This window comes from Eutrema salsugineum, unplaced genomic scaffold, assembly GCF_000478725.1.
Source record: "Eutrema salsugineum unplaced genomic scaffold, Eutsalg1_0 scaffold_18, whole genome shotgun sequence".
NCBI classification, from domain to species: Eukaryota; Viridiplantae; Streptophyta; class Magnoliopsida; order Brassicales; family Brassicaceae; genus Eutrema; species Eutrema salsugineum.
This window is the reverse complement of record NW_006256846.1, coordinates 755547-827635: the sequence shown is the minus strand read 5'-3', so window position 1 is coordinate 827635 and position 72089 is coordinate 755547. Positions and strand designations below refer to the sequence as shown.

Here is a 72089-nt window from a genome sequence, read left to right as displayed (position 1 = left end):
GGTGTATTTGTGGTCGTTTACTTTGATGACATATTGGTCTACGGTAAGAGCCTAAGCGATCATGCCTTGCATTTGAAATCTGTCTTAGATGTGCTTAGGAAGGAAAAATTGTATGCCAATCTTAAGAAATGTACATTCTGTACAGATAACTTGGTATTTTTAGGCTTTGTTGTAAGCGCAGATGGAATCAAGGTCGATGAAGAGAAGGTGAAAGCAATAAAAGAGTGGCCGAATCCTAAGACCGTGAGTGAAGTGAGGAGCTTTCATGGCTTGGCCGGATTTTATAGGAGGTTTGTGAAGGACTTTAGCACCATTGCTGCTCCAGTTACTGAGATAATCAAGAAGGAAGTTGGATTCAAATGGGAACAAGCGCAAGAAGATGCATTCCGAGCCTTAAAGGATAAGCTTACGAATGCTCCCCTCTTAGTTCTACCTGATTTCATTAAAACGTTTGAAATCGAATGTGATGCCTCTGGTATAGGTATTGGTGCTGTTTTGATGCAGGATCAAAAGCCCCTTGCATTCTTCAGTGAGAAACTTGGAGGCGCCACACTCAACTACCCTACATATGACAAAGAACTCTATGCCATAGTTCGAGCCTTGCAAACATGGCAACAAGGAGTTCGTCATACATACGGATCATGAATCTCTAAAGCACCTAAAAGGGCAGCAGAAGCTCAACAAGAGACACGCAAAGTGGGTAGAATTCATAGAAACGTTTCCTTATGTGATCAAGTACAAACAAGGTAAAGACAATGTAGTTGCCGATGCAGTATCTCGAAGGTATGCCTTGAGCTCTACTCTTGATGCTAAGCCTATAGGATTTGAACAGCTTAAACATATGTACGCATCAGATTCTAACTTTGGAGAGAAATATCAATCCTGTGAAAAGTTTGCCAAAGACCATTACTTTAGGGAAAATGGATTTCTTTTCTATGATAATCGTCTATGCATTCCTAACTGTTCTATTCGAGATCTTTTAGTCAGGGAAGCACACCGAGGAGGTCTTATGGGTCATTTTGGTATTACTAAGACTTTGAAAGTGATGCAAGATCACTTTTACTGGCCACACATGAAGAGAGATGTAGAAAGGATCTGCGAGAGGTGTGCAACTTGTAAACAGGCTAAGTAAGTTTAAGCCTCACGGTTTGTACTCTCCATTACCTATTCCTTCTCACCCTTGGGTTGATGTCTCTATGGATTTCGAACTTGGTTTGCCTAGGACTAGAACAGGAAAGGATTCCATATTCGTTGTTCTGGATAGATTTTCAAAGATGGCTCATTTCATCGCATGTAATAAAATCGATGATGCATCTCATGTAGCTAGCCTGTTCTTTAAAGAAGTAATTTGTTTGCATGGCATGCCTAGAACCATTGTTTCTGATCGTGATACTAAGTTTCTTAGTTATTTTTGGGAAATATTATGGTTTAAGCTAGGAACTAAGCTTCTGTTCTCTACTACATGTCATCCACAAACTGATGGGCAAACTGAAGTAGTCAATAGATCTCTGTCTATTTTACTGCGTCCATTAGTTAAGAAGAATCTTAAGTCATGGGAAGAATGTTTGCCCCAGGATGAATTCGCATATAATCATTCGATGCATATTGCTTTTAAATTTTCTCCATTTGAGATTGTCTATGGCTTTAATCCTCTAACTCCTTTGGATCTAACCCCCATTCCCTTTGAGTGAAAGAGCTAGTGTTGATGGACAAAAGAAGGCCTAGTTAGTGAAACAGATCCATGAGAAAGCCAAGAAAAATATAGAGGAGAAGACTAAACTCTATGCGGAACAAGCCAACAAGAAACGGCGAGAGGTGATCTTTGAAGTTGGTGATCAAGTCTGGGTTCACCTAAGGAAAGAAAGGTTCCCAGCTGAAAGGAGGTCAAACTTATGTTGAGGGTCGATGGACCGTTCAAGATCATCAAGAAGATTCACAACAGTGCTTATCAACTTGATCTCCAAGGTAAGTATAATATCAGTCCTAGTTTAATATCAGTCCTAGTTTCAACGTTTCTGACCTAGCTCCCTTTTGTGCAGATGATCCAGATTTGAGGTCAAATCTTTTTCAAGAAGAGGGGGATGATGTGATTCTGGAAAGCAACAATAAGGACTTGGAGTTGGAACTAGAAGATGGAGAGCAAGTAGCCGAGGAACAAGAGATTGTAGCTGATCAAGAAGATCTTTTAAGCATTCCAAGTTGTCCAATGACTCGATCAAGGACTAAGAAGCTTAAGCAAATCATTGGAGCTATCATCAAAGGCCTTGACTCGATTCAGGAGGGAAAAGAGCCGATCACAAGCACCCTGATTGTGATCCAAGTCCAAGACGGCTAAGTGGGCTTGAGATCCAGGCTTGTACTCTTTTTCCCTATCTCAAGTTTAGTCTCATTGGTTTTTCTTGAGATAGGTTTTTAATGGATCTCTATTTCGCCTAAGTCCACAAAGCCTTAAGCCCAAGCTGTGTCATCAAGAGGAGCGTCTAAAATCAAGTTCAAACTTGACAGCTTGTTCTTTGTTTATTTCCGAGATAATTTAATGTTTGTGAGACTCATCTCTTCTTTCTTTCTTCTTTATATTCGCTTGAACTCCTTTGTATGAAATCATCTTATCTTTTATTCTAAAACTCTTTTCCTAAAGATTAAGATCTCGTTTGTTGGTGTGTCATATCCTTCAAACAACTTGAATCAACTTTGTGTGTGTCATATCACTTAGAAGGTTCAAGTAGGCGTATCAAGAGTGTTCCGCGACTCTTGTGTGTATCATATCGCTTCCCCAAAAACTTGGAACAGTTTCCAATTGTTTTCAAGGTCTATCTCATCAAGTTCCAGTCATTAGAGTGTCGATCAAGGGCAGATCCTTACCAGGATCACATCAACCTTGGCCGCAGGTGAGAGCTACTTCACCTTCTTGGACTATGTTGATCGACCTTCAGTGCATTGATGATATCTGGAGATCTAACCATTTGATTGCATTTATTCTAAGTTAATTGGAAAGCGAATTGTCTCCTCTATAATGTCTCTAAATTTGGGGATGATCAGACGGTGAGAAGGTCTTCATTGATTGTCAAACTTCTGACAGACTGAATTTATCCAAAAATGTACTTTTGCTCCAAAATGCACTCCAAAAGTCCAAGTTTACTGAAAAGTTTTTTAAAACTCCAAAACAAGGAAATCACTTATGAAACATTGAAAACTGAGTTAAAACATTTGCATAAGACATTAAAAATGATCCATAAATATGGTAAAAATCCGGTGTTATCAGAATCACGCGTTGATGTTGGGAGTTGGACTGTTATCAGTCTTTTTGATGTTGTCAATAGCAATGATTGTTAGCAACCTCTCATCGCTACAAGATATTGTTTCTACCATCCACTACCATTGACAAGACCTCGCGTAAATGTGAAAACAATTACTTTGACTTCATAGATTTTCAAAGTATATTGGATCGTGTCCATGATGATGATTACTTAGTTGGTGTGATTATTTTTCATCTAATTTTTGAGTTTTGGTTATTATGGTGTTGATCATGTTTATTTGGTTTAACTTTTATTGTTTTTCTTAGATTTGATAGGTTGTGTCCTAGAGGTAAAACGGTCTGGGACTTGTGGTGCTTTGTTCTCTGGTCAGAATCATGTTCCTTCATATGGCAGTCTGGGCAAAGATGTAGTTGATCACGATAAATGGGGCGCACATTCAACCGTAACTTTTTGTTTAAGGGACAAACAGTATTACTTCTTTAATAGTTTGAAATCATATATGATATATTTCTGTGTGTTAAATGTGTTGTTTATGTGTTTTTGTTTTTAATTAGTGGTTTTAATCTGAGTTGTGAGTTATCTGGGACGATGGCTAAAGACTTTTAAGTATCGTGGAATATCTTGGAATTGTTGTGATCAGGATATAATATTGTGTATGCTTAGATGTGCAGTCCTTGATTATTTTGGTGATAAAACAAATTATCATCGTCTTCGTGTTTTCTATATTGGTTGATTTGATTCTATGCATGTGTTTATATAAGCAGGCAAAATCACTATATCATCCATTTATCCTACTATGTTTGACTTAATCTTCCTATTCCAGAGGTTGACGTTTTTTTGGAATAGTAAGGTTTTTTAGTGACATTGTTCGGTACTTATTTTCTTCTTTTGTTGATTTAAATGTTTTTAGGTGGAGACACGTGATGTGCTCAGGTTATAACCCTAGTTTTCTGCAAGCGCACAGATATACGTTGTAGTACTTAGGGGTCGATCCACTGAAGACCAAGTAACTGCAATACGAGTTTACTTGAGATGAGAACTGAGCTAAGATGAAAATATGGGTGTTTGTTTGGGGTTGTGAACAGTGACGAAAATAGCAAATAATAAACTTAAAAACAAGTAAACAATAAGATAAAATCAATACGAGAAGGTGTTGGGCGTTAGGGAATTCGCCGGAAATCATAGACTAGCTAACAAGAGAATCAAACATAGAGTTTTCTATAGATGTGTTCCTGAAATCAAACTCAGACTAACCTACTCACGTAGTATTAATCACAAATCAATTCACTCAGATTTACTAAACTCCCATTCAGTTCTCTGAGTTTCTAGACAAATTAGTTTGATAATTTCACAAAACGCTTTAGATCGACTCACGCCGTCTAAGAGAATTTGTTCATATAAATAGGATTAATTGATTCAACAACACTTCAAGCGGTTGACGCCGATTTCCAGAGAAATCTCCAAATTGCAGAGACAGAGTTCATGGAGGAAGATACCCAAGGTGACCCCGATTTCACTCTACCTTCGGATACTGTTGAAGGCATTGGAGAGGAGGATGAATGGCTCAATGATGACGATCTGTATGATGAAGAAGAGCTGAATGAATTGCTGAAGGATGATGATTTATTGGGAGAAGATCTAGGACAAGAAGGGATTATTGAAATGTCGACTGAAGTAGAAACTCAGGCTGAGGAGGCTCATGCGAAACAGAAACCGTCGTGGTGGAGAAGCCCTCCTAAACCGGAGGATTGTCTGGAACCAGTCGCCGGAGCCGGGACCGAAAAAACTAACCGGAGCACAGGCAGGAGGAGCAGGATCTCGAGGTCACCGGCGAATGTTGGAATATCGCTAAAAAAAAGAAACTTGGTGATGGGCCGAGCCTCTCCAAAAGGGAAGGGAAAAGGAAAGGCCTCTGGAACAGGCCCAAAACCTTCTGATACAAACACTGAAAGGCCCAAGGGGGACAAATCATCAAAAACGCTCAAATCTAAGGGCCCATCTTCTTCTTCTTCTGGTTTGGGTGGATCCGAGAAACCAGCAAATCGGCCCAAATGAACTTGATTGGTTGGAATTGTCAGGGCGCGGGAGCCGACCTGACGAAGGAACACCTTGAAGAGCTCCAGAAATGCTTTTTTCCTTGCTTTTTATTTTTATCGGAAACTAAAAACATTCGGATATTTATGCAAGATATGCAAATGTATTTTGGCTATGACCATGTCTGTACCGTTGAACCGAGAGGCTTAAGCGGTGGTCTAGCCTTTTTTTATATGGATGAACCTACGGTTTCTATTTCCTATTCAGATGAGCACTTAATCGATGTAGAAACTACTCTAGACGGACATAAAATTTTTATGACTTTCGTCTACGGAGATCCGGTGGTAAAAAACGGAGAAAATATGTGGGAACGACTTACTAGGATGAGTCTCTACAGAAAAGAGGCCTGGTTTATGATAGGGGACTTTAGCCAAATTACGGGGAACCATGAAAAACGGGGAGGTCGGCGGAGACCGGAGTATTCATTTATTCCCTTTCGTACTATGCTAGATCATTGTGGAATGTTAGATTTCCCGTATAAAGGAAACTCATTCTCATGGGTCGGGAAGAGACGCTTGGGCAAAGTCAAGTGCCGTCTCGAAAGAGCCGTGGGGAATGAAGTCTGGCAATCGAAGTTTTCCCACACTACTGTGGAGTATCTTAAACTTTGGGGATCTGATCACCGTCCTGTCTTGGCCATGATAAAAGTGGACAATCGAAAGAGGAAAAAGTCATTCAGATTTGATAAGAGATGGCTAGGAAAACCAGGATTTAAGGATGCGGTAATCTCTGGATGGGGCTCTTTTGATAGAATCCCACGCCGGGAGTTCCATCAAAAAGTAGCGAACTGTCGCAAGAGTATCTCCGTATGGAAGAAGTCTCTACCAACAAACTCGGAAAAAATGATAGAGGAACTCAAAAATCAATTAGATGCAGCACAAGATGATGAAAACTCAACATTAGAGGAGATAGAGACGTTGGCCATTCCTTGTGTTCGTCTAAGTCTTCGAAGTTCTCTTTCGTGTTTGTCTATCTTGTCTAGAATTGGAATGTTTTCTACAGGTCTGCGCCTGGTATTCATGCAATTCAGAGAAAAACAAAAGAAGGGAAAGATAATTCAGCAAAAGTTTAAGAAAGAACTAGAGATCAAGTGTCTAGAACAGAAGTTAAAACAAGAAAAATAACAAAAGGCAGCGAAACAAATCCCCGGCAACGGCGCCAAAAACATGATATCGTGTCAACTGCGTGAGGGAACAAGTTTTACACTTAACAAAACAAATGAAAGCCGCAAGTGCACAGCTAATCAGTTGTAGTATTTAGGGATCGAATCCACAGAGATTTGTGTGCCTGGTATTCTTCTACGGTTTTTAACTTTATGTCTAGACTAGATTGGTTTTAAAGGGGGGTTGTTTATCACGAATTAAACTAAAACAAAAGAAAGCAAATAAATCTATCCTAAAAAGCAAGTATAGAAATCGAATGAAAGGCTAATAAAGCAAGTAAAATATCGAATGAAAGACTAGTAAAGCAAGTAAAATATCGAACTAAGGGAATTGAAATGCAGGTTTAAGTAAGCAAATAAAAATCGATGGAATTGTAAACTATGGCTGAAAACGCTGAGCTTTTGGGAACTCTAAGGGATCATAATCGGTTTTGACACTAGGGTAAATAGATTGGGATTGACGGATATCGATATATAGGGGTTCTAGAGCTAGAGTACGGCGGTATGACTACGTCACTGTCGTGATCATAACCAACTGTTTCTCGCAACCCTGACCAGTAGGTTTCCACTCTGGCCCTGGAAGGGAGAGAACGCAAGAGCTGCACAAGACTCGTCAATACTCACGATCTCGCCGCAGGTAGGTTTCCACTCCTACGGAAAAATCGCCTGTTTCATTCTAGGGCTGATACTTAATGAAAACTTTCGCAACACTAACTATCTAGATCAGATACTAGGTGATCAATCAAGCATACATGCAATAAGAACAAGAATAAACAGAGAACAGGTCGAAATCCTTGATCTATAAACCTAGATGTCTTAATCGATTATGAAAGCCCCTTTCGGGAACCCTAAGCCCAACTCGGGATCTACTCAGACATGGCTGAGGTCGACATCATCATTGGTTTTAATAAAAGTAATGAACAACAGTAAAGAAAAGAGATAAAGAAGGCTTCTCTATTGAAGAACTCGGACTTGAACAATCTTCTACAAAATCTCATAAAAACGGCTAAAGGAAAAGAGTTTCTGTAAAGTATGAAGGGTGGTGTCAAAAAATGACCTAAATGACATGTATTTATAGTCTCCAATACTCCATGGTCTCTAGGGTTCCAGAATTGAGGCTGAGAATGACTTTGGGCTTCAGATATATGGGCTTTAGTTCAGAGCTTGATGGCCGCGGTCGGGAGTGACGTGACCGCGGGGATTGAGTGGTTGGCCGCGGTCGGGAAGCTTCTGACCGTGGGAAATAGGTTGTTGGCCGCGGTCACATTCTTTGCTGGCCGTCTTCCAGTGGCTCCGGGGCTAATGGAATATCTTGAGATCTAACCGTTGGAATGTCTCCAAACCAAGTGCATTTGAAAGCTGGTTGATTCTTCTATAAGTTGTCCAATTTTGAGGGTGATCAGTCGGTGAGAAGGTCTTCGTCTCTCCATGAGAGTTCTGACGGTCTGCATTTATCCAAAAGAGTCTTTTTGTTCCAGTTTGTTCCTCTTTATCCCAAATTACCTGAAAAGTATTTTAAAATCCGGAAACATAGAAATCGTTTGAAAACCTTTGAAAATGGAATAAAAACACCTGTAAAAGATATTAAAGTGATCCATAAAAATTGTCAAAATCCGGTGTTATCAACTCCCCCAGACTTAGTCTTTTGTTTGTCCTCAAACAAAACAAAGGCTAAATCTCGGTGAGAGGTTTGAAAATGCAGGAACTAAAAAAAAACTCAGAGACCAAACTTCTAGACCAATATTGATCAGTGTGCATCAATCGGGAATAGCATAGAAAATTCTCACTAGCAATACAGGCATAACTAGTCCGTTAATCCGTCATGCGGAAATCTATGCACTAAGATCTAACTTCCAGTCAACTAGCTCTTAACATTCATTAAAAATGTGGTTCTCATCAAAGAAAGTCTGGGCAAGGCAATCTAGGCTAGGTGTCAAAAAGGTTATTCTAGGGGTGAGGCTTAAAGTGTTTACGGGTTACCTGAAGATCTGGAGGATGCAGAATATTATGCAAAACCGCGAGAGAGAGTGAAGCTGTTGGTATCCACAGTTTTCAGTCACTTTCTTCTTGCCATAGATTCCTGGTCTTCTTCCTCAGGTTCTCTCCTAACTCCCCCAGACTTAGATTTTTGTAAATCTTTCAAAAACATAGCTCTATAAACGAATAGTGGTTGCTTATTGCTCCACAAATTTCGTCAATCTAAGACTCATTAGGCTTTTTGTTTCCCTCTCTCTTTCATTCGTTTTTTTTTTAAAAAAAAAAAAGAAAGGGAACACCTTTAGATATAAAGTCTTAGAGAGCACGAAATAACCAGTAAATATCTGTCTTGTAAAGCTTCATGAAATTTCTGATACTCTTCCTTCCCGATTCCATTCAGTCTCCTTTGTGTGTGACTGAAAACTGCGTCGCTCCTCTTCTCTCTGACGTTTTTGCACATATCTGCTGATATAAACTAAAGAGAGAATGCATGAGGATTGAAAACAAGGGTTTCGGGTTTAGGGTATGGTACCAGATAAAGATAAATTGGTCATCTAGGACGACAAAGAGTGCTAAAAGTGAGGGTAAAAGACGTCCTAGATGTGGATGTCGATGCCTGCCTAAAATCATTGATGAGAAAATTAGATATCAATATTAAGTCCAAATAAAATGAGCTAGTATATCCTGTCAGAAAGAATCTCCATGAATACAAGTCCTCTGGTGGGAGTTCGTAGTGCAAGCACTCTAGCTACCGCCTAGTCTAGTGCTAACCACAAATGAGCTATCATGCATATTGTAGAAGTATGCAGGTCTAAATCATCATAGTTTTGTGTCAAACATTCCTGAAAAATACTTAATGTCGAATAGGTTACATATAAAAATTTAAAAAGTACTTGGAATTTAAAAGCAAAAGCAAGAAAATGATTAGTTCGGATAGACATCCTCCCCCAGACTTAAATCACACTGTCCCCAGTGTGAAAAAGTTGGTGAGAAGATGGTGAATAAAAGCGAAATAAAATAAGGTAAAAGAAAAGAAAATGATTATAGAACCGTGATGGTAGTGAAGTGCTGATCAATCACTCATCCTCCGATGTGTCGTCTGCGAACTGGTGCTGCTCCTGTAGGAAGGTGACAACGCGCTCAAAGCGTCGTCCCTGTCTATCAACTCTGCGCTCCAGATCGAAATGAGTGTGCGATGATGTAGATGATGAGGTGTGGCCGGTCGAAACAGATGGCTGAAAGTGAGCACGGGCCGCAGCTGCATCACGCTTCGCCTTGGCCACTATGTATTGGCCAATGGTGAATGGTAGACGAGGTACAGATGGCAGAAAATCATCGGGTTCCGGAGTCCATCGCGGACGTCCTCCGTTACACAATCTCGGGATAGATGCTGAAGGCAAGCTGACTCGGTGCTCCTCAGTGCCAGTGCAATACTTGTAACTAAACCTGTCTGGATCGAAAGCGGCACGAGAGATAGTGTGATCGCGAGAGAGATAAAGTAGATCATACCAGACATCGGGAAGTGGATCATCAGATCAGAAATCGAATCCTACAGCCTGTAGCATCGATGTAATAGCACTCCTGTAAGCTGGAGTAGCGTCCTCGCAACCATGTAAATCATGCTTCACCTTGACCATATTCTGCGCTATGATCCAGGCAAAGCAGGCAAGTCGTGGATCGTCCATAAATTGAATCTGAAGTGTAATGAGCTCAGTCTTCAAAACACCTCCCATGTTGGTTCTAGAGAAGATCGTGTGTGCTAAGAGTTTGTGCACAACTTTCACTGCTGGGTGAGTAAGAAGGGCTGACTTTGATCTCTCGCTATCATAGACTCCATGACCCATCTCTCTCCACAGGTTAAGATCAGGTTCATCTTCAAGGTAAATGCCATCAGTGTATGGAAGCTTAAGAGCTTCACAACCCTCAGAAATGGTGAGAGAGTAAGGCTGTCCGCGGATAGAGAATGACAGGATGCCATCTGATGCTCTGGGGTTCCTCCTCTTTATCTCTCTCGCGATCACACTATCTCTCGTGCCGCTTTCGATCCAGACAGGTTTTGCACTGGCACTGAGGAGCACCGAGTCAGCTTGCTTTCACCATCAGTCCCGAGATTGTGTAACGGAGGACGTCCGAGATGGACTCCGGAAGCCGATGATTTTCTGCCATCTGTACCTCGTCTACCATTCACCGTGCTCACTTTCAGCCATCTGTTTCGACTGGCCACACCTCATCATCTACAACATCGCACACACATTCTGATCTGGAGCGCAGAGTAGAGAGACAGGGACGACGCTTTGAGCGCGTTGTCACCTTCCTACAGGAGCAGCACCAGTGTGCAGCAGACACATCGGACGATGAGTGATTGATCAGCACTTCACTGCCATCACAGTTCTATCATCATTTTCTTTTCTTTTATCTGATTTTATTTCGTTTTTATTCACCATTTCTCACCAACTTTTTCACACTGGGGACAGTGTGATTTAAGTCTGGGGGAGGATGTCTATCCGTACTAATCATTTTCTGGCTTTTGCTTTCAAATTTCAAGCACTTTTTAAATTTTTAATATGTAACCTATTCGACATTGAGTATTTTTCAGGAATGTTTGACACAAAACTATGATGATTTAGACCTGTACGCTTCTACACTATGCATGATAGCTCATTTGTGGTTAGCACTAGACTAGGCGGTAGCTAGAGTACTTGCACTACGAACTCCCACCAGAGGACTTCTATTCATGGAGATTCTTTCTGACAGGATATACTAGCTCATTTTATTTGACCTTAATATTGACATCTAATTTTCTCATCTTTGATTTTAAGCAGGCATCGACATACACATCTATGACGTCTTTTACCCTCACTTTTACCACTCTTTGTCGTCCTAGATGACCAGTTTTTCTTTATCTGGTACCATACCCTAAACCCAAAACCCTTGTTTTCAATCCTCATGCATTCTCTCTTTAGTTTATATCAGCAGATATGTGCAAAAACGTCGGAGAGAAGAGGAGCGACGCAGTTTTCAGTCACTCACAAAGGAGACTGAAAAGAATGGGGAAGGAAGAGTATCAGAAACCTCATGAAGCTTTACAAGACAGATTTTAACTGGTAATTTCGTGCTCTTGAAGACTCTATATCTAAAGGTGTTCCCTCTCTTCTAAAAAAAAAAAAAAAAAACGAATGAAAAGAGAGAGGGAAACAAAAAGCCTAATGAGTCTTAGATTGTCAAAATTTGTGGAGCAAGAAGCATCTACTAAGCATTTATAGAGCTATGTTTTTAGAAGATTTACAAAAATCTAAGTCTGGGGAGTTAGGAGAGAACCTGAGGAAGAAGACCAGGAATCTATGGCAAGAAGAAAGTGACTGAAAACTGTGGATACCAACAGCTTCACTCCCTCTTGCGGTTTTGCATAATATCTTGCATTCTCCAGATCTTCAGGTAACCCGTAAACACTTTAAGCTTTACCCCTAGAATAACCTTTTTGACACCTAGTTTAGATTTAGTCTGGGGGAGTTGATAACACCGGATTTTTACCATTTTTATGGATCACTTTAATATCTTTTACATGTGTTTTTACTCCATTTCCAAAGGTTTTCAAAGGATTTCTATGTTTTCGGATTTTAAAAGACTTTTCAGGTAATTTGGGATAAAGAGGCACAAATTGGAACAAAAAAGACTCTTTTGGATAAATGCAGACCGTCAGAACTCTCATGGAGAGACGAAGACCTTCTCACCGTCTGATCACCCTCAAAATTGGAAAACTTATAGACGAATCAACCAGCTTTCAAATGCACTTGGTTTGGAGACATTCTAACGGTTGGATCTCAAGATATTCCATTAGCCCCGGAGCCACTCGAAGATGGCCAGCAAGTCACGCGACCGCGGCCAACAGCCCATTTCCCGCGGTCACAAGCCTCCCGACCGCGGCCAACCACCTATTCCCCGCGGTCACGTCACTCCCGACCGCGGCTGTCAAACTCCGAACTAAAGCCCATATTTCTGAAGCCCAAAGTTATTCTCAGCCTCAATTCCGGAACCCTAGAGACCATGGAGTATTGAAGACTATAAATACTTTTCATTTAGGTCGTTTTTAGAGAGAACCCTTGATACTATACAGAAACCCTTTTTCCTTTAGCCGTTTTTATGCGATTTTTGTAGAAGATTGTTCAACTCCGAGTTCTTCAATAGAGAAGCTTTCTTCATCTCTTTTCTTTACTGTTTTTGATTACTTTTATTAAAACCAATGATGATGTCGACCTCAGCCATCTCTGAGTAGATCCCGAGTAGGGTTTAGGGTTCCCAAAAGGGGCTCTCATAATCGATTGAGACATCTAGGTTTATAGATCTGGGATTTCAACTTTGTTCTCTGTTTATTCTTGTTCTTATTGCATGTATGCTTGATTGATCACCTAGTATCTGATCTAGATAGTTAGTGTTGCGAAAGTTTTCATTAAGTATCAGCCCTATAATGAAACAGGTGATTTTTCCGTAGGAGTGGAAACCTACCTGCGGCGAGATCGTGAGTATTGACGAGTCTTGTGCAGCTCTTGCGTACTCTCCCTTCCAGAGTGGAAACCTTCTGGTCCAGGTTGCGAGAAACAATTGGTTATGATCACGACAGTGACGTAGTCATACCGCCGTACTCTAGCTCTAGAACCCTATATATCGATATCCGTCAATCCCGATCTATCTACCCTAATGTAAAAACTGATTATGATCCCTAGAGTTCCCAAAAGCTCAGCGTTTTTAGCCATAGTTTACAAACCAATCGATTTTTACTTGTTTATTTAGATCTGCATTTTAATTGCCTTAGTTCGATATTTTACTTGCTTTACTTGCTTTCCATTCGATTTTTCTACTTGCTTTCTAGGGTAGATTTATTTGCTTTCTTTTGTTTTAGTTTAATTCGTGATAAACAACCAACCTTTAAAACTAATCTAGTCTAGACATAAAGTTAGAAACCGTAGAAGAATATCAGGCACACAAATCTCTGTGGATTCGATCCCTAGATACTACAACTGATTAGCTGTGCAGTTCCGCTTTCATTTGTTTTTCTTAAGGGTAAAACTTGTTCCCTCACGCAGTTGACACGACATCAATGACCACAGATTTTCAGTCACTTCTACTTTGCCAAATGATGTGGCATAATCTTCCTCCATTGTTGTAAATAGCTACTCCCCCAGACTTAGATCTTTTTCAGGAATCAGAAAAATGATCTCCAAAACTCCATATAATCGAACTCTAGCTTGCCTCAAAGATAAAATCAATCCTCCTAGACTCTCTAAGGTTTTAAATTTCCTTTCCCTTCTCCTTTTTTTCAGATATATATATATATATATATCTATTTTTATTATTATTAATTTTTTTTTTGAAAGGGGAAACAACCTTTTATAGAGAGAGTCTAAGGGACAAAATTGTACCAAGATTTTGAAGTTTTTCCAAGGCAAACTGAGTTTTCTCCTTTTGTTGAATCATTCCAATGAAATCGCGAGTCTCTGTCTTTAGTTACTGAAAACCGTGTTGATCCTCTTTCTCTCCGAGATTTTTGCACATATCTGCATATAGGACAGTGAAAAACAACAGTGCATGTGGTTTGAAAGAGGCTGGATTACTGTGGGGAACTAGCTAAAGGTGAACTAGCCATTCAGGATCAACAAAGAGTGGTAAAGGGGTAAAGGAGTCCTGAATGTATGATTCGTTTCCCTGATCTAATGCTTTAATGAGAAAGTTAAGTCAAGATTAAGTCCAAATAAAATGAGCTAGTATATCCTGTCAGAAAGAATCTCCATGAATAGAAGTTCTCTGGTGGGAGTTCATAGTGCAAGTATTCTAGCTACCGCCTAGTCTAGGCCTAAATCACAAAAGAGCAAAAACGAGAAAATAGCGTAGAAGCACACTGGTCCAAATCATCATAGTAATGTTTATTGTGTTCCTGGTTTGAAAACGTTTTGAAAAACTTTTTGAAAAAATTTTTGAAAAATTATATGTATCCAAAACAAACTTAAAACAAATCAAATTTCGTTAGTAACGGATGAACATCCTGCCCCAGACTTATTTCACACTGTCCTCAGTGTCATAAAATCTAAGAAAGGATGGATAAGGAAATAGAAATTTGAAGTGTTTAGATGTACTTACCTTGCCGGAGGAATGAGTCGCGGTTGGAAGGATGGCAGCGCAGGTTGAAGTTTCAACAGGGCCGGAGTAATTGCCGATTTTTTTCTGCTCGTCTTTTATTCGTTCTTCTTTGTAAAAACCTGAAATTAAATGAACAAAAACAAAGCAACAAAATAGAAAATAAAGATCAAAGGGAAATAAGTAAAATACCGAGTGGGTTGCCTCCCACTAAGCGCTTGTTTTAAGTCGTTAGCTTGACTTGGTCGTCTTTTAGGCATTAGGCGCATCTGCTAATGAGATTGGAGCTTCCTTTTCTTCTTGAATGTCTGCAAGATATGGCTTAAGACGTTGTCCATTGACAGTGAAATCGCCTCCTTGGTGGTTCCATAGAACCACAGCACCATATGGTAAAACTTCTTTGATCTTGAAAGGTCCAGACCATCGTGATTTAAGCTTTCCGGGAAACAATTTTAGACGTGAGTTATAAAGTAGAACCTGGTCATTAGGTGAGAACGTCTTATGAACTATTTTCCTATCATAAAACTCCTTCGTCTTCTCCTTATAGATCTTAGAATTCTCATAGGTGTTATGGCGAATCTCGTCTAACTCATTTGGCTGAATCAAACGTTTTGCACCTGCTGTCTGGATGTCGTAATTCAGCTTTCTTATGGCCCATTCTGCCCTGAGCTCTAACTCCCATGGAAGATGACAAGCCTTACCATAAACAAGTTGAAAAGTTGTAGCGCCCAATGATGGTGGTGTGTTGTGGGTGTCAAGTTTTACCCTAATTGAAATCAATAGCCGCAAGTGCACAGCTGATCGATTGTAGTACTTAGGGATCGAATCCACAGGGAAGGAGGATCTTTTCCTGCAAAAAGCCTTTGAAATAAGTTAAAGTAAGGAAGTCTAGAACAAAAACGGTTTTGTGGGGGTTTGGTAGTGTGTTTAAAATCTAAAAACGAAATCTTAAAAGAGAATACGGAAATTAAATGGCGTAATAACTAAACTTAACGAAAATAACTAAAAATAATAAAAACGGATATTCTAATGCTTAAATGAAAATGAACTAAAAAGGAAAGACAGTATTGAACTAAAGCTTGATAGAAAATCGGTGTAAATCAATGGAGAAGAAAGCGTTGGGGTTTCAGGGAAGTTTTCTCAGGGGTACGAACGATTCAAAACATTGCTAGAGAGTAAATTGATAAGATCTTAGCTTAAACTTTTCGAACTGGAGTCACGGACGTATGAATACGCCACTGTCGTGATCATAGACAACTATCTCTCTCAACCCTGACCAGTAGGTTTCCACTCTGCCCCCGAAGAGAAGAGATGCATTATGTTTAAGACTCGTCCTAATTCACAAATCGCCCATAGGTAGGTTTCCACTCCTATGTTTGTTTTGCTCTCCTAAACTAGATCTGATACCTGATGAACACTTTCGTGTCACCAAGCATCTGGATCAGATTGTAGTTCATGACGCTACCCTCATGCAGTAAAAACGAATTCAGAAGAAAAAGTTCTAAGATTCAGCTCAATAGCCAATGGAATCCTCACCGAACATATAAATCCCCATTGAAAATCCCTTAATCCCAACAATAAAACTACTCAGACATAATGAACGAAATTAAAGACATAATATTAAGACTAGAATAGAAACCGAAAGTGATAAAGAAAGAACAAGGGTTCAAGAGAACAAATATCTCTCTCCCTAAAAGCTAAAGCAAAAACAATAAAAATATGAAGTAAATATTTCGGTGGTGATAGGTTGCACGATTTCTAGGGCTCCTAAGACATGTATTTATAGTGCCCAAGACCTCTCTGGACGTCACTTAGGGTTTCTCCAAATGTGGGCTTCAGAAATGGGCTTTTTGGGCTCGGAGGTTGAAGGCCGCGGTCGGGAGTACTCTGACCGCGGGGAATGGGTGGTTTGCCACGGTCGGGATGCTCCAGACCGCGGGAAAATGCTTGTTGGCCGCGGGTGGAAGTGCTGGCCAGCTGGTTTACGGGACATCTTGCTCTTCGCGTATCTTTTGATTGAACCGTTGGATTGCCAAGCTGTAAAGTGCACTGGAAAGCTGATACTTCCATCTTTAAGGTCTCCAAATTTGAGCTGGATCAGACGGTGAGAAGGTCTTCAATCAGGGGTGAACTTCTGACGGTTTGACTCTGAGCTGAAATCTAGTTTTCTATCCATTTTGTTAAGCTTTTCCCTAAGTTTCCTGAAAAGAGTCTTGGAACTACAAATACTAGAAAAACGTGATAAAAGTACTTAAAAGCAATTAAAAACATAGAAAAAGTATTTCAAAACGATCCATAAAAGTGGTCAAAATACGGTGTTATCAACTCCCCCAGACTTAAACCTTTGTTTGTCCTCAAACAAAGCAAAAGCCTAAACTGGTTAAGTGAAAACAAAAATAGGGAATGCACAAATCTCATAGACATGAACTCTAAACTAGGACCAAAGATAGTGCATCAATCCACAACTTAGTCTAGAAAATTCTCACCAAAGCACAAGAGATACTAGTCCACTTTTTCCGTCATGCAAAACTTAAACAATTTAAATCTTGATTTCAGTCAACTAGCTCTCTACATTCATTAAGTTCAATAGTGAGTTCTCATTAAAGACATCATCCAGGGTAGACGGCGTTTGGCATTAAAGGGCTATTTAAGTGGTGGAGTTAAAGTGTTTCGGGTTACCTGAAGATCTGGAGGATGCAAGATAATATGCAAAACCGCAAGAGAGATAAGGACCTGTTGATGACCACAGTTTTCAATCACTTCTTCTTGCCAAATGTTGTTGCATAATCCTTCCTCCTTTGTTGTAAACAGCTGTTCTCCTAGACTTAGATTCTTTCCGGGAATCAGAAAAACAATCTCCAAAACTCCATAAAATCAAACTCCAGTTGCCTTGGGACTTAAAATTCGACCTCTCTAGACTCTCTAAGGCTTTTATCTCCTTTCTTTTCTTATTTTCGGATTTTTTTTTTTTTTTTTTTTTGACGAAAGGAAATGCCTTTTAAAGAGAGAGAGAGACTAGAGGACGAGATTGTACCAAAATTTGAGATTTTTCTAAGGCAAACTGAGTTTCTCTTGTATTGAATCCTTCTGGGAACTTTTCCGGCAAATCGCAGGTCTCTGTCCTTGGTGACTGAAAACTGCGTCGTTCCTCTTTCTCTCCAACGTTTTTGCACTTTTCTGCATATAAGACAATAGAAAACAAGAGTGCATGTGGTTTGAAAGAGGATTGGTTAAGGTGGGGAACTAGCTAAAGATGAACTTGCCATTCAGGATAAACAGAGAGTGGTAAAAGATAAAGGAGTCCTGAATGTATGATTCGTTTCCCTGGTCTAATGCTTCAATGAGAAAATTAAGTCCAAATTAAGTCCAAATAAAACAGAGCTAGTGTATCCCTTCATCTAAATCGAAATCATTCAAATTCCTCTGGGGTACTTCGTTTCAAATGTGCTTAGCTACCGCCTAGTCTACTCCTAAATCATGAATGAGCATGTCACTAGGAACAGTCTAAAACACACAGTCAACTATCATTGATTCATGTTCACCATTTCTTTTAAAACGTATTTTGTTTTGAAAACCGATTTTGAAATGCAAAAAAATGTAGATAATGCAAGACTCATGAAAGAAAAGTGGTTAGAAAGGGATGAAATCCTCCCCCAGACTTAAATCACACTGTCCTCAGTGTGAAACAAGTCGAGATTGGATGAGAAAAATGCATAGATAATCGAACTGGTAAGGACAAAGAGAACTTACCTGGATCCGGGATGCTGGTGGAGATGAACCGGATTCATTCGAAGGGGTTTGGGAAGGTGATTAGGTGGTGATGAAGGTGGTGGAAGGTGATGAATGAGGTGGAGGGTGATTGGTGAGGTGGAATGGGGTGAAAGGGGTGGTTTGGGTCGGGTTTGGATCTCAACGACCAAGTGCCCCGGTCAGAGGCTGCACGACCGCGGCAATCAAGCACTTGGTCGCGGTCAGGACTAAGCGACCGCGGCCGACAGTAGGTTTCCCGCGGTCAGAACACTTGCGACCGCGGGGGCTTATATCGCGGCCTCTTCTTGCTTCTCCTTGGTTCCTGCTGGGCCGAGCAGTCAGGTACCATCTTTCTTTTGGTTTTTTCTGGTTTTTTGATTTTTTGGCTTTTTTTGTTTTATAAGAAACACCTGAAACTAAGAAAAAGAAAAAGATCAAAAGAAAAAGAAAGAAGAATTCTAAAGAAAACAATACCTAAATGGGTTGCCTCCCATTAAGCGCTTTTGTTTTAAGTCGTTTAGCTCGACTTTTGGTGTTGGACGTGACTTATTCGAATGAAGAAGACCTTGTCCTGAGACAAGTCTTTTTCGACATCTCCTTGCTTTGCTTAGCAGGTTCTTCGTCTCTCCAAAGTTCTTCTTCAAACTCTTCAGTTGCAGAACGTTTTCCTGCTTTGCTGTTGTATGGGACAGCTTCTGTGAAGACATCTTTGTCGATATTAGCAAATGAAATCCTCCGGTTTGGCCAGTCCATTATAGCTCCAGAAGTTGCTAGAAAATACCATCCCAGAATCACTGGATATGTTGCATCTCTCGTTTCGACAATGTAGAAGTCGACAGGCACTATGCAATCTCCTATTCTCAAAGGAATTTCATGAGCTATTCCTTGAGGTGTTGCATTTGAATCGTCAGCTAAGCTAATCTTTGCTCTAGTCCTGCGCAGGTGTTTGATACCAAGTCTCAAAGCAATTGCCTTGGACATCATGTTAAGACAAGCTCCAGAATCACATAGCACGTTTTTAAACATTTCTCCTCTAATAGAACAAGAGATAAGAAACTGACCTACACCATCGATTTTGTGAAGTGTTCGAACAGGTTTACCTTTTCTTGCATGATTGAACAAGTCTTCTATTTCAGGGATTGATTCCTTGCTCTCACAGAAGTAGTGGCCTATCATAAAGTCCTTGCAAGCTCTGGCAAACGTGATTCCTTCAGGTAAATTTCGAACCACATCATTGAATTCATCGAGCTTCTCCTTGCTGATTTTGTTGGTGTAGTGGCTGCAGTCTTCCGGTAATTGGAGGTGGATTGAATAAACAGCAGCATCAGGTGATGTTCTGGGAAAAGTCAGACGTCTGGCCCTCCCAAAGTAGGTTCGAATATCATCCTTTGTCTCCTTGCTGTACCTAAAGAAAACTTGCAAACAACCAAGATGCCATATATCATCGAAACCTGTGTAAAGATGGATTGATTTCACAAACTTGTTGAATTCAATGAGCCTTTCTCTGGAGATTGGTGCTCTCAATTCCATCATTTTTTCTGGATTCCCTCCTTCTATGAACAGGCGATAGTCTTCATCTTCGAGGTAGTGCCCTTCATATTCATCCTCATATGCTAAGACAATGTTGCAAGGGACTACCTCGTTTTCTTCTTGAGATGTTTTGGAGTTGATAGCATACACCGTCTGCTCCTGAAAAGGGGTTTTGACAATCCCAGCAGATGTATCAAATGAGCATTGACCTGTAGGAGTTGAAAAGGGCTGAAGGGCATCTGAAGGAGTGCTGGCCGCGGGTAGAAGCTCCACGACCGCGGGTGAAGAGGGCTTTGCCGCGGTCAGGATGCTCACGACCGCGGCTGGAAGCTTGTTGGCCGCGGTCACGCGAGTTTCGACCGCGGGAATGGGGCTCCGAGTCGTTTCTTCAGTTTCGTCTGCTCCTCTGCCATCTGAACCGATTCCTGTACCTTCTAACTCCGTCTTCTCCTCCTTTAGGCTAAGATCTTCGATGAGAAGCATCGAACCATTCGTTTCACATCCTTGAATAAGCTTTTCGACCATCTTTTCGATTTCGGTGAGGGTATAGACTACTTCGTCCACAGTTGAGTCTATTGTCTCTACTTTCTCTTGAACCTTGTGTACTCCATCCTATGTGGAAGAGATTTGGTTGTTGTGGTAGTTAATAGTCTCTTCTGCTTCACCAAGTTTGATCTCTAAGGTGCGGATACTCCAACCGGCTTTGCGAATGCGAACTTCGTGTGCTCCAACTCGTTCTTCGATTGCTTTCATCCTCTCCTGGACGGTTTCAGCACCTTTGTTTAGCTGGATTTTGACGGTCTTGACTTGAGCTGAAAGATCTTCAAGCTTTCTCTTAAAGAGTATTGACAAGTCGTCAATTTTGGATCTTGCTTGAACGTCGAGTAAGTGCGAGACTGCCAATTCTAGTAGCTCCAATCGGTGAATAGGTTTGACATTTTCATTCTTGTGAGGCAGCCGACGAGCAGGTTGTTCAGGGTTGGCCATTTGAGGTGCGCAGGGTTCCTTCTGGGACGTTCTGTTGTCTTCGCTTTGAGTTTCTTCGTAGAGATCGCTTAGATGCTTCTCTCTGCGTCTGGTGGCTTGAGGAGTGTTATAGAAACCTTCCTCATTTTGTTTATTTCGATTTATAGGATCCATATCTTCTGAAATGGAAACAAAATAACCGAAAAATGAAAAATTGCAGAAAAGGGGGTTCTAGAGTCGATTTACTAACCTTTCTCAAGGTTTTGCAGAAAAGAAAACGTGTGCCTTCCCCGGCAACGGCGCCAAAAACTTGATGGTGGTGTGTTGTGGGTGTCAAGTTTTACCCTAATTGAAATCAATAGCCGCAAGTGCACAGCTGATCGATTGTAGTACTTAGGGATCGAATCCACAAGGAAGGAGGATCTTTTCCTGCAAAAAGCCTTTGAAATACGTTAAAGTAAGGAAGTCTAGAACAAAAACGGTTTTGTGGGGGTTTGGTAGTGTGTTTAAAATCTAAAAACGAAATCTTAAAAGAGAATACGGAAATTAAATGGCGTAATAACTAAACTTAACGAAAATAGCTAAAAATAATAAAAACGGATATTCTAATGCTTAAATGAAAATGAACTAAAAAGGAAAGACAATATTGAACTAAAGCTTGAAAGAAAATCGGTGTAAATCAATGGAGAAGAAAGCGTTGGGGTTCAGGGAAGTTTTCTTAGGGGTACGAACGATTCAAAACATTGCTAGAGAGGAAATTTTGTAAGATCTTAGCTTAAACTTTTCGAACTGGAGTCACGGACGTAAGAATACGGCACTGTCGTGATCATAGACAACTATCTCTCTCAACCCTGACCAGTAGGTTTCCACTCTGGCCCTGGAAGAGAAGAGATGTATTATGTTAAGACTCGTCCTAATTCACAAATCGCCCATAGGTAGGTTTCCACTCCTATGTTTGTTTTGCTCTCCTAAACTAGATCTGATACCTGATGAACACTTTCGTGTCACCAAGCATCTGGATCAGATTGTAGTTCATGACGCTACCCTCATGCAGTAAAAACGAATTCAGAAGAAAAAGTTCTAAGATTCAGCTCAATAGCCAATGGAATCCTCACCGAACATATAAATCCCCATCGAAAATCCCTTAATCCCAACAGTAAAACTACTCAGACATAATGATCGAAATTAAAGACATAATATTAAGAAGTAGAATAGATACCGAAATTGATAAAGAAAGAACAAGGGTTCAAGAGAACAAATCTCTCTCTCCCTAAAAGCTAAAGCAAAAACAATAAAAATATGAAGTAAATATTTCGGTGGTGATAGGTTGCACGATTATCTAGGGCTCCTAAGACATGTATTTATAGTGCTCAAGACCTCTCTGGTCGTCACTTAGGGTTTCTCCAAATGTGGGCTTCAGAAATGGGCTTTTTGGGCTCGGAGGTTGAAGGCCGTGGTCGGGAGTGCTCTGACCGCGGGGAATGGGTGGTTTGCCGCGGTCGGGATGCTCCTGACCGCGGGAAAATGCTTGTTGGCCGCGGGTGGAAGTGCTGGCCAGCTGGTTTACGGGACATCTTGCTCTTCGCGTATCTTTTGATTGAACCGTTGGATTGCCAAGCTGTAAAGTGCACTGGAAAGCTGATACTTCCATCTTTAAGGTCTCCAAATTTGAGCTGGGTCAGACGGTGAGAAGGCCTTCAATCAGGGGTGAACTTCTGACGGTTTGACTCTGAGCTGAAATCTGGTTTTCTATCCATTTTGTTAAGCTTTTCCCTAAGTTTCCTGAAAAGAGTCTTGGAACTACAAATACTAGAAAAACGTGATAAAAGTACTTAAAAGCAATTAAAAACATAGAAAAAGTATTTCAAAACGATCCATAAAAGTGGTCAAAATACGGTGTTATCACCCAATGGGGTTTCGAACGCAGTTCTATATGCCCAAAGAGCATCACCAAGCTTTGGTGACCAATCTTTTCTTGTTGGTCCTATTGTCTTTTCCAGAATTCTTTTGAGTTCTCTGTTTAATACCTCCACTTGGCCACTCGTCTGTGGGTGATAAGATGTAGCTACCTTATGTTTTACTCCATTTTTCTTCAAGAGATTCTCAAACACTTTGTTAATGAAGTGGGAACCACCATCACTGATGACGAGTCGCGGAACACCAAATCTTGGAAATATGATCGACTTGAACATCTTCATTACTACTTTTGCGTCATTTTTGGGGCTGGCTATGGCTTCTACCCACTTAGACACGTAGTCAACAGCAATAAGGATGTACTTGTTTCCAAAAGATGAAGGAAAAGGACCCATAAAGTCGATCTTCCAAACATCAAAAACTGCGACTTCTTGAATGAAGTTTTATGGCATCTCATGTCGCTTGCTGATGTTCCCTTGTCTTTGGCAAGCATCACACTTGGATATGAATATTTGGGCGTCCTTGAACATGGTATGCCACCAATAACCAGCTTGTAAAACCTTCGCTACAGTCTTATCAGTAGCAAAGTGTCCAACATAGTTAGATCCATGACAATGAAAAAGGATTTCTGGAACTTCTTCTTTAGAGATGCACCTGCGAAACAAGTTATCTGCACACTGCTTATAAATATATGGTTCATCCCAAAAGTATCTTCTTATATTCCGCAAGAACTTCTTTTTGTTGTAGCCGAAGAATCGTGGCGGTTCGACCTCTGCTGCTAGGTAATTCGCGATATGCATAAACCAGGAAGCTCGGAAGGTTTTGCTTTTGGAGGCGGGGCTGGACGTGTCTCTGGGGTGATTACTTTAGCATTACCATCTTTCTCCACGTCTCCAATAGGGTCTTGAGAGGTCGATGTCACGCTTGCACCAGGTGAGGTAGCTTTGCCCTTAGATTTCTTTGATTTGCGCTTAGACATCCTTGCTTTATGCTTTGATTTTCTCGACTCGACAACTCCCTTAGGCTCGACTAAATGGGCTTGTATAGAAACGTGTTGGCACCTTCCCTTGTTATCTCCAGGGTCTAGAATCAACTTCTCTTCCTTGTAGATGGTTATACAGTAAGAGCTTCCACCACTACAGACTGCAGGATAGAAGATTCTCTTTTTGACTTTAGAAAAACAAACTCTTCGGTTGGGATAATCAACAACTGCCCTCACTGATGCAAGGAATGAACTTTCAAATATTAACGCCCTGGGAGAGTCATTTTCCATCTCAAGAATGTGAAAATCAACAGGAACAAGACACCCTCCTACTTGCTCCATCAAATCCATTACGAAACCATACGGAATCGTGCTTGAATTGTCTCCAAACTTAACAGAACCGTGAGAAGGTTTGATGTCACGCATCCCCAGCTCGGTTGCAATTGCTTTAGACATCACATTCACATTTGCTCCTGTGTCACATAGAGAGTCCAGAAATTCCATACCTTCAATTATGCAGGGGAAGACAAACTTCACCGAATCATTTATCTTATGAAGCTTCCTTTGGTGTGGAACTTTTCCTATTACATCATACTCTTCAGGACATGCTGGAGATTCAACTTCAGTGTCCTGATTGCCAGGAATAGGCGTGACTTCTCTCTCACCATCAGTGTCTATGACATTGCAACGCCACATCGGATTGTCTATGGTTTTTCCCGGAAGATGACCATCTTGTCTCTTCACACTTTCTCCAATTTTTCCGATTTGTTTCTCGAGCATCTTGACATGAGTTGAGAGGTTAGTGAACTTCTGAAATGACTCCTCATTGTTCTTGTTGAGGTAATCATTCATGATGTCTAACTTAAGCTCGAGGTTGCGGGTGTCTTGGGCGATTTTTTCATGTACCTCAGCGATTCGTCTGTCGATAATTTCGGTGCTTTTTGAACTATCTATGGTTTGTGATAGCTGCACGTCCATGCTATCAACATGAGTGGAAAGAGCTTCAAATTTACCATTAAGGTCAGTGTATAGGCAGTCCACTCTTATATCCACATCGTCTTCTAATCTTTGCAGCTTTATAAGAAGTGGTTGCACCATAAGCTCGAGCTTGTTGTCTTGAGAGGTTGGAGATGATTTTGGAGCAGATTGGAGATTCATATGGGTTTGATCTTGTGTTCCAAGTTGATGATTGATCTCAGCTGCATTAACTGCTTCACAGACATTAACAGAACGCTGCTGATTTTGGAGAAACAATTTCACCATGGCTTTAAGTTCTTCAATCTCCTTATGATCATGGGAAGTAGAACGTGATGTTCTTCCTTGATCAGGACAATTGTTTCTGCTGCTTGCAGCAAGATTATTAATCAAGATGTAAGCTTCTTCCACAGTAAGTGTCATGAAGTTTCCATCGCTTGCTATATTTAGAGGTGCCTAAGATGTCCATTCAAGACCTTCGTAGAAAGTGTTCAAGATGTATGTCTCTGTAAAACCGTGGTGAGGACATTCTCTAATGTAGCCTTTATAACGATCCCAAGCTTCATGAAAAATTTCGCCTCCTTTTTGTTGGAACCTATAAATCTTGTCTCTAAAGAAGTTTGATCTAGAGGTGGTGTAGAAATGGTTAAGGAAGGCAGCCTTGCATTCGTCCCATGATTCGAGTGACCAGAAGACAAAGACTTGAACCAAGCACGCGCCTTATCACAAAGAGAAAATGGAAATAACTTGCACTTTATGTAATCTGCAGGAACTCCGATCGATTTCTTGGTGCTGCAGATTTCTTCAAAATCTTCAAGATGGTCCATAGGGTTCTCCGATGCATCGCCATGGAACTGGTTCTGCTTGACCAATTTTATGAGTTTCGGACTAATCTCATAGTCTACGTTGATGGGTTATAGACTAATGGGATAACGGTTCTCATAGAAAGCATACGGAGTGTTATAATCTTTTAGAGTTAAGCGAGGAGTGTTTTGGAACCTAACGTGCTCATCAACGTTTTTCTGGACGTGGTGGTTATCTTTAAGCCTATCTAAACCTTGCAAGTATCTATTGTTATCGTCCATCTCTAATTTTTGTGTTGTGTGTGTGTGTGTTTTTATTTTTTTACTATTTTTTATTATTTTTTATTATTTTTTTTTAATTATTAGTTAATTAATTAATTTTTATATATTTATATATTTCTTTTTTCATTTTTTTAGTTGTTTTTTTTAGTTTATATATGTATATCATTTTTTTCTTTTTTAAATTGTTAATATATATATATATATTTATATAAAGTAATAAATATATTTTTTTAGTTATATATATATATATAAATAGATTTCTTTTTTTTTCTTTTTCGTTTTTTATATTAATTTATATATATATATATATTTATATAAAATAATAAATTTTTTTTTTCAAAAATGAACAAGAGAAAGTACGTTAGACTCGATTCTGACCTGAAACTCGTAGGCAACGTTAAAGGTCCCCGGCAACGGCGCCAAAAACTTGATGTGCTCAGGTTTTAACCCTAGTTTTCTGCAAGCGCACAGATGTACGTTGTAGTACTTAGGAGTCGATCCACTGAAGACCAAGTAACTGCAATACGAGTTTACTTGAGATGAGAACTGAGCTAAGATGAAAATATGGGTGTTTGTTTGGGGGTTGTGAACAGTGACGAAAATAGCAAATACTCCCTCTATTCAGAATTATTTGATGTTTAAGGTTTTTGCACACAGTTTAAGGATTCATTTAATTTTTATTTTTTCTATACTAAAAATATTATTTATAACTTATTTAAATATCATTCAGCCAATAAGAAGACAATCTGTAGAATATTATAGGTCAAAAACTATAAAAATTCATTAAATTTTGCATTGAAAAATAAAAACATCAAATAATTCTGAACAAAAAAAACCTTCTAAAACATCAAATAATTCTGAACAGAGGGAGTAATAAACTTATAAACAAGTAAACAATAAGATAAAAACAATACGAGAAGGTGTTGGGCGTTAGAAAATTCGCCGGAAATCATAGACTAGCTAACAAGAGAATCAAACATAGAGTTTTCTATAGATGTGTTCCTGAAATCAAACTCAGACTAACCTACTCACGTAGTATTAATCACAAATAAATTCACTCAGATTTACTAAACTCCCATTCAGTTCTCTGAGTTTCTAGACAAATTAGTTTGATAATTTCACAAAACGCTTTAGATCGACTCACGCCGTCTAAGAAAATTTGTTCATCTAAATAGGATTAATCGATTCAACAACAGTTTCGGTGAGTAAATCAACCTAATCGCAGTAGCTAGATTATCGATCAAAGCCACATAAACGAAATGCAGATTTAGCCGAAGAACTCTAAAGATAAACCCTAATCTAACAAACCAGAAATCAATCCATGAATCCCTTTGAAAAATCCCTTAAAACCCAACAAGAGAATTACTCAATCATAGTGTATAAAAACATCACAGAAGTATTATAGTTTGCTGGAAATTAAATAAGAGAAAGGTAAAGAACGAGGTACGAGGATGAAGATGGAGATCGATGATGGCTCCTTCGGCAACTCCTTCTTCTCCCGAAGACGCCAACTCTGAGGTGTGCGGCTCTTCTCTGCTCTCTCTCCATGACTTTGTCATTAGAATGACCTAAAACGAGTATATATAGCCTTCTAATTCGTTGGAAGCGTCTAGGGTTTGAAGAATGAGTATTGGGCTGGACTTGGGCTTGAATTAGGTCACTTTCGGACGTCAACATTGTCTGGCCGCGGTCGCGGTGGTCCTGACCGCGGGGAATCATGGTCTGGCCGCGGTCGCAGCCTATGCTCTCCTTCGAGACTGCATTTTCTGTCTTTAGTGCATCGGGAATATCTGAAGATCTAACCGTTAGATTTTCTTCAAACCAATTGCATTAGAAAGCTGGTTGTCTCCTCTATGTTGTCTCAAATTGTGGAGATGATCAGACTGTGAGAAGCCTCCATCGAGTGCAATACTTCTGACGGTCTGTATTCAACCAAAATCGCTCATTTGTTCCAAATTGCACATCTTTAGTCCAAATTTCCTGAAAAGTCTTTTAAAACTCTAAAACATAGAAATCACTTAAAAACAATTGAAAACAGAGTTAAAGCACCTGCATAAAATATTAAAACGATCCATAAAAATGGTCAAAATTTGGTGTTATCAACACGGTTAAAAAATTTTTTATTTAATTTGATGTTTTTGTTGTTTTTTTTAATGATAGTAGATATCCGCATAAGAGGCTGTGTACGGGAAATAGAGTACTTCTTAAGGACTAGACGATGCTATGATCCATTTTGTTGTTACGGTTCTATATTGATCAGAATTCGGATATGTATATGTTTTCTACCCAGAGACAAGGTAAGACACCCAAAACCGGGGAAACCCTATTGAATAAATAGACTTGCACTCCACGCCAAATTAATATTTTAAACAATACCTGAAAGGGAAAAGAAGGGTGAGCATTTTGAAGATACTCAGTGAGGACGATCCTACCTGTCCACTTGATCTATACGAAGAATTAAACATAACCACATATATGTCTACTTAACCTAAGATTAGACAAACAACAATCATAAATATTTCACAAGTACACCGAAACCTAACACACAAGTTCCCACTCATGAGAATGTCACACTGTTTAAATCTGGTGACTCGTCAACCACAAATCTCACAGGCCCAACAGCCCTTGTACTGGCCATACTTCCTCTGTGTATGGTCCAGCCATGGTCCCACTTCGCGAAACGTCCTTCGTGAAGACCAGCAAGAAATCTGTCCATAGGCCGGGATCAATCATGCGCTCTAACGCGCCTAGACTAACACCAATCAACAATACATACAACAGTTCTCAAAGAATCATTCATGTTTGTTTTAATTATCAATCAATCTCTAATTCTAGTTTCAGCATACACATATACAACTATGTCTAAGACAACCTATAGATCCACAAGTCCCGCCTCACCTTTGCCACTTGATGAAGAACGAATATAGTTCACCTTCAGACAGATTTGATATCCAATATAAAAACGATCATAAATTTCTTGTCACATCTTGGAATGGATATCATAAGATTGATCTGTAAAGCTGGATTAAAGATCTTCACGCTGGTATGTAGATCGCCTTCTGAATCTTCCTAGATCGCCGGCAAAACGCTTCACAAGTCGGCTGCTCGCGGATCGGACCTTTGCAAATATGGTTCGGGAAAACACTCATAACTTTTAGAAGACAACTCCAAATAATGATCTATTTGCGGCTATAGCTAGATATGAGGGTAGAATACCAAGTTTTGTGCCGATCTGATCTGATTTGATCACCCGATTATCTCTCACGCCAGAACACGTCGGATCAGCCTTCTAGGTTGCTGCAATGGCTTCTCCTTCGAGCTGTTTTGATGGTGGCTGCTCATGCGTGACTCTGGAAGGGCCTTGCCGCTCTGATCTCTCTGTCTCCTCTCTGCCACGAGCTCCATTTATTTATAGAGTGGAAGAGAGAATTAGGTATGATCGTAGAAAGTCAGAATTGCCCTTAATCAGATTCTTGGGATGTCACACAAGTAGTGTTTTATACTCGGAGATTCCTTCTATATTTGTATGGGATCGAAAAATTAAGTCTTGGAGGCCAAGACTAAAAGAAACTCCTGGTGCATGTGTTGTAAAAAATCCCCGATAGAGCATGGAGAAGATTACTATCTTAGGGTTCTATTGGACGTAATAAGGGATTCATGTAACTTTGATGATATTAGGGGTGTTGCTGAAGTCCTTTATCCTTCTTTTAGAAGTGCATGTCGTGCATTAGGTTAAGCTGATTAATAATTAGGAGACAGATTTTATATATACATTTGGTTGTTGTTTGCATATCTATATTTGCAATGATGCACAAGAAACTTTAATATTATATATTTAATTTTGTTATGTATGTTACCAAATTCCGATCAATAAGTACGGGTCGCAAAGAACAAAAACTAAAAATACTACTAGAATTAAAGACTTATTAGAATACCATCGTTTAATTGTGTAATTGTAGCCCACATTCTCTCAACTTCAGGTAGGTTAGGATTTAGTAAAATCTAGGTACAATAGAATGCGGTTATCGCTGCCCAGCCATGCGCAAATCTGAAAAACTTGAAAATCTTATAACACAAAAATTGATTTTGTGTTCCTTTTGGGATGAATCGGTCATCAAATCCAACATGTAGTCGTTCCGTAATAACACTTGCAATCGAACGTCCTTGTTAGACATATAATAATCACACAATAGAGTATGAAATAATAATTGAAGTGATTGCACCTGAGAAACACATTTAATAAATGTACGATTCATTACAAAACTCCATATAAACATCACCCCATTTTTTTTTTACTATCAGAGGATATGTGGCGAAATGTTTCAATCACGGCGATGTGTCAAATTAAATGTATTATAAAGATTAGTTAGTCATTGAGAAAACATCTAAATATAAAAAAATGTATATTTTCATGTTACTATTAATTATTTGGGACAAAGCTATACCGATCAATAAGAATGGGTCGCGAAGGTGGTTATGTATGTTACCAAATTCCAAAACTCAGGTAGTTGTTGATATCAAAAAAGGGATCTTTAAAAAAGAAGTTTAAAAATTCCATATAATTTTATAATTGTGAAATGTCGGCCTGAAATCTCCAATGACAGGGACAACACCAAAACGATACAAAATAACCGAATCTCTTTGCTTCACTTCTGAGGTAAAACTGTCGATAAACTATTTTCTTAATGACCTATGTATTTTATCACACTAGAAAAACAAAAATATTTTTTTCAGACAAGTGATATGCACCAAACAGATAAAGCCACAAGAATAATATATACAGAATTACATTTTTATCAACTAACACTAAATCTAAAGTGATATCAGGTTCACCGATGTGCTAAAAACGGAGTATTTTCACATGAGTTCGACATAGATTTGATGGTGTTAGTTCGGAGACATCCATTAAGGTCATATCTTTCATTGCTAAAAGATAAGCAGCGATCGATATAACTTAGTGCCAATAAAACCTAAGTATTCGTTGTATATAACTCCTGAATGGTAAATATTACATCCTGCTTATATATATATATATATATATATATATCAAACCTCGCATGGAATCCTAACACAAAACAGAAAAATGTTATAATTATAAAAATATGTTATTTGAAACCTCAAATTTTAAATATGTATAAAAATAGTAATATTTCTATATGCCAGTAAAAATTATTCGGAAATATACAAGTTTAGGTTGCTCTGATCATTTGCTAGATATCATAATGTCCGACGAAAAAGTAATATATATGCTGATACCTTTTACATATTTTATAGTCATGTCACATATTATTCTTTTTTAGATTTATGTTTTATGTTCAGTCTTTTAGTTTCAGTTTGGGTTTTTTACTTGCCTAATGTATTCATTTTTGTTAATTCATAGGGTGTTAAGGTTCAAGCGACGCTAGAGCTTGAATTTGCACGTAACTTTGGTCCATTGTTTGGTGAGGGTAACTGTTGGTGTTGTGGAATTTTAGAGTGCTGCCTGATATGTTCATAAATTGCATCATTTTGCCTGCTTTTTTTAGTCCAAATCATGTCTTGTTTCATGCATTTTAGGTCCTTAGGCATTTTTTTAGGACTTAGGATTTGCATTAGGTCCCAAGGAGTCTTTGCATGGTTTGGAGTCATAAACAGGTGCTTTTGAGGCTGTTTGGAGCAGAAGAGATGTGAGCAGGAGTTGAAATGGTGAAGAAAAGGGTCAGAAATTATGAATACGGCTTTAAGGAATCTATTGGCAAAATTGTGTACCCGAAGGAGCAGTTTCTCGGCTAAAAATCATACCGGCAAGTTTTTCTCAGCCAAAATCGCTATCGAGTGAAGATCTATCGGCTAAAACTTTATGCCGAGGAGGATGAGTTTTTATCGGCTAAAAAGCTTACCGCGGGAAAGATTTCTCGGATATTTCTCTTACCGCGGTACTTAAGCTCTTGGCTAAAACCCGTTTACACCAATACGCGCCAAAGATTGCCAGTCTAGGGAAGCTTCCGGTCCGATTCAGTTGTCGGGTCTTCATTAAAACTGGAGAGTATCGAGTCAGGGTTCCAGAACAGTTGCAATTACTGAATTCGGATCAGTGAGCAGAGAGTTAAGGCCATCAGAAGATACACCTGTCTCGCTTCCGTTTTAAGCCGATCCGATGAGCTTCAGAGTACGTGGGACGATACCTTTCCAGACTGATTCAGTCTCCAGGGCCTTCATCAAGATTCAAGATATATGAGTGATTTTGCCAGAACACCTGAGATCACCCGATTTGGAGCTATTTGAGGAGAGATAACGTTTCCAGAGTGAACACAGGTCCAGAAGCCTCTTTCTGATCGTTCTGATGCATTTCAAAGATTGACCGTCCGGGAAACCTTCCACTCCCCGGATTCTAATGAGTCCTTGACCAACGTTAGAGATGATTGAGTAGTATTTCACTAGGAACTGGTTTCAAGTCATTTGGAGTTATGAGCTGAGAGTTATTTGGATCAAGAGACAAGTGGGTTGATACATGTTTTTGAGAGATGCGCCTGGTGCTAAGTGTTTCGGCAGGCATTGGTACTATTCCCTTGACATTTTTTTACACCGGCGCCTATTTCCGAAGCTTTTTGGTCTAAAACTCGAGCTGACTACTCGGTCATGCAACACCGAGGTGTGCTTGTTTGAAGACACTAGTCTAAAAACGACTAAGTATTGAGCTGAGTATTTATGCGGTTTGGTTTGAATTCTGTCTAAGTGAGAAACTGGACCTCGGCTTCAACACCTCGACATTGTACCTCAGACTCTTCCTACATGACCCCTCGACCAAAGCCCCTCGGTGTTCCCACACCGAGGTGACTTCTTGCCAAAACAAAATGCTCAAAACCTCGAGCTAACTCCACGACTTGTCTACACCGAGGTGCAATGTTACCGAATGAAATGTGCCAAACCTTGACCTGATTCCTCGACATAGCAACACCGAGGGTACCTATTCATGAGCCCAGATCAAGAACAAGATGCTCTAACGGTCACACGCGAATATGGATCAAAGACTAGGGTTCATGCATGTTTTTTGTGAGTTCTTCATTTCATCTCAAGTTTGCATGAGGCCCTCGACATCAACACCTCGGCTTTGGTTACTAGAAATAATTTTTATTGTTATTGATTCTAGTAACCCAATACATGATTTATTCTAGATGTTGATTAATAACGTAATATAAAAACATAAATTTAGATATAATGGGCCTATTACTCAACCATAAGTTTAGCAATACCAGGCCTCTTATGCAAACATAAATCTAAACATAAATGAATTTAGATATACATCAAAATGTTGTTGATTCCATGAACTAAATTTAAACATAAACGAATATAGACATCTATAAAAATGTTGTTGATTCCATGAACAACCATTGTGTTGAAATATGATTGAACCCATCTTGTAGAATATCCAACTATAACTATCGTGATTTTTAATGCTTCTATGAATTCTTGGAAAAGACAATTGTAGGTAGATGTCCATTGATAATTTATGATGACAGTCAGTAACTCTTCCCAGTGATGATATACATCAATGAGATTCCGTATTCCATAATAATCATTGCTTTAAAACAAATTATGACATAAGTATTTCCACTGTTTGATTTAAAGTAATCCGTTTATAATAAACCCAACCGTAAATTTGAATATAAATCATTAACCTTTAGAATTTCTCATACTCAATCTGATTTTAGATTTTTTTTTCTCTGACGAATTCTAAATATATATAATGATAACACCTGATTTTGACCACTTTTATGGATCACTTTCAATATCTTATGCAGGTGTTTTCACTCAATTTTAAAGGTTTTATGGGTGTTTTCCATGTTTTAGAGTTTTAAAAGGCTTTTCAAGAAACTTTGAGCTCTGTGTGCATTTTGGAGCAAATGTACATTTTTTGATAAATTCAGGCCGTCAGAAGTTTCTCAACCAAAGAAGATCTTCTCACCATCTGATCATTCCTAAATTTGGAGCAATTATAGAAGAGACAACCAGCTTTCCAACCCACTTGAAATCAAAGCAATCGAACGGTTATATCTCCAGATACCATCAATGCATTGAAAGCCGATCAACACAAGTCCAGTTAAGGACAGGAGCTTTCACCCTCGGTCAAGCTTGCTCCCACTGTGGCTCAAGTTGTTTCATCCCCGGCGGACCTATGTCCAAACCTCAGGAGCCCAAATAAGGCCCAAGAAACTTCCTGCACCAATTTTACAAGTCCTAGATGCCCAGACTTGAAGAAACACTATAAATACTCAATTTTTAGGTCTTTTGTAAGAGGGCCTCTTTCTTCTTTTTGAGAGAGAACTCATTTGTAGTTTTAGGTTTTATTTTTATGCATCTGTAAAAGTTTTTCATCGCCACACTGTCTTCAATAAGAGAAGTTTTTCTGCAACTTTTGTTTCTTTACTTTTCTTCTTTCTAGTTCTTAAACCGATGTTGATGTCTAATTCAGCCATGTCTGAGTAGTCACCGAGTTGGGTGAAGGGGAAATCCTAAGGGATTTCATGTTTGAATGACATCTAGGTTTTTAGGAAAAAGGATTTCGATTTTTACATGATTCTCCCATTCATCCAAATCTCAAACCGGTAACTCTGGATTGATCACCCAGAGTCCGATCCTAGGTTAAATCCAAGCCTCGAGAGTGTTGTATCTGGGTTACCTGAACTGGATCTTATGGACATCACCGTCGTAAGAGACGAAACCTACCTACGGAGGATACGTAAGCTGAGATGGATTCCGATCTGAAATGCATGATCTTGTTATGGCATGAGAACGAGAGTTAATGGCCATGAATGAGTGATTAGATGATTAGGGTGACAAGAGTTGGCTAATCTTACAAGTGTCTATCCTAGTTTCAGAGTCACAGAAAATCCTTGCCGAAACTCCTTGTGTTTTAGAACATGAACCCTAAAAATGAACCTAATCCCAGCATCGTTTCTAATATTATTTATTTCAAGCTTTTTAATTCTTTGCTTAATTAGATTAAGTGACAAACCAAAGCTTTTTTTTATCTGATTAGGTCAACGATTGTTTTTTAGCTTCAGTTAGAAGTCCTAAACACACAAATCCTTTTGGATTCGATCCCTAAGTACTACTGCATTTGATGTGCACTTGCAGCTTGTCTATGGTAAAACTTATATTGCCCACTGCACCCACATCAAGTTTTTGGCGCTGTTGCCGGGGATTTGTCGCTGTTGACTTGATTTCTTAATCTAATTTCAATTCTAGACCTCAAGATTTTCGAGTTCTGCTGGAGATTTTCTAACTTCTCTTTTTATCTTTGTTTTATTTTCTCTCAGGTGCATGAAAACTAGGAGAAATCCTGCAAACATTGTACCACCCTTAGACGAGATTGACAAACACGAAAGGGCACTTAGGAAACTCAGACAAATGACGCTCAAGATGGCCAATCCGAATGCCCATCGGGAAGATCTTTTAAACCGTGATCAAGATGATCACATTGGAGATGATGACCGTGATTTTATTCACGATGATGACCGAGATGCTGCCCATGAAGGAGATGGCCAGCCACAACTCAATGGAGAGGGAAACCAGATCCCTAAAAATGCTGCTCAAGCCGCTGATAACCGAAGGAGAGAAGACCAGGTCAACCCCAAAGAACAAAGGAATAATGAAAACATTGTTCCACCAAATGGTAGAGAAACCAACTGACCCATACAGCTTGCCAATCCTGGAGAAGACAGCCCTGCAATAGATTCATTGCCGATTTTGATGCACCTCACCAACACTTCCAAAATAGGTCAGCTATTCAAATTCATAACCCAGCAATAAGAGATCATGAGATAAAACCTCAGATTGTCTCTCTAGTGAAGCAAAATCAATTCCATGGAATCTATACTGAGCATCCAATGGACCACATTGATCTCTTTGAAGAAATATGTGGAATGGTGAGAATCACTCCAGAAAATGTGGACTATGTGAAGTGTAAGCTTTTTCCTTTCTCTCTAAGTGATAAAGCTTTTAGATGGTTAAAATCTATACCATCTGGTTCTATTACTTCATAGGAAGAATGCATGTCAGCTATTTACCTTTTCTCGCTATTTATCAGTCGGTCCTGTTTCCTAAAACATTTTGAAAATAGAGTCTTATGACATTTAGAACCACATAACATTAAATTAAAATATATATATATATATATGTTTTTAAAATTGATCCTATTGATTAAATTAAATATAAATCAGAGGAACAATAATCATACCCATAAGCAGGTATTCGGTTAGATTTTTCATTTGCGGTATCATATATATATATATATAGCTGTAAAAAGGCTGGTTCTTTTCCAGGAGCTGGTAACATATCCCCTATAGAATGGTAGTTTTCCCCACTCATCTGGAAGATGTAAGGACCTTTACCGTCGTTGATTTTTTTATTTCTTTTTCCTCCAAGAGAAGTGAAGGAAAACATCATATTATACGCCCGGATAAACTCACGAAAGTGATCACGCAAATCACTATTGTACATCAATGCTAATAACGATTTCGGTGGGGTTTTAAGAAGTGGAAGAACGACTTTACCCTGACCACAACACATGGAGAATATAGGCTTTCCACATCGATATCGTTTACCCAACCCTTCTCCATACCACATATAAGCCTTACACTGACCACATATATATATAGGATCACCATCATCGTAGTAACCAGGTAAGGAAAAATTTATTGATTAGTATTAACTATATGATATTTATAAAATATATATTAAATGAAATATATGAGTCTAATGAAAACCATAACCTCCATCTTTCAGACCAGGGCTAACTGTTTCCAATAATTCTGTTCTACTAACAATGATTTCGGTTGTTTCCTCATCACAAGAATCGAATGATTTAGCACGTTTTTTGGGGTTTCCCTTTTTTTATTACCAGAAGTCGTGTTTTCCACATCTCTCTTTCCAACATAGAGTCTTCATCATTATCCCTCTCGGAATCAGAATCAGTAGCAATAAAACAAGCAAACTCTTCCTTGTTGATCGAACTAGCCAATAAATCTATTTTTTTCCACGCAAAAAATAATAAATATAAAACAGGTATATAATATTAAGTTATATTGTAATTATTCAAAAAGAAGACCAAACCAATATTTTCTTTTATTTTTCTCCTTTCACGCATGATACGCATTCTTCTCTGTTGTGCATTATGAATACCCTGGGGTGTTAGATCAGGAACGTTTTCAAAATTGGGATGAAACAAACCTCCAAGCTGATCAATATCGGTTTCACCGGTAAGAGCATATCGTGCATTCTTAGCATTACCACCTACAGATTCCAGTTAAATTTAAGCACAGTTTATAACATAATGATTTTTTTCAAAACGTAATTTAGTTGCAGTCTAACATTTGTTTGGAGGACTCGACGACGCATAAAGCTTTTTCTGAGGACGTACAAGCTTACGTTTCATAGCTTCTGATGGATAATACGGAAACAAAAACTGTGTGATCTAGTGATCAATATACATAATCATCAACAAACTATATATATATATAGTATTATATTACGCTATAATAAAAAAATATACATTTTAGCTTCTCTTAATAAAATATGATTTTCGAATTAGAACGATTTTCGAATTAGAAAAACTTCATGATAATGTTAAATTACTTATTCTTTGCGATAATATTCACATATTCTCATGCACCATAATACTACAATATTAGAAAATTTACATTTTTCGTGATAATATTAAAATACTATTGAAATACTTCTACATTACAATAATGCGAACCTACAAATAAATATTTACCATTCCAATATGAAGACCTAATCCTAAAAATATACTTCGACATAACAGTAATTATATTCTTCTAATAAAAATAATTACTTAAAATACGAATAGTTATTGTAAAATTTATTGTTGTATTACTTAAAACTCGAATATTTTCCAAAAAAAACTATTATTACTTAATATATTATATCGATAAATTATATCACAAAATCTATTTTTAATTCATGGATAATAATATTATACTTTGTAACGTAATCATTTTGATGATTATACTTCGTTACGCAATTGTTTTTGGGATAGCTAGGAATATTGAAATTCATACATGGCAATAGAAAAAAAAATTATAATTTTCATACATTGCGATAGAAAAAAAAAGTCAAATTTTCTTCATCACACATTCGATGTCTATCACAAACCATTAAAATTTAAAATCAAAATCGATATAAAGTAATTCCAAAAACATTATCACGGAACTCGTAACATCAGGATCTAATGACTGGATATCAACTCTCAAATTGATAAACTTCAAAGTATCGTGAATTTAGAATAACTTATGTGCAATCATACGACATAGTAGCCAAGAAACACCATATATTTTCAAACAAACAAAAACCAAATCATAGTTATCACCTATACTATACAATCAACTCATATCAAAAACTAACAAAATACCTCGTCGAACAACTATCTTTGCAAAACGAATGATGCAAATAACGACATCTTGTTTACATCCACCCAACTCACGAAGAAAATTTTCAGCGTAATCACATTTCAGAAAGCATGATAAACGCTGCTTCCTAAAGTTTCACATCAAACAAAAATCAATCTGAGATAAACAAAAAATTATATTTTTTGAAATTTTTTTAACAAAAAGGGATACTTGTATACATATTACCTTTCGTTATCGAGATCGGATCTTATTATCGACTGTCTAGAGCATCCTAAGGATCCAATTCTATCATGAGTGTTTCCAACGTTGAAAAGTTTACAGATTAAATCTGTTTTTTTTTTTAAAACAAAATACCAATTAGCCAATATAGTCATTGAATGCCAAATAAATAATAAAAGATATACCGAATACTCACCCACACAAAAGCTATAATCAATAGTCCCATTCATAATATCTTCGAAAACGACAAACGAAAAATAACCATTGATATCTAAAATATAGGAGCTTGCACATGTTGTATCACTGGTAAGCTGGATCATATAAGGATGTATACTTGGCTTGAACTCACCGGTAAGAGGCAACAGATTAAAATTTATTAGAAGAATCCAATCTTTCTCATTACATTTCTTCGAATATTTATCATAAAATTCAATCGGTGCTGTAACATAAATTTTCTGTCCCTGGAAAGTAAAGAATCTAACATTCAAACATTTATCATTACAAAAATTAAAATAAAATCATGAAATTTATGGATTATACCTTCCAGTCCCCCGTTATAAAGTCTAACGTGCGGTCACACTCGGAAAATCTATTAAATTTCCGCAAAATTTTCAACTTAGTCTTTCATATATGCTTAGTAGGATCAAGTTCGGAAATCCCAAACAGATTTTGATCATATTTTTTATGTACGGCGACAGATAGGAAATAAGTCATTTAATTTATATGCAAATCTAGAGCCTCAATAGAATTACGACGATTGCTAGTAAAAGTGGTTTAAATAAACACACCAGAGACAATATTTAAACCAAATCTTATTTACTATTTATACACTTCAAAATAAAAGGATATATCAAATATTTTATATTTTCAGATATCATATTGTATATTTTACAATTTTGTGATAACATATTGCTTTATTATAAATTATTTATCCCTTGAGGAAATAATCTGCAAGTAATCAATATATAAACATTAATAATTTAACATTATCGCAATCTGAATGCCATAATTTCCTTCTTAAAGGACAGTAAACTATAGAAATTTTATTGATAAAAATACATATATTAAAATTTTATTAATTGATACGAATATATTTTTAAAAATTATATTACAACATATAAAAATCTAAATTAAAACTTAAAAAAAAATTACGACATATGAAACCCTAAATCATAACTTATGAAAACTATCAATTGGCTAGTCCAATCACATGACATGCATCTTTAAAGGTAGGGTACACGATACCATTAACAGTCCTAATATCATCATAAGAACATGGTCCCTTTATGACATCCAACAAAACCCTGAGATAATAAGCCTCGCCAGATCCATCCGAACTATCTGCTATAATGCTGACTCCCATATTAACAATGACACCTCGTCTTCATAACTTTTCGTTATGATCCCAAACAAATTCAGTTGGAATTTCTGAGTACAAAAGCATCCTAGCTTCCGAAGATTCTTTGTCGCAGTTCATCCAAGCCAAGAACTTAGATATTCCAATAGAGCCAGGGTTTTCGCCATCATCAAACCTCACAATCTCCGACTCAAGAAGATGGAAAGGCAACACGTTCGGACTAACGCTTCTACGTTTACTTGCACCTATAAAACACAATTAGATTAAAGATACCAATAACTATAACGAAGAAAGTGGAACTTAATAAACAAAAACCAATATCAAATTAGATACATAATATACATCGTACCTGTAGAAGTCTAAGGAAAAATCTCGAAGAACAGAAGGGAGTAAATCACAACTATGACACTACATGTATATATAACCCACTATTCTAGGGTTTTATTAGAATAATTAGATTTTTTATTTTTTTCTAACTATACGCACACGTAACTATACCAGAAAAAATATTCTCTAGGATTTTCAAGTACCATTAAAAGTGAATATAAAATTCGTTTGCTATAAATACTGGATAATTTATTTATAAAAATATTACGATCATCGTAAATATATCACGATAATTTTTTTAACTATATGCATATATATATATATATATACAATTTATTAGTTTTGATACTTGTAAAGAAAAACATGAACAAAGTTTAGATTTACGTTAATCGGGCCGTGATAAAATCAACTCTTAGAGTAACGACCGTTTCCAGCACGTTTGATAGATTTATTCAGAGATAAACCAAAACTACAAAATAATCTTTTAAATTGTCTATTGATTATACTCCCGATATCACATATAACATTATAATAAATTAACTATCAATATCATATACAACATTATAACAAATTAACTGTCGACTTAATACCAACCATGATAACCATTACTAATATTAAACGAATCAAAACAATGATCCGCATAAACACGTATTTTTATAACATATGACGTTTGTAAACATAAAATTGAATATAAAAAATTGTTATTTTTTTTTAAAAAAAGGAACAACTATTAATAATGAAATATTTAAGTTTTTTCAAATGAAATTACCATAAGGGTAAAGCACCAATATTCCCAATAGAAAATTTTCTAACAAAACTCTAATCCTGAAATTGTATAGGATAATATAATAACGAACTCCTTATCGCTAAACTTCCTATGACAGAGAACCCTCCCTCCTTCTTTATGCAGATGTTTTGACGGGAGTAGCAATGACATCAGGATCATCATGATCTCTTTTAGAAATTGCACGAGCAGTCTTCTCAATAAAAGTTTCTACATTTACATTAGCAATGACATTAGGAGCATCACAATCACTTTTAGAAGATGCAGGTACAGTCTTCTCGATAGAAGCTTCTGTTTTCTCATCATCACAAGATTTCAAAAACGGAGGCTACAAAAAAATAAAAATAACAAATTAGCGATCCGTTATTTATATTTACATAACTAAATATTCAAACAAAATAAAGAATCGAAAGCAAACCTCTGAATAGACCTGACTACAGAACATCTCAATCATATAGTCATCGGATGTAAACCTGTCAACTGAATATGAAGCCTTAACCTTCTTGATGTTATCTTCGGTTACTGTAACCTTGAAAAAGAACTCTTTTCCTTTTAGATCGCGCAGGGATTAAGGCATTTCATACGAATTGTCCTACGCAATATTTTGAGAATAATTAAAATAAATTAGATAATCATAATGCTCATTAAATAAAACTATAGGTCTACCCCAACTGATTCTTTGAAAACTTCCTCTGCAGTCCTCTTAAACATTTTGTTAGCAATCTTGTCGAACATGACAAAGACCGCTATCCCTCCAAACCCATCGTCAACATACAACATCAGAAAAAAAACTGTAAAGGAAGAATTAGACATATAGTTTTACAAATATAAATAAATGTATAACCTAGCGATTAATAAAAACATGTATATGTCGAATTTATTGAATAAAAACTTGAATACCTAGCAACAACATGAGACTCAGAAACGTTGCTATTGCAAGTAATGCATTTCCAAAGCGGCGGTGAATGAGCATTTTCTCTGTCAGGGATCGAATGAACCTTTTTTCACACTTCTTGCATGCTATGTAATACCATGAATTATTATTGGCAACCGAGCGTCTAGTCGCCAATGTCAAATACTTACCAACCTGCTAATTCAAAACAATCAATGAAAATCACAGATACAGAAATTTTTTAAAACAACGATGCTAGAGTATCACATATTCACATACCGTATCGATCGAAAGTATAGAACTTAACTTCGCCTAATATTAGTTCCAAACAATTCATCATTTAATGAACCTTTGGAATCTACACCCGAATCATCGTCGTTAGGAATAAGAACATATTTATCTCGGGGCAACCTTAGAAGAAAAAGTATAAAAAAATAAATATAGTAATTCACTACAAGAAAACAGTGATTTAGCGACCTCATATACAGTTGCTAATTAGTCGCTAACACCACTTTTACGACCGAGTTCCGATAATACCATCAGTCGCTAATATTGAGTCGCTTATCAGTCGCCAAATACCAACTGAATAACGACTAACTGTTGACGAAGTGAATCAGTCGCAACTCAGTCATTAGATTAGCGACTGAATCACGACTGTTATTTCGACATATTTACGCTGAATGGCGACCATATGGTTCGATAATTGAATGGTATTTGGTGCAATTTAACGACTGTTTTGCGACCAATTTAGGACTATGTTCCGATTGATTTACGACTGCACTGCGATGGTTTTAATAAATGAAAACAAAATCTAGTTTTACGATTTGATTCCTCCTAATCTGATAATTTGAATCCACTTCTACATTTTAAATAGCAATTAAACAGCAAAAGAAGTCATTCAAATGTAAACTGCAAAAAGTCATTAAACTACATAATACCATTGTTTAAAAAAGGAGACTTACAACCATTGTTCAAAAAGTTACTAAAACCAAAGATCAAATGGTTGCATATTTAACCATTGAGATAAGTTCAAAAGAGTCTTAAGAGCCGAGATACTTAAAAAAAAAGAGACGTAGAAGATCCTATGTTTTTGGGGTCAGATCAGAGCTTGTAGCTGCATGAGTTGGATCACTTGGAAGAGTTGGATTTGCAGCCAAAAACTCCATGAACTTTGGATCAGTTTCAGTCAAATACCTTTCCACCATAGATAACTTGTCCAGCTTGGCTTGTTGCTCTGCTTCACGCTTGGAGTTCTCAGCCGCTTGTTCTTCCATTTTGCGATGAGCTTTTTGTAGCTGTTCTTCCAATCCCTTGTATGTTGAAGAGCTTCCTGGGCATTTCCTCTTTCCACTGACATGCGTCTCTGAAAGGCTTCCGATTCCATAACAAACTCCTTGCTTATTTATGAAAGTCGACTGGAAAAACAAAATAAGGATTAAAGCATCAATGCATATAGTAACATCAAAGCATCAAACAAAGTAACAACTTGAAATCTATAGAAGCAAAAAATAATAGAAAAAAACACAACATAAATAAAAAAACGAAGACTTTACCTGAAGAAAAATCTCATTCTCCTCTTCTACAGATAGCCCCAACGATGGTGAAGTACCATCTGAAGTCTCTGAGTCTATCCCGAGGTCAGCCAACTTGGATTCCAGGTTCTTCCTATATGCTTCAGCCACATTCTTGGACTTTTGGTCTATAAATGTTCCATCTGGTTTTGTATAAACCTTGATGAAAACTTCACCAAGACTCACCGGTCTTCCCAGCTCTTCTTCCTGAAATGATAACAATATAAAGAAAGAGTTACTTCCCATCATTTCTAACTTACTAAAGATGATATTTAACTTATGAAAGAGTTAAAAATTGATTTACTTACCATTTCTTGTTGGATTTGGAGGCAGGACTTCTGCCCTGAGAACTGAACATGAGGACCAAGTCCATTACGCTCAGACATCTGGGCAGCTGATGTGGTGGCACTCTTCTCTTTGGCTTCTTCAGTGTCCCTATACTCTGTCATTTGTTTCCAAAGAGTATCGCCAATCCAGTTCGGTTGTTCTCGAGAAGCCCTAGCCATGCTGACCATGTCTTTCATCCGGAGTAGATATACTCTCTCAAAGTTTTCTTGAACCACACCGGTTAATAAAGGATCCCAGGTGTGGGTTTTCTACAAAAAAATAGAGAAGATGATGTTAGTAAGCAATTAAAAAAAAATGCCTCATATGTATCAACACAAAAAAGGAGAATATGGATAGAGAACCTTACCGCAAATTCAACAAAGTATCTTTCCTGTCCCTCCCGAGGCAGACATGTCCAGCTATAGAATGGACCATCAAACTTGTTTGTAAAAAAATTTGTTATCTTCCGAGTAAGGGAAGACTTGTCACGCCCAAACCTGCAAACACAGAACAAAGCAAAGAAACAGTTACAATTGATGTGGTCTGCGATGAGGGTGTCAAGTTTTACCCTAAATGAAATCAATAGCCGCAAGTGCACAGCTGATTGATTGTAGTACTTAGGGATCGAATCCACAGGGAAGGAGGATCTTTCCTTCAAAAGCCTTCGAAAGAAATATAAACTAAGAAAATCTAGAACCAGGCGAGTTTTGTGAGGGTTTTGGTGGTGTGTTTAAAACGTAAAAACGAATCTTAAAGAGAAAATACGGTAATTAAAATGACCTAATAACTAAACTTAACGAAAACGGCTAAAAACGAGAAAAACGGTTAAACCTAATTGCTTAAATGAAAATCGATTAAGAGAATGAAAAGGATGAACTAAAGCTTGAAATACAATCGGTGTAAATCTATAGGAAAGAAGGCGCTGGGGTTCAAGGAAGTTTTCTCAGAGGTATGAACGATGCAAAACATTGCTAGAGAGTAAATTTGATAAGATCTTAGCTTAAAATTTTCGAACTGGAGTCACGGACGTATGAATACGCCACTGTCGTGATCATAGATAACTATCTCTCAACCCTGACCAGTAGGTTTCCACTCTGGCCCTAGAAGAGAAAAAATGCATTATGTTTAAGACTCGTCAGCATTCACAAATCGCCCATAGGTAGGTTTCCACTCCTATGTTTGTTTTGCTCTCCCAAACTAGATCTGACACCGGATGAACACTTTCGTGTCACCAAGCATCTGGATCAGATTGTAGTTCATGACGCTACTCTCATGCAGTAAAAACGAATTCAGAAGAAAAAGTTCTAAGTTTCGGCTCAATAGCTCATGGAATCCTCATCGAACATATGTATCCCCATCGAAAATCCCTTAGACCCAACAATAAAACTACTCAGACATGATAAACGAAATCAAAAACATGGTATTAAAAAGTAGTACAGAAACCGAAATTAAAAAACAAAGAACAAGGATTCAAGAGATAGATCTCTCTCTCCCTAAAACCTAAAAACAAAGCTTAAAGTAAAATTTCTGTAAAGTATTTTGTCTCTCTTCTTCTCTCTTTAAAAATGACCTAAATGATATGTATTTATAGTCTTCAATACTCTCTGGTGTCTAGGGTTCCGGAATTGAGGCTGGGAAAATGATATGGGCTTCATAAATGGGCCTCCGAACTCGGAGTTAGCTGGCCGCGGTCGGGATGTGCGTGACCGTGGGGAATGGATGGCTGGCCACGGTCCGGATGGTTGTGACCGCGGGGAATGGCATGTTGGCCGCAGGTGGAAAATGCTTGCCGCTGGTTTACGGGACATCTTGCTCTTCGTATATCTTTTGATTGAACCATTGGATTGCCAAGCTGTAAAGTGTGCTGGAAAGCTGATACTTCCATCTTTGAGATCTCCAAATTTGAGCTGGATCAGACGGTGAGAAGGCCTTCAATCGGGGGTGAACTTCTGACGGTTTGACTCTGAGCTAAAAATCTGGTATTCTATCCATTTTGTTAAGCTTTTCCCTAAGTTTCCTGAAAAGAGTCTTGGAACAACAAATACTAGAAAAACGTAATAAAAGTACTTGAAAGCAATAAAAAACATAGAAAATATATTTCAAATCGTTCCATAAAAGTACGGTGTTATCAACAATCCATAACAATACTAAGGTACGCAAAGAAACAGTTAATAACAATCCATAGACCAAGTCCATTACGCTCAAGACTCAAACAATCATAACAATTCTAAGCTAAGTACCATAAACTATGCAATTAGGTTTGTAGTACCATAAACTATGCAATTAGGTTTGTTGAATTCATACCATGTTGTGTTCAGCTTCTTTATGGGAGAGAGGACTGTGGTATATGCTTCCCTGCTAAGCTGAGTAAGCAAGGCATTGAGAATTCGGTGCTGGTCTTCCGCGAGATTCCCCATGAATAAAACTTCTTCTTCTTCTGCATATACATTGTGACCTTCAGATGGACAATTTTGAGCATCAGAAGCTTGCTCGTGAGATTGAAGAGATGGTTGTTGTTGACAGCGTGGAGAAGGTTGTTGTTGAGAGACTGGAGTAGGTTGTTGTTGAGAGACTGGGGAGCTTCTTCGTTGCGGCCGTGAAGAGGTGTGTGGTTCAGACTCTGTGCCCCGATGTGGATAATGCAAGACTCATGAAAGAAAAGTGGTTAGAAAGGGATAAAATCCTCCCCCAGACTTAAATCACACTGTCCTCAGTGTGAAACAAGTCGAGATTGGATGAAAAAAATGCATAAATAATCGAATCGGTAAGGCCAAAGAGAACTTACCTGGATCCGGGATGCTGGTGGAGATGGACCGGATCCATTTGAAGAGGTTTGGGAAGGTGATAGGTGGTGATGGAAGGTGGTGGGAAGTGATGAATGAGGTGGAGTGGGGCTTGGTGAGGTGGAATGAGGTGAAGTGGGTGGTTTGGGGTCGGGTATCATCGGAACGATCATCTGCCGCGGTCTGGGGTCTTGCGACCGCGGTCGAAGTGGTGTTTCCCGCGGTCAGAATGCCTGCGACTGCAGGGGCTTATATCGCGGTATGTTTCCTGCTTCTCTTTGGTTCCTGCTGGGCCGAGCAGTCAGGGACCATCCTTCTTTTTGGTTTTTTTGGTTTTTTGATTTTTTTGGCTTTTTTGATTTATGAGAAACATCTGAAACTAAGAAAAGAAAAAAAGATCAATATAAAAAGAAAGAAAAATCCTAAAGAAAACAATACCTAAATGGGTTACCTCCCATTAAGCGCTTCTGTTTTAAGTCGTTTAGCTCGACTTTTGGTGTTGGACGTGGCTTAGTCCAATGAAGAAGATCTTGTCCTGAGACAAGTCTTTTTCGACATCTCCTTGTTTTGCCTAGCAGGTTCTTCGTCATTCCAAAGTTCTTCTTCAAACTCTTCTGTTGCAGAACGTTTTCCTGCTTTGCTGTTGTATGGGACAGCTTCTGTGAAGACATCTTTGTCGATATTAGCAAACGAAATCCTCCGGTTTGGCCAGTCCATTATAGCTCCGGAAGTTGCTAGAAAAGACTATCCAAGAATCACTGGATGTGTTGCGTCTCTCGTTTCGACAATGTAGAAGTCGACAGGCACGATGCAATCTCCTATTCTCAAAAGAATGTCATGAGCTATTCCTTGAGGTGTTGCATTGGAATCATCAGCTAGAATAATCTTTGCTCTAGTCCTGAACAGGTGTTTAATACCAGGTCTCAAAGCAATTGCCTTGGACATCATGTTAAGACAAGCTCCAAAATCAAAAAGCACGTTTTTAAACATTTCACCTTTAATAGAGCATGAGATGAGAAACTGACCTGCACCTTCGATTTTGTGAAGTGTTCGAACAGGTTTACCTCTTCTGGCATGATTGAACAAGTCTTCTATTTCAGGGATTGATTCCTTGCTCTCACAGAAGTAATGGCCTATCATGAAGTCCTTGCAAGCTCTCGCAAAGGTGATTCCTTCAGGTAAGTTTTAAACCACTTCATTGAACTCATCGAGCTTCTCTTTGCTGATTTTGTTGGTGTAGCGGCTACATTCTTCAGGTTTTTGAAGGTAGATCGCATAGACAGCTGCTTCTGGTGATGTCATGTATCGAGCTCGCATAAAGTATCTATGGATATCCTCTTTAGACTCCTTACAGTACCTGAAAAAGACTTGCAAACGACCAAGCTTCCAGATTTCATCAAAGCTTAGGTGAGCAGGAAATGACCTGACCATATTGTTGAACTCTATGAGCTTCTCCCTACTGATGTTGTTGGTCATCCATTGAATTTCTCCTGAACTGTCTTCTTAGGAATATCCTGCGTTTGGATCTTCTACAAACAACCCATACTCTTCATCTTCATACTCATCTTCACAAGACAAGGCCATGTTGCAGGACAATGACTTGTCTTCGTCTTCAGATCTTTGGGTGCTGATGGAGCAAACTAGTTGTTGATGGAGGGGTTTATTCATTCCAAGAGGTGTATCAGACGCACAACTACTTGTATAAGCTGAACGGGGCTGTTTTGGAACGTTTTTCCGGTTGGCCTTGACTGCAAGAGACGCGACCGTGGGAAAACGTCCATGGGCCGCGGGTAGTGATAACTAGAGGTTTTTAAGGTCTTAAGAAGGGGTTATCAATGCCTTATGTCACTTGTAGTACAAAGGGTATCAATCCATAAGTGTGTTTGCTAGACACTAATTTATGTGACAAGTTCTTAAGTCAAACTGAATAAAAGATGAGTTTGGTGAAACCAGCAACAAGAAAGCATAAACAATTAATCAACAAACAAAGATTAATGAACTAGGCAAAGCAAACAAAACAAAGTAATGATGATAAAGCAAATGATGAAAGCTAAACCTCTAGATGTGATAATTGATTAGGATGCTTTAGATATTGGTTCATGATGCTAAGAACATAGTGCAACACTTACTACTCTTTAGTGTAGGCTTCTTAATCAGATTAATTCATTCCCATGACAATAATCTCTTTGCTAATCACTTAATCAAGTCTAACAACCATTAGATATAATCAAGCAATCAACAAGCATAATGCATCAAGCCTAATAAGTTACCAAACAATCTCTCAACCAAGAAGACTGAATCTTATACAGAAAGACATAACAAGCAATCACATGATCTCAAACATTTTAACTTGGAACTCTAATCTAGACTAATCCTCTTTTGAAGGCATTAATCTCTACACTAATCCACTTTCAAGCCAAATTCCCATTTGTGAAATATGAACTAATGAGCATTAAGAAACAGTTCTAATATGTCATTTATACATTAAACTATCAATCCCTTGATGAAAAAGGCATAAACCCTTAGCTTAGCTCATTCAAGCATTTCATCAAACACCTTGTGGGTGGAGAAATGCCTAAGCTCTAAATCAGAGTGATGTGCAAATATCTAGCATTAAGAGCAGCTAACTAAGAAAATGAAATGAGAATCTAGACCCTAAACATCACAAATCAAACATCTAAGCACCCTATTCTACACACCTAGAAGTTTAAAAAGTGACTACTCACTAATCATGATGAACACACCATTTCCTTTGCAAGAGGTGATGTTGATCATGATTAGGAGTTTAGATGAGATGAGTAATTGATAAGAAACAGCTTTAGAATGATGTAATCCTTCAGATATCTCTTAATCAAAAACGTTTTTACACTAAAAAGGAAAGAAAACTAGAGAGAAAACTAAGTAGAAGATAAGATTTTTAGGGTTTTCTCCAAAAAGCTATATATACTAAGTGCTAATGGACCAGGTCAGCCCAGGATAAACTGGATCCTGACCCGGCTTTGATGGATAGTGGTGTGGTTTGCCACGGTCAGATGATGCTTGGCCAGACCTTGGCAAACTGACAGTGTCAAAGTTCTTGGACAGATTCTTCATGATCAAGATTGCCATGGCTTGATTTACACCATGTCTAGTGGTCGTGTCTCTTCTTTTCTGGGTTCGGGTGATGAACTTTTTGGATTGCCACGGTCTTGATCTGGACCGTGTCATGTTGGGTGTGGCAAGGTTGCCACGGCCTGATGTTTAGCTGTGGTATTATGGGCGTGTCAAAGATCTTCATTGCTTGCCGTGGTCAGGTTCAAAGCCGTGCCTCAAGACCATGTCAAATCCCAAAAGTTGGCTTTATCAGTAGTACCTTTCCATGGTCTGATGTAGACCGTGGCATTCTCACAGTGTCAATCGCCGAAGGTTGGGAAAACATTGCCGTGGTCAGGTTAGACCGTGGCATTAAGGCTGTGTCATGCTCTTTTGTCTCTTTTAGCAAACTATTGAGGTTGCCACAGCTAAGTGCATGGACATGGCATGGTAAGCGTGTCAAATCCCGAGAGTTGTCATATTATTCCACGGACAAGCTCAGGCCGTGGCATTATCACCATGTCAAATCATGACATTTAGCACCTTATCCACTCTTAGACGTCTGGCTGATATGTCTGTCTCTCGTCTTCCGGAACTCACAGTTCACAGCTCCAAATGCTACCAAACCAAATCCACATGAAATATGACTCATAAAGCTCAAAATTTTCTGAAGAAACCTTTGATGCTCGGGGATTGAAAATTTCCCCGGACGGCTCATCTCTGCAATGCATTGAAACGATCAACAAGAAGCTCTTGGACCAGTGTTCACTCTGGAGACTGTATCTTTCAGCAAATAGCTCCAAAATGGATGATCCTAGACGTTCTGGAAAGAGCACTTAAAGATCTAAAATCTTGATGAAAACCCCGGCAACTGAATCATAATGGAAAGGCATCGTCCCACACAATCTCTATGATTCATCGAACCGGTGTTGAAACTGTAGCGAGACAGGTGTGCCTTCCGGTGAGCTTAACTCTCTGCTCACGACTCTAAATCAAATTATTCCACCTGTTCTGGATCCGTGACCTGATCATCTCCAACTTTTCTGAAGACTCTGTAATCTGAGTCGGACGTTAAGACTTCCCGGACAGGCAATCTTTCCAGACGTATGGGATTGCTCCGGAACAGATGCGAGAGAGGTCTGTCTTCCGGTGGCCGTATATTTCATCTTGGTGCTCCAAACTCATCGATTCCAACTGTTCTGAGATCTAGACTCCATTATCTTGCTCTTTGCTGAAGACTCCGGAGGCTGAATCGCTCGGAAAGATCTTCCGGTAAGGCAATTTCGGAGATGTATCTGCACGCAGGAATTTTTGCCGAGAAACTTGAACAGCCAGTACGCTTTTGGCCGAGAAATCCACTCGCGGTACATTAGAATAGCCGAGAAAAAGCTTCCCGCGGTACAGGCTAGCGCCGAGAACATCCAAAAGGTTGCTTTCACCATTTTTAAAGCTCTGATCACCATTTCTTTTCCTGGTTTCACCTTTTCAGCTCCAAATAGCTCCAAATACACCTGATAAACACTCCAAACCATGCAAAGATTCATTGGGACCTAATGCAACCCTTAAGCCCTAAAACAACACCTAAAGACCTAAAATGCATGAAATAAAATATGATTTGGAATGAAATATACAACCTAAATTATGCAAATTATGAACATATCAGGTAGGCCGAGCACGACCGCGGGAGAAGGCTTCTTGGCCGCGGTCGGAAGCGACGCGACCGGGGGAAAGTGTCTCCGAGTTGATTGTCTGCTGTTGGTTGCTCCTTTGCTTCCTGGATGATCTCCTGGGTCTTCTGGCTTGATGTACTTCCTCTCTGGACTTGAGTCTTTAGTTTTGGTTGCTGGAATCTGCTCTCCAAGTCCTTGTATGATCTCCTCAACCTTTTCTTCAACTTCATCAAGAGCATAGACTACTTTGTCCATGGTTGTGTCAAGCTCTTCGGTTTTGTCAATGACTTTGTAAACTTTCTCTGAAACTTCGACTGTGAAGTCATAGGACTCGTTCTTAGCTTTGTTGAGGGCTTTGTCCACATCATCAAGTTTGAAATCCAGGTCCATGGCTTTGTTTTTAGTGTTGCGAAGCTCGTAGGTGTGCTTCGTTTGCTCTTCCTCCATGCTGTTGAACCTATTAGCGATCATAGCTGCGTCCTTGGTTGCTCGTTCTTCTATTGATTTGACTTGTGAAGCTAGGTTATCGATCTTCTCATTGAAAAATTTTGATATCCCGTCAATCCTTTCGTTTAGAGCGACTGTAGCGGTTGCTTGAGCTTCTATGAACTGCTTGATTACGCCTTCGAGCTGACTCAATGGGTTACTGAGCTGGACGTTCTCATCGTGCTGGAGAACCTGGTGAGGTAGGCGATGAACAGGATGTCTAGGGTTTACCATTGGAGGCACGTAAGGCTCGTTAAGGAACGTTCTGTAGTTTTCGGTTTGAACTTCTTCGTAGAGATCGCGTAGGTATTGCTTCTCTCTGAGTCTAGTGGCTTGAGGAGTGTTGTAAAAACTTCCCTCATAGAAGGGATTTCGATTTATAGGATCCATTGTGATATGATCTTGGATAGCATCAATAACGAGTTGGAACGGTTCAGTCCAACGGTTTGTATACACCTTTACCTATTCCTTATAACCTTTGGACTGATATATCAATGGATTTCGTGCTTGGATTGCCTAGAACTAGGACCGGAAAGGATTCGATCTTTGTTGTAATAGGTTCTCTAAGATGGCGCATTTTATTGCATGTAACAAGACTGATGATGCATCGCATATAGCTAATCTGTTCTTTAGGGACATTGTTCGAATACATGGCATGCCTAGGACCATAGTATCTGATCGAGATACCAAGTTCTTAAACTACTTTTGGAAAACTTTATGGTCTAAGCTAGGTACAAAGCTCTTGTTTTCCACTACTTGTCACCCACAGACTGATGGACAAACTGAAGTAGTGAATAGAACATTGTCTACATTGTTGCGAGCATTGATTAAAAAGAATCTTAAGGCATGGGAAGACTGTTTGCCTCATGTAGAATTCTCATATAACCATTCAGTGCATTCGGCAACTAAATTTTTGCCTTTTGAAATTGTTTATGGCTTTAACCCTTTGTCACCTTTGGATCTAACCTCTCTTCCTTGAGTGAAAGAACTAGCCTAGATGGAAAGAAAAGAGCAGAGCTTGTTAAACAGATCCACGAGAAGGACAGAGCTAACATAGAAGAGAAAACAAAGCAATATGTCAAGCACGCTAACAAAAGCCGATGCAAGCTTACCTTTGAGGAGGGAGATCTCGTTTGGGTGCACCTAAGGAAGGAAATATTTCCAACAGAAAGGAAGTCTAAGTTGATGCCGAGAGTTGATGGACCCTTTGAGATAGTTAGAAAGATCAATGATAACGCTTATCAACTTCATCTACAAGGTAAGTACAAGATAAGTTCTTCTTTCAATATTGCTGACTTGATTCCTTATTTTGCAGATGATCCAGATTTGAGGACAAATCCTTTTCAAGAAGAGGGGGATGATATGATCTTGGATAGCATCAATAACGAGTTGGAACCAGAAGGAGAACCGCAAGGAGCTAAGGAGCTGAGGAGCAAAGACAAGGATCAGGAAATGGAACAAGAAGACCCTTTGCTCATTACAAAAGGTCCCATGACCCGAGCAAAGGCTAAGAGGCTCAAGGAAGCTGTTGGGGAAATACTTAAGCATGGAACGCTTGTGGAACAGAAGGGAAAAGAGATGGGCACAACTACACTAGTTGTGATCCAAGTCCGAGAAGGCTAATGGGCTTGTGATCCAACTATGTACTCTTTTTCCCTATCTCAAGTTTTGTCCCAATGGGTTTTCTTGAGATAGGTTTTTAATGAGGCATAGTTTCGATCACCTCACATCTAAGCCCATCAGCCGAGTCCAAAGAAGAAGAAGAGGAGCGTGTGAAGAAGAGTTTGAATTCAAACTTGGCCAGCTTTCAAAGAACTAGTTCCTAGACACTTTAATGCTTTGTGGACTCATATGTGTTTCTCTTTATATTCGCCTGTAAACTCTCTTTTGAGACTATCTTATCTTTTAATCAAATCTTTTCTAAGTAAGATCAAACCCTCTTGTTGGTGTGTAATATCCTTCAAGTCCTTTTGATTCATCTTTGGTGTGTAATATCCTTAGTTGATTCGGAAACCATTCATCAAGGGTCTTCCGCAACCCTTGGAGTCTTATCTAAACCCACAAACCTTGATACAATTCGTTTGTGTGCAAGGCTATCCCCTTTGATCCAGTATAGTGAGTGTCGATTTATTAGGCGAGATCAAATATCGGAGATTTAGTTGCTATCAAATCGGATAGATCTAAGTGGCCTTTTAACTTCTAGGCTCGGATCCGTGTTTTGCAAATCTGACTTTTCTAATTCAATCTATCGATCATGATTTCTTGTAGAACACGAATAGTCACTTTTGTTTTGTAAAACGATCAGAGAATTGTTGCTAGTGATTTCGTGTTATCCTTGTTTCAGGAACAATGAGTGATCAACAAGAAGAGTCCAGTGCTAATGGTGTTAACAAACTATACATGGAGGCAATGTTAGCCGAAGTTAAGAAGCTTGTGACCGTGAGCCTCGAGGAGTTTCGACAGGAGATTCAAGAGCAGACCAAACCAAAGGCTAACAAAGATAAGAGAAGAGATCTAGGAAAAGAACCTGAGGAAGTCTTGGAACCGACTAGACCTCTCAGAGATGATGCGGCCACAGATTATTACGGTCCTCTTAGTAGTTCCTCAAGAGACAGCCGAAGAAGGCATAGGCGACACAAGGAAGATCGAGTTCAAGAGGGTTTTGGAGGAGTTAAACTCAGGATCCCTCCTTTTCACGACAAAAACGACCCTGATGCCTACTTAGAGTGGGAAAAGAAGATAGAATTGTTGTTTAATTGCCAACAATTCGCCGGGATTAATCGAGTGAAGATAGCCACCACCGAGTTCTACGATTATGCTCTTTGTTGGTGGGATCAGGTTGTTACAACTAGAAGAAGAAATCAGCAATTTCCGATTGATACTTAGGAGGAGATGAAATCTCTCATGAGAAAAAGGTTTGTGCCAAGTCACTACCATAGAGAATTGCACCAAAGACTTAGACGGCTCACACAAGGCAACCGATCTGTTGAAGATTACTATCAAGACATGGAGACCTTGATCCTACGAGCTGATATTCGAGAAGATGCTGAAGCCACTATGTCTCGTTTCTTAGGAGGATTGAACAGAGAGATTCAAGACAAGCTTGAGATGCAGCAATATGAGGAATTAGAAGATATGTTGCACAAGGCCATCCTCATAGAACAACAGCTCAAGAGGAGAAACACCAAAACCGTTTATGGAGCTGGAGGAATGCCTACTAAACCGAGATATTCTAGAGAGGAGAAGTCGAGTTCAGTATCAAAAGAAGAGAAGCCAGCTGGTGTCTCTAAAGAGGAACCTAAGTCATTCACTTCGGTATCAGATAACCGAAACAAAGCTATGGGGTCAACAAGAACCAGAGACATTAAGTGTTTCAAGTGTCTTGGAAGTGGGCATTACGGAAACAAGTGTTCGAATAAGAAGATCATGATACTCAAGGACGATAGCGAATGGGAATCAACAGCTGAGTCTGAAGCCGAATCTCATTCTGAACATGAAGAGCTTCCTGCTCAAGGCTCCTTACTTGTATCAAGAAGGTCTCTAAGCGTGCAAGCCAAAGCTATGGAAGAGGAGCAGAGAGAGAATTTGTTTCATAGCCGGTGCCTTGTACAAGGAGAAGTTTGTAGTCTCATCATAGATGGCGGTAGCCGCACCAACGTAGCCAGTCAAGAGATGGTTCAAAAGCTCATACTAGCCACCGAGAAGCACCCCCGACCCTATAAGCTCAACTGGTTGAATAATGATGGGGAATTAAAGGTCAACAGCCGTGTCATGGTCCCTATTACTATTGGAGGATATGAAGACGAGATACAGTGTGATGTGTTGCCCATGGACGCAGGACACATATTTCTAGGCAGGTGATGCGTGCTCGTGTCAACTACGTGAGGGAACAAGTTTTACCCTTAACAAAACAAATGAAAGCCGCAAGTGCACAACTAATCAGTTGTAGTATTTAGGGATCGAATCCACAGAGATTTGTGTGCCTGGTATTCTTCTACGGTTTTTAACTTTATGTCTAAACTAAATTGGTTTTAAAGGTTGAATGTTTTTCTTGCGAATTAAACTAAAACAAAAGAAAGCAAATAAATCTATCCCAAAAAGCAAGTAAAGAAAATCGAATGAAATGCAAATGGAATAAGTAAAATATCGAACTAAACGAAAATAAGGCAAGTAAAATATCGCATGAAAGGTAAATAAAGCAAGTAAATAACGAACTAAGGAAATTGAAATGCAGGTCTAAAAAAAGCAAGTAAAAATCGATGGAATTGTAAACTATGGCTAAAAACGCTGAGCTTTTGGGAACTCTAAGGGATCATAATCGGTTTTATCACTAAGGTAGATAGATTGGGATTGACGGACAACAATATATGGGTTCTAGAGCTAGAGTACGGCGGTATGACTACATCACTGTCGTGATCATAACCAACTGTTTCTCGCAACCCTGACCAGTAGGTTTCCACTCTGGCCGTGGAAGGGAGAGAACGCAAGAGCTGCACAAGACTCGTCAATACTCACGATCTCGCCGCAGGTAGGTTTCCACTCCTACGGAAAAATCGCCTGTTTCATTCTAGGGCTGATACTTAATGAAAACTTTCGCAACACTAACTATCTAGATCAAATACTAGGTGATCAATGAAGCATACATGCAATAAGAACAAGAATAAACAGAGAACAGGTCGAAATCCCAGATCTATAAACCTAGATGTCTTAATCGATTATGAGAGCCCCTTTCGGGAACCCTTAGCCCAACTCGGGATCTACTCAGACATGGCTGAGTTCGACATCATCATTGGTTTTAATAAAAGTAATGAAAAACTGTAAAGAAAAAAGAGATAAAGAAAGCTTCTCTATTGAAGAACTCGGACTTGAACAATCTTCTACAAAAATCTCATAAAAACGGCTAAAGGAAAAGGGTTTCTGTAAAGTATGAATGGCTGTCTCTAAAACCGACCTAAATGACATGTATTTATAGTCTCCAATACTCCATGGTCTCTAGGGTTCCGGAATTGAGGCTGGGAATGACTTTGGGCTTCAGATAAGTGGGCTTTAAGTCGGAGCTTGAATGCCGCGGTCGGGAGTGTTGTGACCGCGGCAATTGGCTTGTTGGCGGCGGTCGGGAAGCTTCTAACCGCGGCAAATAGCTTGTTGGCCGCGGTCGCGTGAGTTGCTGGCCGACTCCGCGTGGCTCCGGGGCTAATGGAATATCTTGAGATCCAACCGTTGGAATGTCTCCAAACCAAGTGCATTTGAAAGCTGGTTGATTCTTCTATAAGTTGTCCAATTTTGAGGGTGATCAGACGGTGAGAAGGTCTTCGTCTCTCCATGAGAGTTCTGACGGTCTGTATTTATCCAAAAGAGTCTTTTTGTTCCATTTTGTGCCTCTTTATCCCAAATTACCTGAAAAGTCTTTTAAAATCCGGAAACATAGAAATCCTTTGAAAACCTTTGAAAATGGAGTAAAAACACATGTAAAATATATTAAAATGATCCATAAAAATGGTCAAAATCCGGTGTTATCAACTCCCCCAGACTTAGTCTTTTGTTTGTCCTCAAACAAAACAAAGGCTAAATCTCGGCGAGAGGTTTGAAAACGCAGGAACTAAACAAAATCTCAGAGACCAAACTTCTAGACCAATATTAATCAGTATGCATCAATCGGGGGTAGCCTAGAAAATTCTCACTAGCAATACAGGCATAACTAGTCCGTTAATCCGTCATGCAGAAATCTATGCACTAAGATCTAACTTCCAGTCAACTAGCTCTTAACATTCATTAAAAATCTCGGTGGTTCTCATCAAAGAAAATCTAGGCAAGGCAATCTAAGCTAAGTGTAAAGAAGGATTATTTTGGGGGTATGGCTTAAAGTGTTTAAGGGTTACCTGAAGATCTGGAGGATGCAGGACATTATGCAAAACCGCAAGAGAGAGTGAAGCTGTTGGTATCCACAGTTTTCAGTCACTTTCTTCTTGACATAGATTCATGGTCTTCTTCCTCAAGTTCTCTCCAAACTCCCCCAGACTTAGATTTTTGTAAATCTTTCAAAACAATAGCTCCCTAAACGAATAGTGGTTGCTCATTGCTCCACAAATTTCGACAATCTAAGACTCATTAGGCTTTTTGTTTCCCTTTCTCTTTTCACGTTTTTTTTTTTTTGTTTTTTAAAGAAAGGGAACACCTTTAGATATAGAGTCTTAGAGAGCACGAATTTACCAGTTAATATCTGTCTTGTAAAGCTTTATTATGTTTCTGATACTCTTCCTTCCCAATTCCATTCAGTCTCCTTTGCGAGTGACTGAAAACTGCGTCGCTCCTCTTCTCTCCAACGTTTTTGCACATATCTGCTGCTATAAACTAAAGAGAGAATGCATGAGGATTGAAAACAAAGGTTTTGGGTTTAGGGTATGGTACCAGATAAAGATAAACTGGTCATCTAGGAAGACAAAGAGTGGTAAAAGTGATGGTAAAAGACGTCCTAGATGTGTATGTCGATGCCTGCCTAAAATCAATGATGAGAAAATTAGATATCAATATTAAGTCCAAATAAAATGAGCTATTATATCCTGTCAGAAAGAATCTCCATGAATAGAAGTCCTCTGGTGGGAGTTCGTAGTGCAAATACTCTAGCTACCGCCTAGTCTAGTGCTAACCACAAATGAGCTATCATGCATAGTGTAGAAGTGTGCAGGTCTAAATCATCATAGTTTTGCGTCAAACATTCCTGAAAAATACTTAATGTCGAATAGGTTACATATTAAAATTTAAAAAGTACTTGAAATTTAAAAGCAAAAGCAGGAAAATAATTAGTACGGATAGACATCCTCCCCCAGACTTAAATCACACTGTCCCCAGTGTGAAAAAGTTGGTGAGAAGATGGTGAATAAAATCAAAATAAAATAAAATAAGATAAAAGAAAAGAAAATGATGATAGAACCGTGATGGTAGTGAAGTGCTGATCAATCACTCATCCTCCGAAGTGTCGTCTGCGAACTGGTGCTGCTCCTGTAAGAAGGTGACAACGCGCTCAAAGCGTCGTCCCTGTCTCTCAACTCTGCGCTCCAGATCGGAATGAGTGTGTGATGATGTAGATGATGAGGTGTGGCCGGTCGGAATAGATGGCTGAAAATGAGCACGGGCCGCAGCTGCATCACGCCTCGCCTTGGCCACTATGTACTGGCTAATGGTGAATGGTAGATGAGGTACAGATGGCAGAAAATCATCGGATTCCGGAGTCCATCGAGGGCGTCCTCCGTTGCACAATCTCGGGATAGACGCTGAAGGTAAGCGGACTCGGTGCTCCTCGGTGCCAGTGCAATACTTGTAACCAAACCTGTCTGGATCGAAAGCGGCACGAGAGATAGTGTGATCGCGAGAGATATAAAGTAGATCATACCAGACATCGGGAAGTGGATCATCAGATGAGAAATCGAATCCTACACGCTTGTAGTATCGCTGTAATAGCACTCCCGAAAGCTGGAGTAGCGTCCTCGCAACCATGTAAATCATGCTTCACCTTTACCATATTCTGCGCTATTATCCAGGCAAAGCAAGCAAGTCGTGGGTCGTCCATAAATGGTATCTGAAGTGTAATGAGCTCAGTCTTCAAAACACCTCCCATGTTGGCTCTAGAGAAGATCGTGTGTGCTAAGAGTTTGTGCACAACTCTCACTGCTGGGTGGCTAAGAAGGGCTGACTTAGATCTCCCACTATCATAGGCTCCATGACCCATCTCTCTCCACAGGTTAAGATCAGGTTCATCTTCATGATAAATTCCATCAGTGTATGGAAGCTTAAGAGCTTCACAAACCTCGGAAATGGTGAGAGAATAAGGCTGTCCGCGGATAGAGAATGACAAGATGCCATCTGATGCTCTGGGGTTCCTCCTCTTCGTTAGTGGAGTGTAACGGTCGCTAAAAGCTCACGGACTAGCTCAGGATAAGTCGGAAGGTTCAGCTCCAAGTAGGGTCTCAGCTTAAGTGCATCGATGTACCAGATCACATCCTCCCTGATTCCAAGCATCTCGAGTGTATGATAATCAATGCAAGGCGTGGGTTTGATGTTCAGCTTCTTGAAACGCCTTGCATAGTCCACTCTCGGGTTTGTCTCCCTCCCAATGTATCGAATCTGTGGTGGCTCGGGAGGTGCTCGTGTTTCTCTTGAGTGCTGGAGCAATCTCATCACATAGCTGCCACCAGTTCGACGGCTCCTTCGGGATCTGGTTTCATCCATTTTCTGGAAAATGAAATGATTCTTGGAAAAAGAGTGAATTTGGGTGCTAATTTTAACACATTAAGATCTGTTATACTAATACTAGTATAAAAAGATTAATTAAAATTATTAGCAAACAAAATTGATATTAAATCAGAGAAATCAAGTAGTTCATGACTAAATTCGGATTTTTGATGTTCTCAACATAGAAATCTTCTAAAAATCGGTTTTTATGAGCAATTTCCATGTGAATTCTAAAGATTACCCAATACTAATCATTAATCACACAAGACTAAATCAAATTCATCAATTTTGCTGTTCCAAATTCGATTTTTATGAAGCATGTAGAATCCAAATTTCAAAAATCACAATTCCTCTTAAGCTAGGTGCTAAAATCTATTTTTAGATAACCTAAATGGATAATCTATCATTCATAAGCTATTTCTACCATCAATAGACCAAGATTTTGGGTTTTTAAAGAAAACCCTAAGTTCAAAATCGAGTAAGAATGGTGAGTTTGAGGTTCATACCTTGCTGGAAAGAGAGAATTGATGGTAGAATTGAAATCAGCTTCGAAAAAGAGTGAGGTTTGAGCAAAAAATCTCTTAAAAAGCTTAAGAATTGAAAATGTGTTCTTTCTCCTAAATCTCTAATTCTTTTGGAAGAGAAGAGAAGAAAGAGTTTTGATCCAAAAAGTTTGTTTCTTTTCTTTAAAAAGCGTTTTTGAAGCAAAAACTGAAAATTTTTGGAAATTTTTAAGTTTACGGGAACTTACCTTTTCTTGTTTGCACATTAGGAAAGTTTAAAACTTACGGAGGATCTTTTCGGGTTTTACCGGGAACACTTCGGGAAATACCGGGAATCACCAGGCAAACACCAGGCAACACCGGGAAATCACCAGGCAACACCGGGAATCACCAGGCAAACACCAGACAACACCAGGAAGTCACCAGGCAACACCGGGAATCACCAGGCAAACACCAGGCAACACCGGGAAGCGGCAGAAATCCGCGGAATCATCTCAACAACCAACGGCCGCGTTCAGGAGACGCGCGACCGCGGTAGTCGAGTGCTCGGCCGCGGTCACATTCACGGTGCCGCGGTCGATGCACCTTTGGCCGCGGTTCCGTCTGTTGCGACCGCGGGTCTTCCTCCTGCGGCCTATTGTCCAATCTTCTCGTCTTTGCCGGGCCGAGCAGCAAAAGACCTACCTTTTTCCTCTTGGTTTTTCTAATTTTCTGATTTTTTTGTGTTTTTGTTTTATAAAATACCTAATACTTAAAAATAAAAAGAAAGCATAAACTCTAAAAAGGAAAAGAAAATTAAAAGAAAGAGTACCTAAATGGGTTGCCTCCCATTAAGCGCTTTTGTTTTAAGTTGTTTAGCTCGACGTAAGCATGAGGAATCAGGCTGATTTGAATGGCACTCCACTTGATGTGCCTTTATCACTTCCGGTTGGTGGAGGTTTTACTTCTTCTCCTTGAAGAGAAGTCTTCTTACCTTTACTCTTCTTTCGGACTTTAATGTTGTTCAGAACCCTTTTTGTGTTTTCGATCAGCTCCTGGATTTGGTCCTCACTAGTTTCTGTTGCGTCCGGTGGAATGATGATCTTGATCTTTGCAAAAGCTTTCGGCTTCTCCTTTTCTTTCTCTTTTGGCCTGTTTCCTTTACTTGGAAATTCATCTAAGATAGTAGGATAGTACCTTTTTCTGTCCACATTGAGGAAAACAGCATGCCGGTTTGCGTGATCGATTATTGCTCCTACTGTAGCTAGGAATGGTCTCCCAAAAATGAGTGGCCTCTCCTTGTCTTTATCCATTTCCAGGACTTGGAAATCTGCTGGAACGATCTTATCTCCCACTAGAACTTGTAGATCATGAATCGCCCCTTCAGTATCTTTTTGAGATGAATCTCCAAAGATAACCTTAACCGTCGATGTCCTTAAGGTTTTTATGCCCAAATTTTCGGCAAATGTCTTAGACATGATGTTTACATTGGCTCCGGAATCACACAAGCAGTCTATAAACTTGATTCCTGAAATGAAACACTGGAAAACAAACGTCCCGGATCATCGGCTTTGGTAAGCCTTTGAAACGGTGATCGTTCAGGTACCCTAAACGGTGGCTGCTTGGGATCGGTATCCTTGTACAGTGGTACAAAGATTGGGGTTTCTTCTTTCTTTCCATTGGTTCCGGACTCTTCTTCGGGCAATGTGGTTATGGCGTTGCAAAACTTCTTAGGGTTATCTTCAACTCTTCCTGGAAGAACTCCACTTTGCCTCTTCATAGAGTCGGCTGTTTGGGCGACTTGCACATCTAACTTTTTTACGTGCGAAGATAAAGATTCAAACTTACCACTCAGATCATTGTACATGCAGTCCACTTTCACGTTCACGTCTTTAGATGCTTTTTCGTTCGTCATAACAAGCTGTTGGATTGACTGTTCAAGTCTACCGATTTGTGAAGCTAGCTGGTTCGTCGTGACTCCCTGCTGTTGTACAAATTGATTGTTAAAACCCGTACCTTGGTGTTATATGGCTGTCGCGGTTGATATGGTACTATTCCTCTGAAGTTTCCACCTTGAAACTTGTTTTGGAATGATTTTTTCTGAGGTGGGTAGTACTGATCTTGAGGGTTCTCCACATTTGGATTGCGGTAAGAAAGATTGTTGTAATTTGCATTCCGGAAGTTGTTGTTGAAGTTGTTGTTGGAGCGATTTTGGTATGGCACCAGTGCTCCTACGTAGTTCACATCTTCTTCTTGAAATGCTTGATTAATGTGATCGATATCACTAGGTCCTTCCTCTTCTGCGCCATTGTTGGTTTCACAGGCATGGATCGGGCGATTGTTGCTCTTCAGAAGCTGGCTCACCATGTTCTTCAACTCGGTTATCTCCTTGTTGTCTGTTCCGGCTTGCTTCATCGATCGATCATATTCAGGGCAGTCATTGCTATTGGGTTGAGCCAAATTTTCGATGAGAGCTCTTCCTTGGGTTATCGTCTTTTGCCCAAAATCTCCATTGCTAGCTGTATCAAGTGAAAGTTTGTATTTTGGTTGCAAACCTCGGTAAAATGTGATCAGCAGGCTTGATCCATGAAATCCATGATGAGGTCAATCACGTTCATAATCCTTAAAACGTTCCCAAGCTTCATAGAAAGATTCAGTTGGCCCTTGTTGAAAGGTTGAGATCTTCGTTCTCAAATTGTTCGACCTTGACTTAGTGTAGAATGTGGTTTAGGAAAGCAGTTCTACATTCTTCCCAATTAGTAATCGATCCTGCAGGCAAAGACTTCAACCAACGGTGAGATTTATCTGCTAATGAAAAAGGGAACAACTTACACTTTAAATAGTCAGGTGAAACTTGGTTTGTTCTCATCATGCTGCAAATTTCTTCAAAAAGCTCGATATGGTCCATTGGGTGCTCAGAAGGAACTCCATGGAACTGGTTTTGCTTCACCAATGAGATGATTTGAGGCTTGACTTCAAACTCATTCTGGTTCGGAAATGGTACTTGAATCGCAGATCGATTCTGAAAATTTTGAGTAGGTGCATCAAAGTCAGCTATGCGATGGTTCCTGGCTTGTGTTCGGTGTTGATTTGCTGGCGGAATGGGGCGGTGAATGCGTTCATTCGGCTGCATTGCTGGGTGGTCACCATCAGCTGCATTGATGGGTGGATCAAGGTCTTCACGTCCTTCTCTCTCTCGGTTCTGGTGATTTCTTGGAAGAACCTCATCCTCCTCTCCATCTTGTCGAGCATGATCACCTTCTGTGTGATCATTCTCTTCGTTTTCTCCATGTTCGGACCCGTCTTGGTCCATATTTAAATTTTGATTAATAGGATCTCCAGGCAGGTCGTCGTTGGCCATTCCTTGCGTTCGTCTAAGTCTTCGAAGTTCTCTTTCGTGTCTGTCTATCTCGTCTAGAATTGGAATGTCTCCTGCAGGTCTACGCCTAGTATTCATGCAATTCAGAGAAAGGCAAAAGAAGGGAAAGATAGTTCAGAAAAACTTTAAGAAAGAACTAGAGATCAGGTATCTAGAACAGAAGTTAAAACAAGAAAAATAGCAAAAGGCAGCGAAACAAATCCCCGGCAACGGCGCCAAAAACTTGATGCGTGCTCGTGTCAACTACGTGAGGGAACAAGTTTTACCCTTAACAAAACAAATGAAAGCCGCAAGTGCACAGCTAATCAGTTGTAGTATTTAGGGATCGAATCCACAGAGATTTGTGTGCCTGGTATTCTTCTACGGTTTTTAACTTTATGTCTAGACTAAATTTGTTTTAAAGGTTGGTTGTTTTTCTAGACAAAAGAAAGCAAATAAATCTATCCTAAAAAGCAAGTAAAAAAAATCGAATGAAATGCAAATGGAATAAGTAAAATATAGAACTAAACGAAAATAAGGCAAGTAAAATTTCGCATGAAAGGTAAATAAAGCAAGTAAATAACGAACTAAGGAAATTGAAATGCAGGTCTAAAAAAAGCAAGTAAAAATCGATGGAATTGTAAACTTTGGCTAAAAACGCTGAGCTTTTGGGAACTCTAAGGGATCATAATCGGTTTTAACACTAAGGTAGATAGATTGGGATTGACGGACAACAATATATGGGTTCTAGAGCTAGAGTACGGCAGTATGACTACGTCACTGTCGTGATCATAACCAACTGTTTCTCGCAACCCTGACCAGTAGGTTTCCACTCTGGCCCTGGAAGGGAGAGAACGCAAGAGCTGCACAAGACTCGTTAATACTCACGATCTCGCCGCAGGTAGGTTTCCACTCCTACGGAAAAATCGCCTGTTTCATTCTAGGGCTGATACTTAATGAAAACTTTCGCAACACTAACTATCTAGATCAAATACTAGGTGATCAATGAAGCATACATGCAATAAGAACAAGAATAAACAGAGAACAGGTCGAAATCCCAGATCTATAAACCTAGATGTCTTAATCGATTATGAGAGCCCCTTTCGGGAACCCTTAGCCCAACTCGGGATCTACTCAGACATGGCTGAGTTCGACATCATCATTGGTTTTAATAAAAGTAATGAAAAACTGTAAAGAAAAAAGAGATAAAGAAAGTTTCTCTATTGAAGAACTCGGACTTGAACAATCTTCTACAAAAATCTCATAAAAACGGCTAAAGGAAAAGGGTTTCTGTAAAGTATGAATGGCTGTCTCTAAAACCGACCTAAATGACATGTATTTATAGTCTCCAATACTCCATGGTCTCTAGGGTTCCGGAATTGAGGCTGGGAATGACTTGGAGCTTCAGATAAGTGGGCTTTAAGTCAGAGCTTGAATGCCGCGGTCGGGAGTGTTGTGACCGCGGCAATTGGCTTGTTGGCCGCGGTCGGGAAGCTTCTGACCACGGAAAATAGCTTGTTGGCCACGGTCGCGTGAGTTGCTGGCCGACTCCGCGTGGCTCCGGGGCTAATGCAATATCTTGAGATCCAACCATTGGAATGTCTCCAAACCAAGTGAATTTGAAAGTGATGGTGACTTGATGTGGTGTGTCGAGGGTTGTCAAGTTTTACTCTAATTGAAATCAATAGCCGCAAGTGCACAGCTGATCGATTGTAGTACTTAGGGATCGAATTCACAGGGAAGGAGGATCTTTTCCTGCAAAAAGCCTTTGAAATCAGTTAAAGTAAGGAAGTCTAGAACAAAACGGTTTAGTGGGGGTTTGGTAGTGTGTTTAAAATCTAAAAACGAAATATTAAAAAAGAATACGGAAATTAAATGACGTAATAACTAAACTTAACGAAAATGATTAAAAATGATAAAAACGGATATTCTAATGCTTAAATGAAAATGAACTAAAAAGGAAAGACAATATTGAACTAAAGCTTAAACGAAAATCGGTGTAAATCAATAAGGAAGAAAGCGTTGGGGTTCAGGGAAGTTTTCTCAGGGGTACGAACGATTCAAAACATTGCTAGAGAGGAAATTTTGTAAGATCTTAGCTTAAACTTTTCGAACTGGATTCAAGGACGTATGAATACGCCACTGTCGTGATCATAGACAACTATCTCTCTCAACCCTGACCAGTAGGTTTCCACTCTGGCTCTGGAAGAGAAGAGATGCATTATGTTTAAGACTCGTCCTAATTCACAAATCGCCCATAGGTAGGTTTCCACTCCTATGTTTGTTTTGCTCTCCCAAACTAGATCTGATACCTGATGAACACTTTCATGTCACCAAGCATCTGGATCAGATTGTAGTTCATGACGTTACTCTCATGCAGTAAAAACGAATTCATAAGAAAAAGTTCTAAGATTCGGCTCAAAAGCTCATGGAATCCTCATCGAACATATAAATCCCCATCGAAAATCCCTTAATCCCAACAATAAAACTACTCAGACATAATGAACGAAATCATAAACATAGTATTAATAAGTAGAATAGAAACCGAAATTGAAAAAGAAAGAACCAGGGTTCAAGAGAACAAATCTCTCTCTCCCTAAAAGCTAAAACTTAAAAGTATTCTAAAACAATAAGAAAGATAGATGATGATCGATTAGGGTTCCTAAGACATGTATTTATAGTGCTCAAGACCTCTCTGGACGTCACTTAGGGTTTCTCCAGATGAAGGAATCATTGTGGGCTTCAGAAATGGGCTTCTGGGCTCGGAGGTTGATGGTCGCGGTCAGGACAAGTGTGACCGCGGGGAACAAGTGGTTTGCCGCGGTCGGGATGCTCCTGACCGCGGGGAATGAGTGTTTTGCCGCGGGTGGAAGTGCTTGCCGGCTGGTTTACGGGACATCTTGCTCTTCGCGTATCTTTTGATTGAACCGTTGGATTGCCAAGCTGTAAAGTGCACTGGAAAGCTGATACTTCCATCTTTAAGGTCTCCAAATTTGAGCTGGATCAGACGGTGAGAAGGCCTTCAATCAGGGGTGAACTTCTGGCGGTTTGACTCTGAGCTGAAATCTGGTTTTCTATCCATTTTGTTAAGCTTTTCCCTAAGTTTCCTGAAAAGAGTCTTGGAACTACAAATACTAGAAAAACGTAATAAAAGTACTTAAAAGCAATTAAAAACATAGAAAAAGCATTTCAAAACGATCCATAAAAGTTGTCAAAATATGGTGTTATCAACTCCCTTAGACTTAAACCTTTGTTTGTCCTCAAACAAAGCAAAAGCCTAAACTGGTTAAGCGAAAACAAAAATAGGAAATGCACGAATCTCATAGACTTGAACTCCTAAACTAGGACCAAAGATAGTGCATCAATCCACAACTTAGTCTTGAAAATTCTCACCAATGCACAAGAGATACTAGTCCACTTTTTCCGTCATGCAAAACTTAAACAATTTAAATCTTGATTTCTGTCAACTAGCTCTCTACATTCATTAAGTTCAATAGTGAGTTCTCATTAAAAACATCATCCAGGGTAGACGGCGTTTGGCATTAAAGGGCTATTTAAGTGGTGGAGTTAAAGTGTTTAGGGTTACCTGAAGATCTGGAGGATGCAAGATAATATGCAAAACCGCAAGAGAGATAAGGACCTGTTGATGACCACAGTTTTCAGTCACTTCTTCTTGCCAAATGTTGTTGCATAATCCTTCCTCTTTTGTTGTAAACAGCTGTTCCTCAAACTTAGATTCTTTCCGGGAATCAGAAAACAATCTCCAAAACTCCATAAAATCAGACTTCAGTTGTCTTGGGACTTAGAATTCGACCTCTCTAGACTCTCTAAGGCTTTTATTTCATTTCTTTTCTTATTTTCGGATTTTTTTTTTTTTTTTTGAAAAGGAAATTCCTTTTAAAGAGAGAGAGACTAGAGGACGAGATTGTACCAAAATTTGAGATTTTTCTAAGGCAAACTTAGCTTCCTCTTGTGTTGGATCCTTCCGAGAAGTTTTCCGGCAAATCGCAGGTTTCTGTCCTTTGTGACTGAAAACTGCGTCGTTCCTCTTTCTCTCCAACGTTTTTGCAATTATCTTCATATAAGACAATATAAAACAAGAGTGCATGTGGTTTGAAAGAGGATTGGTTAAGGTGGGGAACTAGCTAAAGATGAACTAGCCATTCAGGATCAACAGAGAGTGGTAAAAGGATAAAGGAGTCCTGAATGTATGATTCGTTTCCCTGGTCTAATGCTTCAATGAGAAAATCAAGTCCAAATTAAGTCCAAATAAAACAGAGCTAGTGTATCCCTTCATCTAAATCGAAATCATTCAAATTCCTCTGGGGTACTTCGTTTCAAATGTGCTTAGCTACCGCCTAGTCTAGTCCTAAATCATGAATGAGCAAGTCACTAGGAACAGTCTAAAGCACACAGTCAACTATCATTGATTCGTGTTCACCATTCCCTTTTAAAACGTATTTTGTTTTGAAAACCGGTTTTGAAAAACTTTAAGAAAAATGCAAAAAGTGTAGATAATGCAAAACTCATGAAAGAAAGGTGATTAGAAAGGGATGAAATCCTCCCCCAGACTTAAATCACACTGTCCTCAGTGTGAAACAAGTCGAGATTGGATGAGAAAAATGCATAGATAATCGAATTGGTAAGGACAAAGAGAACTTACCTGGATCCGGGATGCTGGTGGAGATGAACCGGATTTATTCGAAGGGGTTTGGGAAGGTGATTAGGTGGTGATGAAGGTGGTGGAAGGTGATGAATGAGGTGGAGGGTGATTGGTGAGGTGAAATGAGGTGGAAGGGGTGGTTTGGGGTCGGGTTTGATGTCAACGACCAAGTCTCGCGGTCAGGGGCTGCACGACTGCGGCAAACAAGCACTTGGCCGCGGTCATATTCACGCGACCGCGGTCGATGAGTAGTTTCCCGCGGTCAGAACATCTGCAACCACGGGGGCTTATTTTGCGGCCTCTTCCTGCTTCTCCTTGGTTCCTGCTGGGCCGAGCAGTCAGGTACCATCCTTCTTTTTGTTTTTTTTTCTGGTTTTTTTTTTTTTTGATTTTTTGGCTTTTTTGTTTTATAAGAAACACCTGAAACTAAGAAAAAGAAAGAGATCAAATGTAAAGAAAGAAAAATCCTAAAGAAAACAATACCTAAATGGGTTGCCTCCCATTAAGCGCTTCTGTTTTAAGTCGTTTAGCTCGACTTTTGGTGTTGGACGTGACTTATTCCAATGAAGAAGACCTTGTCCTGAAACAAGTCTTTTTCGACATCTCCTTGCCTTGCTTAGCAGGTTCTTCATCACTCCAAAGCTCTTCTTCAAACTCTTCAGTTGCAGAATGTTTTCCTGCTTTGCTGTTGTATGGGACAGCTTCTGTGGAGACATCTTTGTCGATATTAGCAAATGAAATCCTCCGGTTTGGCCAGTCCATTATAGCTCCGGAAGTTGCTAGAAAAGACCATCCCAGAATCACTGGATATGTTGCATCTCTCGTCTCGACAATGTAGAAGTCGACAGGCACTATGCAATCTCCTATTCTCAAAGGAATTTCATGAGCTATTCCTTGAGGTGTTGCATTTGAATCATCAGCTAGGCTAATCTTTGCTCTAGTCCTGCGCAGGTGTCTAATACCAAGTCTCAAAGCAATTGCCTTGGACATCATGTTAAGACAAGCTCCAGAATCACATAGCACGTTTTTAAACATCTCTCCTCTAATAGAACAAGAGATAAGAAACTGACCTACACCTTCTATTTTATGAAGTGTTCGAACAGGTTTACCTTTTCTTGCATGCTTGAACAAGTCTTCTATCTCAGGGATTGATTCTTTGCTCTCACAGAAGTAGTGGCCTATCATGAAGTCCTTGCAAGCTTTGGCAAACGTGATTCCTTCAGGTAAATTTTGAACAACATCATTAAATTCATCGAGCTTTTCTTTGCTGATTCTGTTGGTGTAGTAGCACTCTTCTGGTCTTTGGAGATGGATTGAATAAACAGCAGCATCAGGGGATCTTCTGGGGAAAGTCAGACGTCTGGCCCTCCCAAAATAGGTTCTGATATCCTCCTTTGTCTCCTTGCTGTACCTAAAGAAAACTTGCAAACAACCAAGATGCCACATATCATCGAAACCTGTGTAAAGAGGGATCGATTTCACAAACTTGTTGAATTCAACGAGTGGCCGCGGGTGGAAGTGCTTGCCGGCTGGTTTACGGGACATCTTGCTCTTCGCGTATCTTTTGATTGAACCGTTGGATTGCCAAGATGTAAAGTGCACTGGAAAAGCTGATACTTCCATCTTTAAGGTCTCCAAATTTGAGCTGGATCAGACGGTGAGAAGGCCTTCAATCAGGGGTGAACTTCTGACGGTTTGACTCTGAGCTGAAATCTGGTTTTCTATCCATTTTTTTAAGCTTTTCCCTAAGTTTCCTGAAAAGAGTCTTGGAACTACAAATACTAGAAAAACGTAATAAAAGTACTTAAAAGCAATTAAAAACATAGAAAAAGCATTTCAAAACGATCCATAAAAGTGGTCAAAATACGGTGTTATCAGAAAGCTGGTTGATTCTTCTATAAGTTGTCCAATTTTGAGGGTGATCAGACGGTGAGAAGGTCTTCGTCTCTCCATGAGAGTTCTGACGATCTGCATTTATCCAAAAGAGTCTTTTCGTTCCATTTTGTGCCTCTTTATCCCAAATTACCTAAAAAGTCTTTTAAAATCCGGAAACATAGAAATCCTTTGAAAACCTTTGAAAATGGAGTAAAAACACCTGTAAAAGATATTAAAATGATCAATAAAAATGGTCAAAATCCGGTGTTATCAGCAGGCCATGGCAATCGGATCGAAAGGTTATTCATGATGGGTTTACTAACAAGTATTCCTTTGTTTTTAAAGGCAGGAAGACAACCCTCATACCTTTGACGCCACAAGAAGTCTACCAGGATCAAATGCAGCTAAAGCAAAAGACAAAGCCGCCTACTAAAGCATCTAACTTCTACCTGAGGGCTGGTGATGTCAAAAGATCTCTTAGTTCTAACCAACCGGTTCTTTTATTTGTGTTTAAGGAGGCTCTCACCAATATGACTAACCTCACACCGGTTTTGCCGAGTAAAATTCAAACTCTTTTGCAGGAATACAATGATGTCTTCCCTGAAGATAATCCTAAGGAGTTACCTCCTTTTAGAGGCATTGAACATCAGATTGATTTCATGCCTGGTGCTTCATTGCCTAATCGCCCTGATTATAGAACCAATCCGGTTGAGACAAAAGAGTTACAAAGACAAGTCGATGAACTAATGGAGAAAGGACACATAAGAGAAAGCATGAGTCCCTAAGAAGGATGGGAGCTGGCGAATGTGCGTAGATTGCAGAGCCATCAATAATATCACTGTAAAGTATCGTCACCCTATCCCTAGACTCGATGATATGCTAGATGAGTTGCATGGTTCTAACATATTCTCTAAAATTGACCTTAAAAGTGGATATCATCAGATTAGAATGAAAGAAGGAGATGAATGGAAAACTGCATTTAAGACTAAACATGGTTTATATGAGTGGCTTGTTATGCCATTTGGATTAACTAATGCACCTAGTACATTCATGAGATTGATGAATCATGTCCTTAGAGCATTCATAGGGGTCTTTGTAGTTGTCTATTTCGACGATATCCTTGTCTATAGCAAGAATCTAGATGAGCATGTAATGCATTTGAAAGCTGTTCTTGATAAGCTAAGAAAGGAAAAACTATATGCCAATCTAAAGAAATGCACCTTTGGAACAGATAACCTTGTCTTTTTAGGTTTTGTTGTGAGTGCAGATGGCGTTAAGGTCGATGAAGAGAAAATCAAGGCCATCAAAGACTGGCCAACCCTTAAGACTGTCGGTGAAGTTAGGAGTTTCCATGGCCTGGCCGGGTTCTATAGAAGATTCGTCAGAGATTTTAGCACTCTAGCCACCCCTCTTACAGAAGTTATCAAAAAGGATGTGGGATTCCAATGGGGAGAAGCTCAAGAAGCCGCGTTCAAAGCTTTGAAGCATAAGCTTACTAATGCACCTCTATTATCTTTACCTGATTTCCTTAAAACTTTTGAAATAGAATGTGATGCTTCAGGTATAGGAATTGGAGCTGTGCTAATGCAGGACAAAAGACCGATTGCTTTCTTTAGTGAAAAACTTGGAGGAGCCACTCTCAATTACCCAACCTACGACAAAGAGCTATACGCTTTGGTCAGGGCTTTACAAACATGGCAACATTACTTATGGCCCAAGGAGTTTGTCATTCATACCGATCATGAATCTCTCAAGCATCTTAA

At 39.2% G+C, this 72089-nt stretch overlaps 4 protein-coding genes and 2 non-coding genes across 6 annotated transcripts; 4 read left to right on the top strand and 2 right to left on the bottom strand.

Annotated features, from left to right (window-relative positions):
• Positions 1–23557: 23557 nt before the first annotated feature.
• On the bottom strand, positions 23558–37237 carry LOC112087320. The gene is made up of 5 exons (XM_024157340.1): positions 37174–37237; positions 37033–37095; positions 36704–36828; positions 25252–25596; positions 23558–25192 (listed from the first exon to the last, which is right to left on the bottom strand). Exons 1-5 carry the CDS (start codon positions 37235–37237, stop codon positions 23558–23560), a joined length of 2232 nt encoding a protein of 743 aa, XP_024013108.1.
• On the top strand, positions 25248–25358 carry LOC112087438. The gene has a single exon (XR_002900118.1). It is a non-coding gene; the product is annotated as a small nucleolar RNA R71 (small nucleolar RNA).
• Positions 37238–42892: 5655 nt separating the features above from the next.
• LOC112087319 lies at positions 42893–43896 on the bottom strand. The gene is made up of 3 exons (XM_024157339.1): positions 43690–43896; positions 43364–43588; positions 42893–43225 (listed from the first exon to the last, which is right to left on the bottom strand). Exons 1-3 carry the CDS (start codon positions 43894–43896, stop codon positions 42893–42895), a joined length of 765 nt encoding a protein of 254 aa, XP_024013107.1.
• Positions 43897–54068: 10172 nt separating this feature from the next.
• On the top strand, positions 54069–55580 carry LOC112087318. The gene is made up of 2 exons (XM_024157338.1): positions 54069–54557; positions 54606–55580. Exons 1-2 carry the CDS (start codon positions 54069–54071, stop codon positions 55578–55580), a joined length of 1464 nt encoding a protein of 487 aa, XP_024013106.1.
• Positions 55581–63020: 7440 nt separating this feature from the next.
• LOC112087436 lies at positions 63021–63127 on the top strand. The gene has a single exon (XR_002900116.1). It is a non-coding gene; the product is annotated as a small nucleolar RNA R71 (small nucleolar RNA).
• Positions 63128–70606: 7479 nt separating this feature from the next.
• Positions 70607–71111, top strand: LOC112087317. The gene is made up of 2 exons (XM_024157337.1): positions 70607–70625; positions 70672–71111. The coding sequence occupies exons 1-2, from the start codon at positions 70607–70609 to the stop codon at positions 71109–71111; spliced, it is 459 nt and encodes a 152-aa protein (XP_024013105.1).
• The last annotated feature ends 978 nt before the right edge of the window (positions 71112–72089 follow it).

What these genes read in the sequence shown, in the direction of transcription:
- LOC112087319 (XM_024157339.1), bottom strand. Translation starts at nt 43,896, where the DNA reads ATGGTCAGCATGGCTAGGGCTTCTCGAGAACAACCGAACTGGATTGGC. An exon ending in TCCAAATCCAACAAGAAATG is followed by an intron (nt 43,589 to 43,689) that starts GTAAGTAAATCA and finishes TTATCATTTCAG; the next exon opens with GAAGAAGAGCTGGGAAGACC. An exon ending in AGAATGAGATTTTTCTTCAG is followed by an intron (nt 43,226 to 43,363) that starts GTAAAGTCTTCG and finishes TTGTTTTTCCAG; the next exon opens with TCGACTTTCATAAATAAGCA.
- LOC112087318 (XM_024157338.1), top strand. Translation starts at nt 54,069, where the DNA reads ATGAGTGATCAACAAGAAGAGTCCAGTGCTAATGGTGTTAACAAACTA. An exon ending in CTCTTTGTTGGTGGGATCAG is followed by an intron (nt 54,558 to 54,605) that starts GTTGTTACAACT and finishes ATTGATACTTAG; the next exon opens with GAGGAGATGAAATCTCTCAT.
- LOC112087320 (XM_024157340.1), bottom strand. Translation starts at nt 37,237, where the DNA reads ATGAAACGTAAGCTTGTACGTCCTCAGAAAAAGCTTTATGCGTCGTCG. An exon ending in GTCGAGTCCTCCAAACAAAT is followed by an intron (nt 37,096 to 37,173) that starts GTTAGACTGCAA and finishes TGGAATCTGTAG; the next exon opens with GTGGTAATGCTAAGAATGCA. An exon ending in CGATATTGATCAGCTTGGAG is followed by an intron (nt 36,829 to 37,032) that starts GTTTGTTTCATC and finishes GGAAAAAAATAG; the next exon opens with ATTTATTGGCTAGTTCGATC.